The sequence below is a fragment of the Marmota monax genome, unplaced genomic scaffold (genome assembly GCF_021218885.2).
Source record: "Marmota monax isolate L192 unplaced genomic scaffold, Marmota_monax_Labrador192_F-V1.1 WCK01_AAM20220418_F8-fsc00115, whole genome shotgun sequence".
NCBI classification, from domain to species: Eukaryota; Metazoa; Chordata; class Mammalia; order Rodentia; family Sciuridae; genus Marmota; species Marmota monax.
This window is the reverse complement of record NW_026694419.1, coordinates 1019059-1091147: the sequence shown is the minus strand read 5'-3', so window position 1 is coordinate 1091147 and position 72089 is coordinate 1019059. Positions and strand designations below refer to the sequence as shown.

General features: G+C 35.1%; 1 pseudogene; it reads right to left on the bottom strand.

Moving 5' to 3' along the window:
* Positions 1-21309: 21309 nt before the first annotated feature.
* LOC124109580 (casein kinase I-like) lies at positions 21310-65215 on the bottom strand (annotated as a pseudogene).
* Between the last annotated feature and the right edge of the window lie 6874 nt (positions 65216-72089).

The window sequence follows — 72089 nt, the reverse complement described above, 5'->3', positions numbered from 1 at the left end:
AGACTGATTTGCAAAGAGCACTTAAAAAACTGCCTGAGTTCACTATTATATGCTTAAGTAGTAACAGAGTTGAATATATTCTAATTTGTTCAAGTATAACAGGAGAGTGTACAAATCATGAGTGTGGATTTTAATAACTTTTCCCAAATTTAACTGAAACATAACTGCTACCCAAATGAAGATACAGAATTTTCCAAAAAGGTATAAGTCCCTGAGGGCACATGCTACATAAGTGCTGCTCCGGCACTCAGTTATGCCTCCAGCCCTCTAATTTTATTCTAGTTTTAAATATTTTGTTTTAGTTGTAGTTGGACACAATACCTTTATTTTATTTTTATGTGGTGCTGAGGATTGAACCCAGTGCCTGGCACATGTAGGCGAGCGGTCTATCACTGAGCCATAAACCCAACCCCTAATTTTATTTTTAGTTAAGCTTTTGTATATGATAAAGCTGGCATTTCTACAGCCTATTCACTGAATTTTTGTGAACAATGGGTTATATATTTGAAAAATTAAATTACAATCCAAATGCTCATTGTACTGCTTGCAAAATTGTAGTCTGATTAATATGCAGAAATATATAAGCCAATGCAAAGTTAAAATTTCTAAGTGGCTCTTTCTCTAATATTGGATTGGACAAGCCTCTTCAAAGGAAAACACCAAAGATAGATATCTAGGCAAATATTGGTAGAAATAATTATAAAATCTAAAATATCTTTATGCCTAAAAAACCCTTAGCAATGTTAAAAAAACAAATGCCAAATTTAAAAACCTATTTTTATTTTTTAATATTTAACAAAATACTCCAACACTGTCCTGATTCTCATTCTATAAAAATACGTACTTTGCATCTCCATTTCTGGATCTTCTAAATTTTAAAATTTTATTAGTCATTCTTTGCAATTCAGTTTTATTCACTTCCAAATCCAATATATTAAATTATATATATATATATATATATATATATATATATATATATATATATGTATATGTATACATATATGTAAGTAAATTATTATTGTATGATCCAGCCACTTCATATGTAGATTTTTATTCTCCAGTAATAAAACATGTTCTTGTATAAACTTGCACAGGAATATTCATTGCAGCTTTATTCGTAATAGTTAAAAATGAAACACAATCCAAATGCTATCAAAACGTGAATGATAACTTGTGGTAACAATGGAATACTTCTTAGCAATAAAAATTTGATACATGGTACAAATTATATATATCTTAAAGTATGTGTGCTGAGCTAAAGAAGATAGACAAAAAAGTAAACATAAAAGTGACTCACAGAAAATTCTGAAAATGCAAACTAGACAAGTGTGGAGGATCTGGAGCTAGTGATTAGCAAAGGGCATTAGGAAATTGTGGATGAGGTGGCAGTTCATTATCTTGACTGGGATCATTGGTTCAAAGCTGTATCCATATACCCATTCATTGAATTGTATAACTTAAATATAGGCAGCATAGTTTATGTCCATTAGATATCAATTTAAAAATCACAAGTATTTGTAAATGACAAATGAATATACAATAAACATATGTATATTCATGGAAACATAATAAAATCTGTAGAAAATGAAATTCTGAAACACCACATAACCATATGCATGATTATTGCAAATCTCAAAAATAAATTAAGAAGTATAAGTTACTGATAATGTTCTGTTCCTTATATAAGTAATGTGCTAACACATATTAATTTTATTTTTACTAACAATTGTACACTACATAATTTTTTCACATATCAAATATTTTTATTCAAATGAGAATAAAGAAGAATAAAATATAGAACTAAAATCAGTAATACAGTATTGGTTGTAATAATTATCATTTAACAATGGGTTGCTCTTAGACTTTAGTGGAGTAACATGTACTTCAAGGTATTCATGATGATGGTGATAAGGATGTAACATGCAGAAAAAAATTCCTGAGGGCATCTATCATTTGGAAATCATATTCCAACATATACTTTTGCCAATTTACTTGTTAATCTTTATTAAGATATTCAGACCTTTAATATATGACGTTGTAAATTTTATGTTATTTTTCTTTAGTCATTGAATTTGTTTACAGACAAATCTATAACCCATAACTCATGCATTTTTTATTCTAATTACTCATCATTTTATCTCACTGAAACATTTTGAATATGAGATATAGTAAAGACATAATAGGAATCAATCAATAAGAATCAACTCTTACATATTGCCATACTAGAATGTTTTGAACAACCAACAATAAAAAATTTAAAAAAAAAAGAATCAACTCTTAATAGCCTTTTCAAGACTTAATAGTGCAAAACAGTGATTAAATCTGTTCCTATTAATTAATTAATTTAATTTTTTTTGTTCCTATTAATTTAAAAATGCTATCATGATGGCAGGTATTTTCTTTACGTTTTATGTAAGTAGAATTATTCTGCTAAATTCTTTAAATTTAACTTCAATGTTAGGTATTTCAATAAAGAACATTATTTGTATGGTACATAGCAAGACAGAAACATCTGGTGTTTATGCATTTTCTGCTAAATCACAGATGACTAATTATTTTCCATGTGTCAGGAAAAAAAATTGATTAATCACCCATTCTTGTTTAGCCTAATGTTCTGGAGCTAAGGTCTGTTTCTTAAAGTCTTCAGCCATCTTTGGACATTTTGTGGCCAGTCTTAACTCTAGATGTATTTATTTCCATTTTTTCCCCAAAATTTTCAAATATTCTTGAGCAGTTTTGCATGTAAACACATTTTAAAAATACAATTTTCAAGCAATAAAAAACACAAGAATTTTCATGTGCATGAACATAGATTAATTTGATGATATTTGCTATCTTTACCTTGCGAAGACCCCCACTGCTGAAAATATCTGCTGACTTATTTATGGGTTTACATATATTTCAGTAAGCTTTTACAATTTTGTTGTGTAGTGTTTAAATACTTCTAATTTTTTTTACATGATAATTTATATAATTTCTGTTGAATTGTATCTTATGATATACAAACTGGTTATGGGTTATTGTTCATTGATTATTCCATAACCTGTAAGTGGGAATCATAATGAATGATTTTGGGGTGAGAAAAAGACAAGAGTTTGCAATTTAAATACAGAAACAAATTTGCACTAAAGTTCTAAATGGAACTAGCTTCAAATCTATGTCACTGCCACTCTGCTTTATTGTGTTTTCCAAGTTATTCAGAAGCAGCAGTTTCCCTAATGGCCACTTTGTGTTTGTTTGTTTGCCTTCCCCATTCAGAATCACACTGCATTTTGCACTGAAATGACACTGTTATTGTGGCTCTGTTTTTTTTTTTTTATCTGTTTTACAAAATTCATGTTCAGCAAGCAAAGAAAGGCAAGTGATGTAAAAAAACAATGGGCAAAGACTTTCTTTGCTAGGAGTAGAATCAGATTATGGCATATGTGTTAACAAAGGCATTTTCTTTACTGTCAAAGCAGACAGTTTTCATAATCCCTCCTCTTTGCATGATTTTTATCATGTTATGCTTCTACTGACTTTTATGTGTTACATGTTTTAACTTTTCAAAATGGAAATAATTATTATGGTTATCTTTCTTGTCTTATAAGTAATCAGACCACAAGAAGTCACAGAGATCTTATGGAGGAGATGCACAGAATATGGACTCTGCATTGAGTACATGAGATATAGGAAAGACATAATGGGAATCAATCAATAAGAATTGATTGATCAGTAATAGGAATCAATCAATAAGAATTGGGTGGGGTTCAGGGTGGCCTTCCTTAGGAAAATTATATAGGTGCATATATGTGTGGTTAGCAGAGATTATGCCACAGATACTTTTCCCTGTACAATTATTCTTTCTTTCAGTGTAGAGAATCCACGCTTTTTTTTCCTTAGTATTTTTATTGTTGCATTATCATTATACATGCTAGTGGGATTCATTGTTACCTATTCATACATGCTGTTATGGTCTTTATATGAGCTGTCCCCAGAAGCTCATGTGGGAAACAATGCAAGAAGGTTCAGAGGTGAAAATGAGTGGGCTACTATGAGAGCCTTAAACTGATTAGTGAATTAGTTTCCTGATAGGGATTAACTGAGTGGTAACTGATGGCAGGTGAGATATGGCTGGAGGAGGTGAGCCATTGAGGGCATGTTTTAGGGATATATTTTTGTGTCTGGAGAGTGGAATGTGCCTCCCTTCCTCGTTGTCTCTGTCTCTCTCTCTTTCTCTCTGCTTCCTGATATGATGTCTTGAGCTGCTTCCCTCCACCCTACTCCTCCACCTTGATGGATGTTCTACCTCAGATCAAGCCCTGAGGAATGGAGCCAGCCTAGTATGAACTGAGACCTCTGAGACCATGAGCCCCCAAATAAACTTTTCTTCCTTTAATTGTTCTTGTCAGTTTGTTTGATCACAGGAATGAAAAAGCTAAGACGCATGCACATACTATGACACTATAATTTCACCAGTTTTGTTCCCAGGAGTCCCCCTTTCTCTCTCCTTTCTCTACTTATCTCCCTTCTATTTCCATCAGATTTCCTCCTACACACACACACTTTTTTTCCCCTTTCTATCTTCTCTCTCTAGCTTCCACATATGAGAAAAAAAAATGACCTTGACTTTCTGAGTTTGCCTTATTTTACTTAATATTCTGGAGTTCCATCCATTTTCTTTACTTAATAGTAATTTTATAAAATATGTTTTAAAAATTCTTTACATGTCAGTAGGGTGTAATCTGAAATATTATACAAACATAGAATAACTTGTTCCTATTAGGATTCCATTATTGTGGTTGTACATGATGTAGAGTTAAATGGGTAGTGTATTTATATTTGAGGATAAGAAAGATATGACTGATTTATTCTACTGTCTTTCCTATTCCCATTCCCCCTCCCTTCTCTTCATTCCCCTTTGTCTCATCTAATGAACTCTAATCTAATGGATGCTATATGTGGATATAGCATCCACATATCAGAAAGCTAACATTCGGCCTTTGGTTTTAGGGACTGACTTACTTCACTTAGCATAATATTCTCCAGTTCCATCCATTTATTGGCAAAAAAAAAAAAAAACATGATTTCATTCCTCTTTTTGGCTGAGTAATATTCCATTGTGTATATATACCACATTTTCTTTATCCAATCATCTAGCTTGGTTCCATAGCTTGACTATTGTGAATTGAACTGCTATAAATATTCAAGTGGCTGTGTCATTGTAGAATGCTGATTTTAAGTCTTTTGGGTTTAAACTGACGAGTGGGATAACAGAGTCAAATGGTGGTTCCTTTCCATTTTCCTGCAAATTAGAATCTACTGCGACTGGCACAGCATTAATAAAGGATCTCAAGTAGAGGCAATGGGAGATGCAGAAAAACACAGAGACAAAGAAAACACATAGACAAATTTAAACAAAGCTGGGGCCAGGTGGGACACTACACTGTGATGAAGGAACAGTGACCCAGAAGTAACTCTGCAAGTTTATTATATAGGGTCTCATAATTAGGAAGTTAAACTTTAGGGGCGTTGTAAATTGCTCAAGGCTTGTCAGTTACCAAGAGGCTTCTTTGTGCACTACAAGTTATAGAGCTAGAAATATTTTTGCAGCTATTCTATTACAGTGCTAGGAACATCCTACTATCATCCTGCTGCACCCAGGAAGCCCATTGCACTGGAACTTCTGATAACTGTTTCCAGCAGAACCCAGTGTCAAGGCTGTTGACATTCATCAAGGAATGTTTCCCAGGGTTGGCTCTTGCCCTCACCACACTATCACCCTAGGAGTTTATCTGCTCTTCTCAAGAATCCAGCTGTGTGTAGTGCCGCACACCTATAGGCCCAGAAGCTCAGGAGGCTGAGACAGGAGGATCCTGCACTCAAAGCCAGCCTCATCAGTGGTGAGGAGCTTAGCAACTACTCAGTGAGATCCTGTCTCTAAATAAAGTACAAATTAGGACTGGGGATGTGGCTCAGTGGTTGAGTGCCCCTGAGTACCAAAAAGAAAAAAAAATAGAATCCATATGTTTTAACTTAGCACTTCTCTCAGGAAAAGGCTGCTGTCTTAAAAATCTTGCTTGAAGCTGGGTAATATTGCATTATGACCAAATTCTGGATGCTGACACATGAGCTTGGATTAGGCCTATAGGAATTGTGTCCATTCCTTCCACTCATTACCTTTCCATTAGATTAAATACGCAAGTGATATTATAAGCCATCACATATCTTAAACCATAATATACAGAAGTAAAACCTTGAGTAAAATATATAAAGAGATTGGTTTCTCAATACCACATGGCTGCCATTGTAAGCATTGGCAGCAACCCAGGTTGTTACTTCAGAGGGGAAGAGTTTGTCCATCTTAAAGCAGCTACATTTTTATTCTAATCAATTTATTTGTATTCATTTAACTTATCATTAAACATTTAAACTAACTCTATTAATATATCATGAAGTTACAATCAAATAAAATTACTTAAGTCATGAAATCAAAAGAATTAAGGCAGGTTTTTGGTTTGTTTGCTTAACTCTGATACATATTCAATTATATTGCTCTGCTGAATATACTGCTAGTAATATTACCACATAATTAATTCATAGTAGTTAGGGAGATCAAATATTTTATGGTATTAATATGTAAGTTATTTTACAATGAAAATAATTTTAATTTTCCCCTTTAAAGTTTCATTTTTATGTATTTTATGCTGTCCAAAGAAAATGAGTATTATCTCATAAATTATTGACATGTTAAAAATAACGTAATAGTTTTTTGCATTTTTCAGCCCATTCCAAAACTTAGGGGCTAACAGTTTATTAAGTAGCAAGGTATCAGGCAAGCAGGGGGAAAACATGTCTATAGGGTGAGCAGGAAAGAAAAATAACAAAGGTTGAAAGGAGCACGTTACTGACTTGGTCACAGGTTCAGAGCAAGCTCATTGCTGCTTGGTCTGTCATGTCCATCAGCAAGAACACAGATGCTGCAGGCCAAGGTGAGAGTCCCATAGTGCTGTCCCATAGTGTGTATGAGCAACTTGAGAGACCTGATTAGCAACTAAGATATTTAAGATGATTTACCCTTTAGGATGAAGCTGACAACAAAACACTTTGTAGCTTTGCCCCAGGCAAGGTCTTGAGACTTGCCAAAAAAAGGATTTAGTGCCAGGCAACCCTTCTGTAAGTCCACAGTAACATTAAACACTAGGGATCTGAAGAAGCAAAGCATAAGACTGAAAAATGGTGTGGAGACTAGTTTATAATACCCGGACATTAAAAAAAAAACAAATATATCACATGGAAAACAAATACTAGAAGCTTCTCTTTAAATACTTTAGCATCTTTTAAGTAATTGTGGTCTAGTTTTAAGGTTAAAGGTGTTTTTAAGATTAAGCATCTGGACAGGATATGCAGCCACTAGGGAAGTCTGACATTTTCAGGAGTCAAATGAGTCACAGTCTGAGAAGCCCTGAGCATCCTGGGAAGCCTCCTGGCTGCATGCGGAGCATCCAAGACACTGGTAATGCTTATGAAAGATATAAATATTCAACATCCAGTAAGGTTCAGAGTAAACCTGACTAGAGGCCATCTTAATGGATTGAATATATTCACTTACCTGATCTGTGTTTCACTGTAGGTTCATAATCCCTGGAACCTCTTTTAACTCAACTATAGGGAGCTAACTTACTATATTCTAAGCCATTTAATTCTGCAATATTTCATGAAATACCTGTAAATAATAGAGAACTTTACAGCTATAGTTTTCGATGAATTATATGGATATTTGACTTTTTCAATAAAAGGAACCTGTTATTTTACTAAAAGAAAATCATCCATAGAAATAATTACATTAAATTAACTCAATCATTTCCACATATTAAATAATATTGTTATGGTTTGGATGTGAGGTTTCCCTCAAAAGCTCACCTAAGACAATGCAAGAAGGTTTGGAGAAGAAATGATTGAGTTATGAGAGCCTTAGCCCAATAATGAATTAATCATCTGATGGGATTAATTGAGTGGTAACTGAAGGCAGGTAGGGTGTGGCAGGGGGGTGGGAGTAACTAGGGGCGAGACTGTGGGATATATATTTGTATCTGGTGAGTGGAGTCTCTCTCTGCTTCTTGAACATTATGTGAGCCGCTTCCCTCTGGCCCACTCTTCCACCATAATGTTCTGCCTCACCTATAGCCCTGAGGAATGGAGCCGGACTTTTGTGGACTAAGACCTCTGAAACCATGAACCCTCAAATAAACATTTCCTCCTTTACAATTATTCTGGTTGGATCTTTTAGTCACGGGATCAAAAAGCTGACTAAAACAAATATTGAGTCCAAAACTTGATATTCAAGAAAGACCCAGTTTTTTGTAATTGTTTGGTTATTTCAAAGTACAATATTTTATGAAAATTTAAAGAAACTTTTAAAAAAAGGAAAATATCCCAGAGGAATGAATGTCAAAAATAATATATATTAGTGGTAAAAAAATCTAGTATCTACTTTTATATATTCGTGACTTTTGGAATACAGCACTGTGATTAAATAATATTTTATGATCTCATAAGTTTTGTCTATATTTAGGAGAAGCCTTGAACACTGGAAATTAGCTATAACTTTATTTCAGAAATGTGAGAATAAAAGATCACTATTCTAGTTCTCCTGAGATAACTGTATAACTTAGCTATATATTTGTTGAATCGCCCTGTGAATACAGAATAATAGTCTGTGATGTTTAATACTTTTGGTTAAAATCCCATTTTTATGGTTCAAGAAATGTGTGTTGACCCATGCACTCTATGTACTGATTTATCTACTTCACATCTAGTGAACCTCAAATGGTTTTAAAAGAGTTCTGAAGATGTCATTGAACATCTGAAAGTATTTTATGATACTTATATTTTTTAAAAAAGATTTCCCATTACAAAAGAGTTTAAATTGCCCAAACTATAAAAGGATTATTTTTCTAGCAAGTGAACCTGTGTTCTGTTCCATGTGCCCTTCTTGTATTCTACAGACTTTCTCAGTAATGTAGGATCAATTCTGCAGGAGCTCAGGCAATTAACTCTTTGGCTGCAGTTCACCTGCTAACTTGATATCTCATCCTAGTACATACAAGGACTTGAATTTCACCCACCCTAGATGACTCTTTGAACTCAATGCGGGGTTGTTATATGAACTAGATTTTAAGTCATTTCAAAATTGCTCAATGACACTCACAGATAGAGAAAAGCAAGAACAGTTTCCCCAGGAAGTGTGTGTTAATTACAGGTCACTTTTTAAAACCATGCTTTTTTTTATGAAAAGAAATTTGTATTGCTTAATTCAATTAGGATTTTAGGGTCTCCTAAAATATGTTATGTTTCTTATTAGGAGACCCTATTATTAATAAGCATAATGATATGCTTAAGAATTATAGACTAATTTTTCTTAAGAATGTGGAAGTAATTGTTTTACTGAGATACCTATTTTTCTTACATGATGCAAAGAGGTATGAGGGAGTTAAAATATTTATCTTCTATTTATCCAAAGAGTATACCTGATAAATTGCAAATAAATACCTCCCCCACAACCATCTCCTCAAAGCTATTCTGTTGTTTTTCTCAGAAATGGCAGGTTCCTCAGAGAGAGAAACCTACCTTCCAGTAGTGAGGACAATTTTGGGAGTTCCAGCTGCTGTTATCCTGCCACTCTGAGTTATGAAGTACAGCCATTGCTCTCATCTGTCATAGAAGAGAACAAAGGGAAGACTATGTGCTAGCTTAACACAGAGTATAATACTTGCTGTCTCTCCTTTTAATCTAGAAAATTAACTAAGTGATTGCCCTGAAAGGAATGTCTGTGTTCATATCTGAATCAGTGATTAATAAAACAAATCCAGATTTCAAATATGCAGTATTTTAGATTTTCTTGAAATTCCTTCTTTTTAGCTGGGCACAGTGGTGCATGCCTATAATCCCAGCAGTTAGGGAGGCTGAGGCAGGAGAAATGTGAGTTCAAAGACAGACTCGGCAAAAGTGAGGCACTAAGCAATTCAGTGAGACCCTGTCTCTAAATAAAATACAGACTAGGGCTGGGGATATGGCTCAGTGGTCAAGTGCTCCTGAGTTCAATTCCTAGTACCTCCCCGCTCCCAATTCCTTCATTTTAAATTTATATTAAAAACAAAGTCTTTATGATGAATATTTAAAAAGAGCTTTTGCATCATGCATGGTGGCACATGCCTATAGTCCCAGACTCTGGAAGCTAAAGCCAGAGGATTGAAAATTTGAAGCCAGCCTCAGCAACTTAACAAGACCTTGTCTCAAATTGAAAAATAAAAAGGGATGGGGACACAACTCAGTGGTAGAGTGATCTATGGGTAGCTTAGAGTACTGGACTCCTGGGTTCAATACCTAGTACCACTAAATAAATAAATGAATGAACAAATAATCAGATTCACAATATTCCTAGTAAGCATGCATTCTCTAGTGAAGACATTGATTTTTTTTTTTTTTAGAAAAAGATAGAGAATTTTTTAAAATATTTATTTATTTTTTTTAGTTTTCGGCGGACACAACATCTTTGTTTGTATGTAGTGCTGAGGATCGAACCCAGGCCGCATGCATGCCAGGCGAGTGCGCTACCACTTGAGCCACATCCCCAGCCCTGAAGACATTGATCTTGATGTCAACAATCAGTCTTGAAAGGGATACTAGATCTTCTATTAAAAAGCAGTTGCATGAAAACAAATTAACCAAATATAATTAACTTTTAATTCTGATATATATGTGTGTGTGTGTGTCTATATATACACACAATATTTAAATATACTCCTTTGATGTAGTTTAATCGGATTCAAGTACTTGTAACATTCTTCATCATCAAAAGCCAACGATATCATTTAATATATGTTCAACATGCAAATATATACTGCACAAAATTACCACAGCCTATGTAGTATAAACTCAACATCCATTTATTTGAATGAAAATGTTATGAGGTGACTTGCATTTATTAAAAAAATATCAGTTAATATCACTAAGGAAACATTTTCTAAATATTCACTTTACTTCTAGATTCTTAATTATTTTTGTAAATTTTTTAATTAATTGATTAATTTATTTTAATTAGTTATATATGACAGCAGAATGCATTTTGATTCATTATACACAAATGCAACACAACTTATCAGTTTTCTGGTTTTACACAATGTAGTTTCACACCATATGTGCAGTCATATATGTACCTAGGGTAATGATGTCCCTGTCATTCCACCATCTTTCCTGCCTTCATACCCCCTCTCTATCCCTCCCTCCCCTTTGCCCCATGAAAGTTCCATCATTTTTCATATGCCCCCCCCCGCCCCGCATTATGGATCAGAGAGAACATTCAACCTTTGGTTTTTTGGCATTAGCTTACTTAAATTAGCACGATATTCTCCAACTCCATCTATTTACCTGCAAATGCCATAATTTTATTCTCTTTTAATGTTGAATAACATTCCATTGTGTATATACCACAGTTTCTTTATCCATTCATCTACTGAAGGCATCTAGGTTGCTTCCACAGTTTAACTGTTGTAAATTGAGCTGCTCTAAACATTGGTATGGTTATGTTACTATAGAATGCTGATTTTAAGTCCTTTGAGTATAGACCAAGGTGTGGGATAGCTGGGTCAATTGGTGGTTCCATTCCAAGTTTTCTAAGGAATCTCCATACTTCTTTCCAGATTTGTTGCACCAATTTGTACCAGCAATGTATGAATGCACCTGTTTCCCCTCATCCTCTCTAACATTTATCGTTGTCTGTATTCTTTTTTTATTATTATTTCTTATATACATCACAATAGAGGAGTGCATTACATTCATAATTTTTTTTTGCATTACAATTCTTAATACACTTTTATACCACAATTTATCAAATCTCTGTTGGTATATAAGGTATGTTGACACCAAATTCACATCTTCATACATGAATTTTGTATAATGATGACCATCGCCTTTCACTATAAGGGAAACTTTTCTTAGAATCCTGTGTCTTTTGTCTAAATTCTTAGAATAATACAGCTCTTGAGTTTGGATTACCATCCATGTCATCTTACTTTAATTCCTGATCTAAGCTACTCATAGATCAATGATATTTTTAGGAAGTGACAACATTAATTGAAAGTGGAAATATTCCCCCAAATAATTGATTTGATATTTTTATTTTATGATGATTTTTATTCTTTTAGCAATATGATATTCTAATTTCACATTTACTGAATGCCTTTTCTGTGCCAACCATGTGTTAGGGTAACTGAGTTACATGTTCCTATGAGGAACATTCAACCTTAAGAAAGTTACACATGTCTTTGAATAGCTCCAGTGACAGGAATACCAGGGATTCCAAAAAGAAAATAGGATGCATTGTCAAAATGTCACGGGAAAATTTTGGTGCTATTCAACTGATGTTTATTTTCTTTTAGTAAAATTTAATCATGTGTTGCTCAGTCTAGACATCTACCATCTGTGGTATAAAATATGAACAATAACCAGGATTTGGAAAGCACAAAGAGATGTCAGGTTCCTGAACTCCACTAGACACCTATCTCAAGATTCTTTGTAGGTAATGCTTGTATATAAGCCAGAGACTCAGTAAGTATGATGCTTACAGTTTATTTTCAGACACTATTTAACCCCACATTATACTATTTTTGATACCCTCCCTCTGTCTGAAACTTCTTAAATCTCAGCTAACTTTTCCTAAATTCTTTTGAAGTAAAGGAGTATTAGTTATGCAATTGTTAATAGCTTAATCTTGAATCTTACTTTTAAAAGTTTTAAGAAGACTATCTCAAGAGATTTCTAAAATATTCATTTCATCATTTCTTTAAATATCATTTTAAACCTGTCAAATTTACGATGAAATCCCATGTCATATTCTAATTAAACTGAGAATAACTTATGTGATCTTAACAACTCCAATACAAGGGGTATGTATATTTCCTTTTATTTAAATTCATAATCAATCTTTAACACTATTTGCCTAATATATTAAATTCATTCTTTTTCAAAGTATAACACTTAGTAACAGAAAGTACATTTTAGAGACTTTTTTATGCAATTCAATTGGAACAACAGGATTATTATTATTTAATTTATTGTTTTTTTTTTCCAGTTGTACCTGACAGCAGAATCCACTTAAAATAATTATACAAGCATGGAATATATCTTATTCTAGTTAGAGTTCCAATCTTGTGAATACATATAATGATGAGATTCACTGTGTTGTTTTTATATATGTACATGAGAAAATTATATCAGACTCATTCCACTGCTTTTCCTTTAATTATCTCCCCTCCCTTCTCTCCTTCCCCATTGTCTAATTTACAGCACTTCTCTTCTTCCACTCACCCCAACCCCTATTGTGGGTTAGCTTCCACATACCAGAGAAAACATACAAACTTTGTTTTTTGGGGGACTGGCTTACTTCACTTATCTGTGCATTTGATGGTAACAATCATTTTATGAAGATGTTGGTATGTTATAGTATATCTTTTTAACTCAGAAAATACAGTTATGGATAATATAAAGACACTTTAGCTACAAATATAAATTTTAATCTGGTATATTTCATTTAAAGAGATAGAGAATATATAATCATGGTGAGGTTTGGAATACCTTTTATTATTTTATTACTACATAACTATACACTATATGGGATTCTCGTAAAGAAAGAATGGGTATTTATCTTTTCGGTTTATTTATTTATAGAGCTATTTTTATGGATAATTAAAATACTAAGATTCAGATGCTTGTATTTACTATATTTATTAATCAGGATCCCAACTGGAAATAAACAGCAGTTAAAATCAGAGTAATTGTTGCAAAGCTTAATAAAGAGATTAAATGTAAAATAAGCAAGAAATTTTAAAAAATACTTCATGAGATGTCCCTTGACTCCAAATCTAATGATCTAGGTCTTTATCAGACTTAGATCCTCTGTAAAGAGCCTGGGAAGGAAGAGTTTTTGGAACCTGGAAAGGAAATTTCCTGTTGTGAAGGCTGCCTTGAAATAGCAGCTTCATTTGGTTGAGGGACCTAGGCAAACCCAAAATATAGTAGTAAGTGGTGAAGGTCTTAATTTCCTTTTCCTCTGATCCTGTAAAGCATATGCTATTTACTAAGTTCAACCAAGAGTGTGAGTACGTGGGTGTCCTTTGATGTAGTTTATATGGTTAGTCTTTAGAGACACCAGTGCAGGATGGATCTTGAAAGGCAAACAAAATATCAGACACAGTAGTTAAGAAACAGTCAAACTGCTAGGCTAAGTAAATAGTGCACAGATCATTTTTAGCCCATCATTATAAGGCAAATAAACTAAAAGTTTTATCACTAGGGCCTAATTGATGTCAGACTAATTTATTCAGAGTTGTGGGCAAACAAGATGGAAGTAGCATTGATTATCCTTCTCTGAAATTCATAAGTCGAATACCAAAGTATAATATCATTTGGTTATTTTAAGACTGTATACAATTGGATTTGTTGTTCATTTCTTTGTAGTAAAATTTGGTTGCTACCTGATCAGGAATGTATAGAGGTACAACTAGGTGTTGAAGATACATTCAAAGAAGTCACCCATTCCCATTTATTACCAAGCCATATGGTTGGACTTGTCTTCCCACGCTGTTCTCTCCCTTGTCTCTTGCTCAGATTTTTATAAACTAAGAACAAAAAGGCGGAACAGGTAGTTCAAAGCTTTAGTTTCTCTTAGAATTAAATAAAAAAACAAGCAAAAATGTTTAGAAACAATTTTGTCAGAACTTCTGAAAAAATGGTCAAAGGATTAGAGGGACCAAGAAATGATGAATCAAGACAACGTAACTAAGGGTAAAGATTTGCTCCTAAGATGTAGCCTCTCTATTCACCTCACAGATTGTTTCTTTTGCTGAGAAGAAACTTTTTAGTTTGAGCCCATCCCATTTATTGATTCTTGATTTTAATTCTTGCTCCATAGGAGTCTTATTAAGGAAATTGGGGCCTAATCCCACAAGATGGAGATTAGGGCCTACTTTTTCTTATTAGACACAGGGTCTCTGGTTGTTTTTCTAAGTCCTTGATCCATTTTGAGTTGAGTTTTGTGCATGGTGAGAGATAGGGGTTTAATTTCATTTTGTTGCATATGGATTTCCAGATTATAGCTCAGTGGTAGAGTGCTTACCTCACATGTGTGAAGCAGTGGGTTCGGTCCTCAGTACTACGTAAAAGTAAATGGACAAATAAAACAAAGGTATTTAAAAAAAGAAAAAGAAAGGTGACTAAGGGATTAGGGTTGTGGTTCAGTGGTGAAGTACTTGCCTGGCATGTGTGAGGCACTGGGTTTGATCATCAGTACCACAATAAATAAATAAATAAATAAATAAATAAATAAAAGAATTGTGGCTGTCTACAACTAAAAAATAAATAAATGAATGAATAAACAAAGACAACAGAAAGACAATAGAGAGTCTCTGGGATGATTTTGCTTTCCCACCTTTCTCTGACACAGTCTGGAAAGAAAAAGCCTACATTCCTGTGAGACCTGGCTCCTATTTCTAGAAGTAACAGCACATATCCTATTTACAGATTATTGCATATATTTTCTCTAACCTATCTGGGAAATCTGTAAGAAACTGACGTAAATATCTTGTTTTCATTTCACCTAATTCAGAACTCAGGCCAGAATAATGGTAAGGAATACAATTGTCATGAAAATTAATTTTGGAAGGTCCCAAGATAAATGGATTTCTACAGGTTTCCACAAAATAAATCAAGCAATAAAAAAATTTCTTTAGACTATAAAAACCTGGGTAAGTGAAGGAACTTGATTTCTAGAGTTAGGACATTAACATCTTACTCAGAATTCAATTAAAAGTTATATGTGACACAAGGGAAAAATAATATATGGCTCTTTCAAGGTAAATAATATATAGGAACTATCTCTCAAGAAATTCAGATGTGGGACTTGCTCAACAAAATTTTAAAACCCTTGTCTTAAATATGTTCAAAGAACTAAAATATGGACAAGGAACAAAAGACGTCAGAAAAAAAGGATAAATTAAAAAATGAGAATATCAAAGAGATTGATTAGGAAACGAAATGAAGCAGAAATACTGGCACTGAAAAGTAAATCTGAAATAAAAACTGTACTGGTTTGTGTGGTAGATTTGAGCAAGCCAAAAAAAGAATCAGCAAACTTAAAGAGAGGAGAATTTAAATTATTAAGTCTGAGGAATAGAAATTTTAAAACAATGAAGAAAAGTGAGCAGAGCTTAAGGTACCAGAGAAACATAGTTAAAAAAATTATATATATATATATATATATATATATATATATATATATATATATATATATATAAAATAGTACCCTGAAAGGAGAAAAGATAAATGAGTTGAAAATATATTTAAAAATAATATTCAGAAACTGCTTAAAGTTGTTGAAATACATTAATATATAAGTACAAAAACCTTTACAAACTCTAAGTAGGATAAGCTCAAGGAGACCCACACCAAGACACAAGAAAATCAAACTATTGCAAACCAAAGATAAAGAGCTAATCATGAAGACTAGAGAGAAGCAACTTATGCAGTATAAAGAATCCAAAATCACATTAACAGCCATTTCTTAGAAGACTATGGAAATCAGAAGATTTGACATATTTATAGTATTAGAAAAACTAAGTCTGCTGGTGAAACTATACTTCAAGTATGAGCGAGAATTATGACTTTTCCAGATAAATAAAAAGTAAGTTCATTAGCCCTATAGTTGTCCTCTCTTATCCACAATTTCACTTTGTATTGTTTCAGTTACTATAGTTAATTAGAGTCTGAAAATATTAAATGGAAAATTCAAGAAATAAACAATCTTCTAATTTTACATTATTCTGAATAGCATGATAAAATATTCTGCCTTCCCACTTTGAGCTATTCTGTATTTTTGTTTAGTGTATCCACACTGTATAATCTACCAGCGCAATATTCACTTAATAGCTGTCCCAATTATCAGGTCTATGCATATATCTGGTAAAGGTAAATACTTAGGCAAAGACAAATACCAGTATTATGTATTTTTGGTTTGTAACTCTCTATTTTATTTTCTATGGGATTTAAAAGCCAATGTATAAAAGTAATTTTAATCTCTATTGTTGGCCACAAAATGTATAAATATGTATTTGTAACAACAGAAATATAAAAAAGAGGGATGGAACTGTAGGAAACAGTTTTGAAATAGTGAAGTTAATTTGGTATTAATTTGGACTAGACTTTTATACATTTAGGAAGTGAAATAGCATGGTAAACACAAAAGTAAGAAATGAATTAAAATGATTTATTACAAAAATCAAACTAATTAAAGAAAGCAGTAAAAGAAAGGATGAGGAACAAAAAAGTATAAAACATACAGAATTTTAATAATAAATGGTAGAATAAAAATCTTCTTTACCAGTAATTAAGTGTAAATGAATTAAACTCTTCAAACAGAAGGCAAACATCTGCCAAACAGAAAATTTAAAAAAAAAGAAAAGAAAAGAAGAAAAGGAAAATAAGATTCAACACTATATCATTTTCATGACACTTACTTTATAGAACAAAAACACATAGATAGATGGCCCTCAGTATCAGAGGTTTTGTAGCCCCAGTCCAACCAGTTGCATATTCAAAATATTTGAAAAAAATTAATCTGTGCTGAATATGTACAGATTTTTTTCTTGTCACCATTCCCTAAACAATACAGTTTAAAAACTATTTACTATTTACTTAGCATTACATTGTATTAGGTATAAGTAATTTAATGATGATTTAACATGCTTGGGAAGATGGGTATGGATTATATGCAAATGTTATATCATTTTATCTAAAAAACTTGAGCATTCACAGACTTTGATATCTGTGGAGGGGTTCCTGGAACAAATTCCCTCAGATACCAAGGAAAACTATAGATTGGAACTGAAAATATGGAAAAAAAATATTCCATGCAAATAATAATAAAAGAGAGCTGTATATCTGTATTAATATCAGACAAAATAAACTTTAAATCAAAAACCTTTATAAAAGATCAAAAGAATATTTTATATTAGGTTAATCAATCAAACAATATAATAATTATAAGCATGCCAATACAAAAAATAAAATGTGAAAATATATGAAGCAAACATTGATAGAATTAAAGGCAGCTATGGATAGCTCTACAACAAGCGTTTGAGATTTAATGCTTCACTTTCAATAACAAACAGAAGTTCTAGACCAAGGGTTAATAGGAGATAGAGAATGGAATGGCACCATCAACAACTAAACCTAAGACACATATGCAGAACACACCACCTAAAATAGCTGAGCACATATTCTTCTTAAATGCTTCAGAATAGACTATATTTTACTCCACAAAAATGCAGGTATCATTAAAATGTCTTCTCTAACTAGATAATTCAGAAAATAAACAAAAGGAAAACTAAAATATTCTCAAACATGCGGAACTTAAACATCTACTGGATCAGAGGTTTTGTAGCCTCAGTCCAACCAGTTGCATATTTAAAATATTTGAAAAAAATTAATCTGTGCTGAATATGTACAGATTTTTTTCTTGTCACTATTCCCTAAACAATACAGTTTAATAACTATTTTACTATTTACAAAGCATTACAATAGATATTAAAAATAATTGAGAAATGAAAGCAAATAAAAACATAATATGCCAAAAACTTATGGTATGCAAAAATATAGCATTCAGAGAGATTTATATCTATATGTCCCTACATTAAAGGAAGGGATCTCAAATCAATAACCAAACTTTACTCTTTAAGCAACTAGAAACAAAAAAGCAAACTAAATTTAAATCTAGATGAAGAAAATAAAGTATATAGAACAAACTGAGATAAATAAAAGAGATATAGAATAATAGAGATGCAATGAAACCAAAATTGTCATTTTGACCTCTTTCATATTTATTTAATATGTTCTAGTCATTTTTAGTAACTGAATCTCAAGAGTGCATGCTTCTTATTTTTCAAAGGAGAACCAAAAACTAGAACACAAGAAAATGTAGAATAATGAATTCTTAACACAAAATTTGGCACCAGATTGCTCTTTGGATAATCGCAAATGAAATGTATTAATTCATAGAAAACAGGAGGCATCATCACCCCTCCCCCATGCTGAGTTCCAAACTGCACATTCAATGGCTGTTCAAATATTTCATATTTTGAGTAAAAGCATTTTTATTAAACTATTGTCTAAATGTAAAACACCATCCACTGCCCAATTAAAAAGATAGCACATGTCAAACCCTAGAATTCAACTCTCCATTTTTTATAATTTTATGAAAAATTAAATAACAGTGCTCTGATGGATAAAATATATCACTTGTATCACTCTTGAGTAGAGGCTTGCTTGGACAGAATTTTATATTCAACCTTAGACTTGAATGTTTACTGTGCACCACTCATTAATTTATTCATTCAAGAGCTGAGTAACAATGGTATTTTAAAATGGACATAGCTCCTATTCTCTGATATAAAAAAGACTACATTTAATTACAAATTGGAAGTCCTGTTCAAAGGTGGCTTCAAAAAAAAACTATAATCAAGTACTATTGAGACAAGGGGAAAGATATAATGCCTATGTTATTTATTCTTTATAAAAATTAGTCAGAAATACACTTGTTATTATCCTTAGTACAATAAGATCATGGTCATGGTATGTTTTGTTTTCTGTCAGGTATTCTCAAATCCTAGAGCAATACCTAGTACCTAATAACTAGGAAAGAATTTTGCTAGGATGCATGTAAGCATAAGAAACTTTTGATAAATTGTTTTTTTTTTCAGAAAAAAAATATACTTTTAATTTATCCTGACATTCTATGAATGAATAAATTACACTAAAGAATTATCATTGGTAAGGTTTCCTTTCTTGAGCCAGAGAAAAAAAGAACACATAAATAAGATTGAGAGAAGGTACATGCACACTGGTAACTTACAGAAGCAGATTGGGGCTAAAGGGTTAATAAGCACTTGAAACTTCACAAGGTTTAGAGTCAACTGCTTATAGCCATTTCAAAAATATTTTAAATGAAAACATTTTGTAATTAAACTCTTCAATGCTTTCATTCTTACTCAAAATCAGTCTACCTGTTAGTCTGTGGAAGCAAGCATGCCAAGCTCTGGCAGCTGCAGTACTAGGTATTGTGCTGCAGTACTAGGTATTGTGCTGCAGTACCTGGTATTGTGCTGCAGTACTAGGTATGTACTCTGGCTAAAATTTCTAGATCTGGGAAGAAACAAATGCTGCTCCAATCATCGGCTCTGCTTCTTCTGTTCTTCAATTGATTCTTAGAAACTTTTCATATTACTCTTGTTTTTTTTTTTTTTTCAGAATGCCCTTTCCCTTCAGACCAAATGGAAAAAAAATATATTAAAAAATTGAGAATTTATAACTAAATCTTAATAGACTTGCAAATGAATATCTTGTAACACGTGGCTTGAAGTACTCTAACCAAATATTGGGGATATATTTATTTTATAGCAAGGCATTTTGTTACTTAGAAAAACTTTATTTTCTTACAGAAACAGTTTTTACTTTTTATAAACTTAAAAAAGTTCCCATCTCAAAATAAAAACAAATTACCAGATCACACAGACGTTTACAGTGATTTCATTTATCTAGGCAACATACATAAATTTTCAGTTGCAAGATGTTAACTAAATTTCTGTGACAAATATAATTTTTAAAAATACCAAGAACAGTATAGAATTAATACAGAGTCCTAAGGATAATCTAGTAGTCACTGTTATTTCTTAAGTGTTCACTTTAGATGCTATTATTTCTAGCACAGTAAGCAGGCAGTGTCCTTTATATGCTCAAATACTGGACTCTGATTGCTACCACATCAGCTGTCTCGCAAACAAGAAGCCAACCAATTAAAGAATGTTTCAATTGAACATCTTGCACACCCTAAGATTGCACAATTGTGAGTATTCAATACCATCACAACTCTGTCTGAAGATTGTTATCTTGTTCTTCTGAAACAAGATCTCAAAGCTGCAGAGTTCAAAATAAAATGTTTTCTCAAAAAAAAAATGGCATATGCATAATTTCCCCACCAATGTAGTTAAATTTTCCACTTGAAAAAAATGTGGTCAAAACCTGACAACAGATTTCACTACTTCAGTTAATATTCAAAATTACAGCAGCTATAACTGGTAATATAGCATCAACAATGCTACCAGAGCCTGTAGATACTGAAATTAAGTTCTTTACATCAAGTAAATGGTAGTCCAAAACCACTGGCTAGAGTACATATGAACTAAAACTTCTAGATTTGGGGAGAAACAAATGCTGCTCCAATCATCTGCTCTGCTTCTTTTGTTCTTCAAGGGATGCTGAGAAACCTTTCACGTTACTGCTCCTTTTGCCAGTTTGCTTGCCTATGGGGGTTTCGGTCTGCTGGATAGGCTTCCTGCCATGCATCTCTTTGCTTTAACACTGTCCAGTCAAACTTGTACTCATATTGGTGGTTCAGGGTACTGAAAAGGATGTGGAATAGCTGCCTGAGATACATGTAATCAGGGGCTTCCTCAAAGAACAGCCCACTACAATAGTTTAAGTACATAGCAAATTCTGTAGGAAACCCTTTACCTAAGACTTCATTAGGAGTGAACATCATCTTTTCACTAATCTTTTCATATATTTGTTTCTTTATTGTAGTCTTTAGTCCTTGCCATGGCAGCTGATTCTATTAAAATACATCAAAACATATAATGATTCCATGTCATCTCAGTGACTGCGCAATACCAAGATGTACATTCCTGCTAGCATAGTGGACAGTGCCAGTGAGGATTTAATCTTGTGTGGTATGTGTTGCCTTGTCTTGTTGTCTATATGATTTTTTTGCCAAACCCAAATCAGTATGGAATAACTTCTTACAGTGCCACCCAATACCCACTGGCTTAATGCCTCCATGTATAAAATTTTTCGAATGCACATATTCACTTCTACTGATCATCTGTCCAGCTAACACAGGTACAGTTTTCATTGTGAATCTTCTTGAACAGAAGTTGAAGAGATATTCAAGGCTGGGTCCCAGAAGATCTATGACTCGCACATGACTAGCCTATGACTAGCATGACTAGCACTTTTCCAGGGCAGTACCACTTGAAGAATCTTTACAGAGTCTGCTGTCATACAACTGGGGATGCCTAATCTTTTGAGACTCTAGCTTCACTGCCACTTTCTCACAGTTGGTGATGATCATTACCAGATAAATGTCCCCAAAGGAGCCTTCCCTGATCTTCCAGAACAGTTTATATATCTCTCCGACAATGACCAGAAAGCAGTTTCTGCGTAGTTTTCCCAGTGACTTAGGCTATGCCTCATGTTTCTGGACGGCAGCCTGCAAGAAGAGCGGCCTGCTGAGTTGGGGCCAGGCCTGTCACTCTGTCGCCAATGCCATCTTGCTACTGCAGCTTCAGCGGGATGGGTTTATCTTGAACTGCAACCCAATAGTGTGTTTCTCATGATGTTCAAATTGCTTTTACATCATATGTTTCATTTAATTTAACTTCATTTAATTTAACTGAATATATTTCAACATAGCATAACATACGACTTACATGATGACAACTGTATCATTGTTAGGACCTTAGTACATTAAATGTAAGATAGATAAGTATTTAGTATTTTTATTTTTTTATTAGATTAAGTAGATGATTTTCACATGTCTTTTCTCTTGTTGGGTACATGATGTTAGTGCAAATTGAATGATCCTAGATAGAAGAATTTAAGTACAATAAATATTTTAATTATTGTATCCATATGTGATTTCTGTCACACAGAATAACTTAAAGATAATCCTTGAATAGTGGTCTTTATTAAGAGTTGTAAATATATTTTATAGGAATATGCACTTAGAATCAGAGTAAATACTTGGCATAACTAAATCTCTATGAACAAACTAAATTTGAATTTATACTGTTTAATAGTATTGCTTTAATTAATAGGCATACATACTTAATTTATATGCCTTAAGAGACAAACCAAATTCACCAAAATAATACAGATAACATCTTTGGGTGTTAATCATATTTTAAAAACTTCTTTGTTCTATGTCATTGAATATAAAATCAACCCTGTGATTTGGAGATATCACTACCATAGATAAGGAAACAGAAAGGCTGCTTGCCCTAGTATGAAGGTGGTAAGTAGCAGATGCAGTATTCAAACCCACCTGTTATGACTTTATAGTTCATTTCTATTGCAAGACCCACATGGGCATTTCCTTTTACATTACTATATCTCCCATTACAGAATACAATTCACCCATGTTGAAAGTCTGATTTTGTTTACCTCTGGAATTCAAGAGTGACAATCCATGACTGAAATCTGACCGAATTCTCTGGATTGTTGCTTTTGAATTCCAGAGGTAAACAGAATCAGACTTTTCAACGTGGATGAATTGTATTCTGTCTTAGTGCTTTGATTGATGGAGATTCTTTAAAAAAAATTCTTTGTGATCATGGCAACTTGTTCAACAATAACATTATTTTCTTGCCCTATACTACATTTCCCTTATTTGAAATATTTTTATAAGTATATTAATGAAGCAAATGTGGAATTTGAATTTAATAGCTTTTTATTAAAGAATCCGTTTAATATAACAATCTGATTTTCTGAAATGGCCTAAGCTTTTGGCAGTCATCACTTATTTCAATACAATACAAATAACATAATAGAGATACCTTATTGATAAGACGGACTTCTTTTTATAACTGTCTTCTTTTTTTTTTTAAATGGTAGCAGTTTTATTCATGTTAAATGACTAAGCAATACATGAGTACTACAATAAATATGAAACTTTATCTCGAAAAGGACATGATATTTCCTTGTGGAAATGGCATTGGCAGGATTACAACTTCTGAGGTATTGATAAGTGGAAGAGGACCATTATCTGGAGTCAGATTGGAAAATTTTCGCACCACATATGGATGAATGTGGCTGCTTATATTAGACTCACACATCAGTCATGTGATTCAGATTCTAAAATCCTAGAGCATGTTTTTCTTCTTTGGGATATAGGTGCTTCGAGGCATAGAATTATAGTAGATACCAGTTTCTTTAAAATACAGAATTTGATCTAAATCATGGCCCTTTCCCCCAGTTCACTTCTATATTGCAATTGGGAATTTTTTTTTTGTAGTTGTTATATTTTCATTTGTGGCTTCATCCAACAGCTGAAGCCTTTGGGTATTTTTCTCCATGTTTCAAGCCACCAATCATGCCCCTGCTAATGCTAAGATGAAGCACTTCTATAGGTCTTATTGATTTCTATTTTAAGCCTTTGTATATACAGAGCACCTTTTTTTTTTGTGAGAAAGGTGGTTTCTGATTTTCTCACCATTGGTTCTTCAATTCACAGGCTTGCCCATCTATGTCTTCTTTTGTAGGCCTTGTTCTTATTGATATAACTGTCTTCTTAATGACAAAATTTTTGAGAAATGTTTATACATCCTATATTTTCTTAATTTCTTTGTGCAAAAAATGAAGTCAGTTATATTTGTTTATAGATAAGAAAGATTGAGTTTTCTAAGTTGCATAGACATGAACTTTAATTGTGACAGAGAATATTCTAACTTCAAAATCTGTCATACCTAAAGAACAGTGATCCTCCCAATGTTGATAAATAAAAAGAAAAAAACAGCACTTGCAATATAAGAAACTACAACTAAGTCCAGTTTGAAAATGTATTAACCATAAATGGAAACATTTACCTACATCAAATAGTTTAATAAAGAAAATATTTCTTCCAGAGATGGCAGTACATGACCCATTATCAAAATCCTTGGTGGTTTAAGAGCTGGGTGAAAAGTTAACTCGTACTCTCTACCAGTCTTTTTGTTTTGTTTTGTTTTGTTTTTTGTTTTAATTAGTTACACATGACAGTACAATGACCTTGACATATCATCCACTAGTCTCTCCACCAGTCTTTTCACTTTCCACAAAAAATTATTTTCTGGAACACTTCTTGGAGTTATTTTAAGATATATTAAGATGGATAGTAGAAAACAAATGTCATGATGTACATAAAGTTGCACAATTCTATCTTGTGGCCTGGAATACCTTACTGTAAATCTTGGGAATCTGATGAATTAGTTGGAATTGTTTACCTCTGATTTTGAAAAAGGAAATCAGTTGATAAACAATATATGAATCAATTCTCTGCACACTATGTATGAATATTCACACTAAATATGAAACAAATAAAGGCCATGGGTTATCTCATATCAGTTTAGTGAAAGTCCTATTAGCAAATCAATTAAGCTAAAATAATTTGATTTGAAGGCTTTTGAAATTATAACCAAGGGAATGTGAGTTTGAACTGTATCACTTGCTTTGAAAGCTAGAATGCAAGCTTGTATGTAAGTCTCTAAACATTCCTGCATCATAGAGAACTATTTGATTTGATATTGTCCTTTGTTCCATAATATTGAGTATCCTTTTATTTATTTCACTAAATATTGACTGGGTATCAGACTTCCTGCCAATAAGAATGATTCTAGGGTAAGCAAAACAGATGATGCTTTTTGCCCTCTTACTACTGAAAAACTAGAAAAAACAACATTCACTAAGATAAAATTCCATGAATAATTAGAGAATTACAAGTGGGGCAAGAGATGCAAAGTCTATGGAGCTGTGAGAATGTTGCTGGGGGACATTTCCAAGTGTGTGAGAGAAGGGAAGTCTTTCTCAAAAAGGTGCTAAATTGGAGGCTGGAAGGGGTTGGAAGAAGAGAATCTCTGAGCAGAGGAAAGCAGATAGCAGCCAAGAGAAGCAGGGAAAGCCTGTGGAAGAAGGGGGGACATGAGCTCTGATCAGGTTTCAGGCTTTATGAATGACATCGCGGACTCAGGCCTTTATCCCAACCACTGAGAAACATCACTGATGGATTCTAAAACAGATCATCATGCTCAGACTTGCACTGAAATATTACTGTGTTTTTTGCAAGAGAAATATATCAGAGTGTGGGAGACAAGTTAATGGGCTATTTTGAGAGATACTTCCTTTTTACAGCTCTTGGACAGTTGATTCTGGCATTATAATTCACAGGAAGAAAGCACATCTAGTGGTCCTTAACACTGGGCATTAAAATTGGAAATGGATAAATGTTAGGTCTGGCCAAAGTCATCACAAACACAGAAATGCATGAGAGATGGATAAGGGCATAGTCATAAGACAAAGGGCAAAGGACTGACTTACAAGGAACTTTAAATGCTGACGAGACAAACTATTAAGTAAATAGGCAGTGTTAAATACAGTATTGCCAACAAAATATATTTTATGGTGCTCATATTCAATAGTAACCAAGAAAATGCAAATGCTTAATCTCAATTAGGTGCTACAATGCTATGCTATCTTTTAAATAAGACATCGATGGTAAATTTTCACTACAAAATGGAAATTAACTTCGTGAGAATATATATGATCATGATTGCTGATGCTTTAGATTTGTGTTACAAAAATATTTCAGACCTGAAGTGTGAAAGAAAATGTCAGACATCATTAACCTTATTCTCTAGGATAAATCCAAAGGAGGGAGACAAACAGTAATAGATATTAGGGAAATAAGATATAAGCTTTCTGAAGTAAAAGTCCAGAAAAATGCAGAATATGTAATATTGTTGGTGTACTATGAGACATATACTCTTTCCAGAAACTAGGAAGTTAAACTATTACTGTATAATTTTGACCATCAAACTAATCAAACTGGGAATTGCTAATGACATAAAAGTAACACTAAAACTTAAGCCAATGGAGATGTCTGTTGTCCTCTGCATTAATGAAATCCAGAAGGCAGATAGGCAGGGCCACAGAAATAATTTCAATTAAATAAATTTCAAATGTTCTGAATTTCCTTTAAAGATTAATATCAATATTTTAATTAAATATTTAAAAAGAAAGATAAGAGAGTTTTGTTTTGTACTGCATCTTAAAAATTCATTGATTTAGGAAACATCAATGAACTATTTGTGTGTGTGTGTGTATGTATGTGTGTGTGTGTATATCTATATATGTATATATAAAATGCATTTTGTTTACCTGTCACATGATTACATCTATCTAAGAAGTTCCTTGGTAGTATTACATGTCAAGAGCTTTCTAATGTTGTGTAGCCTTGGACTGATAAGTGACTCAAAAAAATGTACTTATACTACATTTGGCATTATTTCAATCTAAAAAATGTAGGACAGGATGCTTTGTATGTATACACTTCACATAAAAAAATGGAAGCATTATTTTCACTTTTGTTCAAACTCTTTCTTTAGTCATGAAATGTTGCATAACTGATTTCTGAGAAATCCTGAAATCTTTTCATGTAGTACACAAATTAAAAATCTTCCTTCTTATTCATAGGAATAGTTTCCTTGACCAATACTACTAATTCCAATATTACTTCATCATAATGTTAAAAATGGTAACAGCCATGTTTTCTGAAATTAAATTAAACTCAAATCAATTGTGACCCAAGTTTTGTTTTATGTATAATCCATTCTTTAAATATATGCAGGGGACTAAGTGTGTAGCTCAGTGGTAAAGACTGCCTAGCATGTGCAAAGTCCTGGGTTTGATCCCCAATGCTGATGAAAACAAAAGCAAAAAAAAAAAATTATTATCTAAAATAAAAATTTAACCCATAATACATGAAATTGGATTTTATTATTTTGTTTTATTTTGTTTTTAATAATAATTTCTGGACATATAAAATCATTTAAAATAATTATAATCAGAAATTATATCAGAAAATTATGACTCAATAATCCAAACTACATATTGGCTGCAAAGTGTCAAGAGAAGTGAATGCAAACACTGTAAGTAAATGTGATTGATCTTAATGGGACCCTAATTTGCATACTGGAGATGGGCATATACTTTGAAGTCTTCTCTGTTTGACTTTTCACCTGGAAGTAAATGTCATTATCACATTGTCATGTACCACACAAGGATAATACAGGCTTTAGAACAGAATTTGTAAAGGATTTTCAATGTCGTGGGGAAGATGTTTCATTACATGACAATTTTCCTTGAGGCTTGAATACACATGTAACAATGTGAAAATAATTTTATTTTCAGATTTACTGAATCTATTTTAAGTACTGTTATTATTAAAATACATGAACAAAAAGCATCTGTTTTTAAGAAGTGTGACTATTAACATTTTTTATCATGTATTAGGATAGAAATTACTTTAGTATAATACTTATGACTAATAAAAATCAGGACTTACTAAAGTAAACAAATAAGATTATAATAAATGTGGATATTACATTATCTACTAATTAGGAATAGTTGATGCCATAAATCAGTGGCTTTGGTTTAATTTTAGTAAATTCATAGAAGATAAAGTTTCTTTTAAACTTGAAGAATCAGAGCAAGGTAGTGATTAGTGAGTGATTAGCCAAGTTCTTCTTTTTTTAATATTTACTTTTTAGTTGTAGTTGGACACAGTATCTTTATTTTATTTATTTTTATGTGGTGCTTAGGATAGAACCCAGGGCCCTGCATGTGCTAGGCCAGTGCTCTACCTCTGAGCCACAACCCCAGCCCTGATTAGCTGAGTTCTATTACAGAACTAAGAAAAAAGAATACAAACTGTACCTGACCATGTGTCTTCCTTTTATTTTTCAGTTTTTCAACTTGTTTGGTTTATACAAAACTTCCAAAAAATTTTGGAACTCTGCAATATACACTCTATGTGTGATGTTGCTAACTGACACTGTTCATCTTCTCTTTTACTTGGTAAAGAAGAATTAATACTGCACCTATATTTGAAATTGTTATATGAACACATCTCAAATACAGTAAGAAATTTATTCTAAAAATGGAGCTATTTTAGTGATTTGCTAGTGAAAGCCAAATCATTAGATTTGTAAATATTAATTTTAATATTTAAAAACAACATGGTTCTGGATACCCTGTACCTCCCAGCTCTCTCATCACCTGCTCCTGTACAGGAAGAAGGATTTGGAGAAGGATAGTTCAACTTAGGTAAATTGAACAAGTACACAAAATAAGAGCTCTGATCTTCTGACACATGTGGTTCTGGGCTTAGAAAATTCAGTTTAATACAAGTAATAAGGCAAAGGTTATAATAATTTTAACATAAAAAACACTATGAGCATGCATGAGGCCCTGGTTCAGATAATTCAATATCCTCATTTATTATAATCTTGTCTACTTACTTTAGAATGCTATTATTATTAGTCATAAGTATTAAACTAAATAATGCTATCAGAAACCAATAATAAACAATAAACAGGTTGTGATAAGCCATACACAACTAGAAGCTCTGCTGTTCACATGGCCTTAAAAATCATCAGCCTTTTTTTTTCTGGGTTTTAAAGAAAGATTGTTTTTATAGATTTAAGTTATTTATATTCCATCTGTTTCAAATGTCAACTTTGGCCATTTCATCAGCAACACCCCACATTTTTTTTCCCTGAATAGCAACAACTTAACTAGAAAGGAATAGATTAAAATCTCAAAAATCTGACTTGTGTGATGTTTTTGAGAAATTTAATATATGTTCAAAGCCCTTATTTCTGGAAGTTACTATAGTTCATCCATAAAGGACAAAGACTAAGAACACAAACTTCACAGTGAGCCATTGCCAGGAGAGAAATCCTGCTGTTTAAAGAGCAAGCACCTTTCTTTGCTTTTCTCCAGAGCTCCTGCCAATCAATGCCAGTGTGGTTCAGCCTTGAAATCAAGACACAGGAGGATCAAATGCCTTAATGCCAATAATTGAGACATTTTTGTAGACCTACTATGTTGATTGCCAGAGATGAACTCTTCCTAATAGCATTCAAGCATTTTTAACTCCCGTGATACCACTATAAATGCGTTTATCTGTAACCATAAGTTTAAGATTGCTCTTTTCCTGAGACAGATCTCAAGTAAAATTTGGTAACTGATTTGTCGAACAGTTTGAACTCAGTAGGACATAAACATGAAAATCAATTAGCATATTCTAAGTGACTATTATGTGCCAAGCTTTATGGGAGGCACCCCGAGTTATATGAAAATTAATTAAACCTGACCGCAGCCTCAAAGAATTGAGCTTAGTAGAGGAAATAAAGCATGAGTACAACAACTGTAATATAAAATAGGCTGTGACATACCACAGGACTATTAGGATTTTACATTTAGGCTACTGTATAACTTTAAAGACCATCAGCTTTTTTCTGAGTTCTGTTAGAAAGTCAATTGGTACAAACTCAAATGTTGATTAGTGAGTATTTTCATTAAATTTAAAATGAAACATACTATTAAAAGTAGTCTGCTTCTGAGAAAGAGCATTAAAAGTGGAATCTTAAAGGAGGTGCCTGTGTGGACAAATAAATATTAGTTTGTTAACCAAGTATATTTAGCAATTCATTTATTGATAGTATCTTTTGACCAAATAGGTTAAATAGACTTAATTATTTTGATCATTAAATAAAGTTTAAAAAAGTTTAACTAATAATAGAACAAAAATTGTTATCTCTATCTAGAATTCATCTATTCCTCCCATGCTCTCCCTCTCAATTCCCACTATGAGTCAACCTCCTTATATCAGAGAAAATACTTGGTATTTGTTTTTTTAGGAATTGGCTGACTTCACTTAGCATTATCTTCTCCAATGAGGGGTGGGAGGGAAGGGAAGGGGGTAGGGGGTTAGCAAGGATGGTGGAATGTGATGAACATCATTATACAAAATACATGTATGAAAACTTGAATTGGGTGTTGACATACTTTATATACAAACAGAGATACAAAAATTGTGGTATGTATGTGTATTAAGAATTGTAATGCAAAAAAAAAAAAGAAAGAAAGAATAGCATTACCTTAGATTAGGTAGAGAGAAGTGAAAGAAGGGGAAGGCAGGGGATGTGGGGATAAGAAAGATAGTAAAATGAAACAGACATTATTACTTTATGTATGTATGTGACTGTATGACCAATGTGATTCTACAATACGTATACTCAGAAAAATGAGAAATTATATCCCATCTATGTATTATACATCAAAGTATAGAGGTGGATTCTATTGTCATGTATAACTAATTAAAACAGATTAAAACCTTAAAAAATTGCTATCTCTAATATGTTTCAGGTTATTGAAAGCATAATACAGATCTTTGTGTTAATAAAAATTAATTTATTCAGACTATTTACAAGGAAGGTTATTTATGGGTAATTTATATATGTCATATGTTACACGCCATTGAATTATTTAATATTTTACCCCAAAGTTGTATCTTTTAAAGCAACTATTTATTTTCAATTATTCATTTTAGTTTGTGACTACCTATGTGCTTTAAGGGACATATGCAGATGAACCTCTTATCTTTAGAGAATCCTCTAAAGCAATTACTCTTTGGCAATTAAATTATGTAAATCTGTGGTCAAATTATAGCTTTCATCATCCTTTTCATTTTGTATTCTGCTTCAATTTATCCATCAGAAAAAATGAATTGCATATTATTATTTTGATTAGATAAACAATAATTTTGCAAGCTGTTATGAAGAATGTAGTGGTATATTTTTGAAGCAGAAGTACATCTCCGGAAGTACATCTCTGGAAGATTAAATTGTTAAAAGCATTAACAACTAGTCAAAACAGCAATCTGAATCACAGTTTGGAAACCCAACTTTTCTGTATTTCCTGCTTATCTTAAGATTTTTAATTAGTCTCCTTAAATATCAAATAAAAAGTCAAATATTAAATAAAATAAGACATTTGCAAGTCCTTTGGGTAAACTAGTGATAGATTCTGGAGTTTGAAAAACTGGTAATATTTCATTTCCTTGAAATCAAATGATATCGAAAATAAGCTACTGTAAATTTAGATAAAAAATAACACCAACATTGGTGTCAAAAAGCAAAGGGAAGAACTTGTAGTTTAATGGTGCAGTTAATGTAGCACATTTGCTTTTAGAAAAAAGCATTTGCAGAAAAATAGAAGAGAAACAAAATATATTAGAAGATCCCTGTGATGCTGTCTTAGTTTGTGAAGTTACAATGTAGTATCATAGACTGCGTGGCTTATAAACAACAGATATTAATTTCTAATAATTCTGGAGTTTGGAAGTTCCTGTTCAGTGTGCCATCATGGTCAACTTCTAGTGAGGGCCTTCTTCCAGGTTACACTCTGCTGACTCCTTGCTCTTTTCTCACATCGTAGAGAGAGGGCCTCTTCTTATAAGGACACTTATCCCATGCATGAGAACATCACACTTATAGGTTATATACTTCTCAAGGGACACACACCCAAATACAATCATGCTGGGGATTATATGTCTACCAAAGTAGATGATAAGCCATAAATTCGGAAAATGTGGCAAAAAAAATTCACCTGGAGATTCCTCCAGAAAGAAATCAAAATAATTTCCTAAAGCTTTTCTTATAGAAAAGCATTTAATGATGGACACTTCTCAAAAGTGAGATGCCTTGAGAAAGTGTAGGGGACTTAAGATAAGGAATCAAATGAATATGCTCCTGTGATACTAGGGAGAAGAGAAACAGCATGGTGAACCATGATAATTATGCCTATCTCCATTCTTCAGGGAGACTAAAAATTAAAAAAAAAACACAGAGAAAAAATGCTTAGATCATAGGAGAATCCTTATTAGCTTGGAATATTCTGTTCGCATGAACTTGTAATTCATCCATCCTTCATCTCTGAGCAATTATAAATCAATGCAGCATGGTTTTAATGTTACAAAAAAAAAGAGAAGGAAAGTGAAGGATAAATGGGTGGTAGATGAAAAATGTCAAATAGAATAAATACACATTTTTAAGGACAAGATAAATATTTTGTCCAATTATCTTTGGAACTTAAAAAGAAACATTTAAAGGGGTGATTGAAGTGAAATCAAAAGCAGAGATTGAAAAAAATTCAGAGGAAAATCAAATTCCATGAATGTATTAATTTTAACTCAACTACTATGATAACTATAAAATTAATTTACAAAGTAAAAGAAAAATCTCAGAAGACAGGGAGAAAGTATATAGTAAGGAGAAAAAAGGCAAGCTGAAAATGTTTAAGTAATATGTGTCAAAACCCACACGTTGTTACTCCATCTCTTAGCTAGTCTTAAGAAGGAGCATTTCTCTAAACAATTTGGGGTGGTGATATTTTAGCCCCTTCAGTTGCTTCATCTTTATTATAGATATATATCAAGGGCAAAGGTAATAACATGAACAAATGATCTAGTAGAGAGGATTACAAATATATCATTAACACCTATAAAATTATAGAGGCATTATAGACAGAAAAGTTTGATTTGTTTCCTACCTTTGAAAAAGTTTGCCTAATATGTCTGTTTTTTAGAAGTAATTATGTTGGCACAAAATACTAAGAATGAGGTTTTAAGATTTTTCAACCTTCCTGTAAGAGATGTGTTTGAGGTCTGGGTAATATTTTCTGTACTGGTGATTTGGAAAATGGATGCTTATTGTGTTTTCCACTTATTCAAATTTTTGTAGCCAAGATATACTCATAAATGCTTTGACTATAAGACATTCTGTGAGAATTCCAGGCACATGAAGTGCATTCTTGGAAAACTCAATCACTTTCATAAATTGATGCTATTGTAAAGAGCTAGTGTATCCAAGGATAAAATGCATAGGTTAATATTCTCTGTCTCAACGTATTTTAATATTTATGAAGAATAAGAAAAAAATCTTCACCACTTACTCCATTAAAGAAGAGAAAGATAAAGAAATAAAACCTCATCAAACAAATGCTTTGAAACAGACAGTAACTAAGAATATAATGGTATCAATTAACAGATAAAAAAGCATCAGAACTATGTTATTGTTCTCCATTATATTAGAAAAGTAAAAGAGTTAAAGAGTCATGTAGGCTATTAAAGTTTAATTACTCTCTCTCTTTTCTCTTCCTCTCACATTTGCTATTTTTCCCTGTGGAAAGACTGAAAAATAAAGCAAAAGACCAATTTGCTAGGTTGGAAGAATTAAATTGATAGGCTCTGAGAACTTAAGAGACAAATCAATGCAGAGCATCATTTAAAATCCTTTGACTAATTTGTTTTGAACTCAGCTCTTCTTTGTTCCTTGGCACAATTTTCTCAGCATTTTCCACTGGGAGAATGCTGTTTTATTAATAACATTTAAATTGCACATAAACATAGAGAATAAACATGCCTCTAATGGTAGTCCTGTATAAAGCAGTAGTTGAAATAGTTTTGGAATAGCAGTAGCCTACACTCTAATAACATTAACAGTTTTCTTTTTAGCTCTGGTGTTATCCACTGGCATGGGTTTTTCAGTTTATTCCAATATGAATGTATTTTTTTTTTTAATCACAAATGCACTTTCTTTATTTCTTTCAATAGTTAATGAGAAAAATATCAATAAAGAGTAAAACTCCTTTTCTCTAAGAGTTTATAAATGAGTTAACAAGTGGTTCATTAAATCAGTGATAAGATTTTAACAAGAGCGAGGGTCACCAAACAATTTGATTTACGAAGCAAATTGATCAGGTAATTATCACAGACTTAGAATGAATTTTATACTTTAAAATAGTAAAATACGAACAGAAAATAAAAAAATGGATTTGATGACACATAAAAAGATGTGCCATCACATAAAAAGATGTCCAAAAATAAGTTTTTATTATTGGACACAGCTGCACTTATTTGTTACTGTATTGTCTCATAGTTTTAATGCTATTGCAACCAGGTTGAATTGTTGGGAATTAAGTGGTAGTGATAGAAGTCATTGACTATCAAATTTAAAATATTTACTATCTGGACCTTTACAGAAAAACACTGGTTTGACCTCTGGGCTGGTGCAACTTAAAAGAGCACAAAGTTAATTTACAGAGAGTTTTTAGAAGTTTTCAGAAGAGTAGAAAGAAATGGTGATGTCAACAAAATGGAAAAATAGGAAGCCTTCTTCCTCCAAAGACACTGACTCAACAAAAATTCACAAACAATACATAATCCATTTTCCTTTGTGAGAAATCCAGACAACAGTTAAAAGGCTTCTATAGCCTATGTGACTATGAAACCAGCCACAGGGAAGCTGATAGGAAAATCCATGGCATCTGCTTGCCTTCATCTGTCCCCTCATAATAGCAAGACAAAATCATAAGGAAACTCCTAGCTTCCAACTCCCATGTGGGGAAAGAAAGAGAAGATTGTTCCATATTGACATTCACTGTTTTTTAGTTGAACTCTGCCTGAAACACGGACTTCTCTCTTTCCTGAAACTAAGTTCTTGAATAAAAGGGATCCACATTAGAGTTTGAAATACTAAGGTGCAATAAACATTGGTGTGGCTGCCTCACTGTAGTATGCTGATTTTAAGTCCTTTGGGAGTAGGAAAACTGGGTCAGATGATGGTTTCATTCTAATTTTTTTGAGGAAACTCAATACTGCTTTTCATAGTGGTTGCACCAATTTGCAGTCTCACCAGCAATGTTATGAGTGTACTTTTCCCCCCACATCCTCATCAACATTTTTTGTTACTTGTATTCTTGATAATTGCCATTCTGACTAGAGTGAGATGAAATCTCAGTGAGGTTTTAATTTGCATTTCTCTAATTTCTACAGATGTTGAAATCTTTTTCATATATTTGTTCACTGATCATATTTCATCAATGTTTGTTTATAGCAGCTCAATTCACAATATCTAAACTATGGTATCAACATAAGTGCCCTTCAACAAATGAACAGATAAAGAAAATGTGGTATATGTGATATTTATACACAATGGAATATTACTCATGAAGAAGAATGAAATTATGGCATTTGTTAGTAAATGATTAAACTGGAGAATATTACCTAAGTGAAATTATTAGCCAATCCCCCCAAAACAAAGGCCAAATGTTTTCTGATATACAGATGTTAATTCATAGTAAGGGGACAGGGAGAATAGAAGTGCTTTGGATTAGACAAAGGGGAATGAAGAGAAGGGAAGGGGAATGGGAATAGAAAAAATAGTAGAGTGAATTGAACATTACTATCCTATGTGCATATATGATTATATGAATGTAATTCTATATCATGTACAACCAGAAGAATGAGAAGTTATAACTCCATAGATGTATAATATGTCCAAATACGTTCTACTATCATGTATAACTAATAAGAACAAATAAAAATATATTAAAAATGAAAGAAATACTAAGGTGTTGTAAAAAATCAAGCATATGCTTGAAAGTATGTTGGCAAGACATTTACTCCTGTTGGGAATGTGTGGCACTGGAACCTGGCTAGAAAGCATGCCTTGGAAGACAGTCCAGGCTGCTTTTATCCCTAATTCAGAGCTGTCCCTTCCCTTGACTGGAGGAACTCTGTGGCACCATCTATTTAAATAGCTAATTTTAAACTTGGGGTGGACAAAGGGAGGTGATACACTGAAAATGGGTATAATTGGATCCAATTAAGACTAAATACTATTATCTGAAAATTGACCACCAGAATTTCTATTTCTCATAAATGTTTTCTTTTTCTTTTTAAACCTTTTGGTTTCATTTTCATTGTACCATTTGTTATTGTCATCCATCCTAAGTATTTGAGGTGGAAATCTCCCATGGTAATGAGTTCTCTTCCTTTTAGCAGTTTGGATAGCCATCTCGATGATTAGGAACACTTGGTTAGGTCCTTCTCAGCCCAGCTGAAACTTGACTTCTTTCCAGGTCTATATTAAAATCAAGTTACCAGGCTGGAAGTGATGAATTGTGAACTCCAGAAGGGGAGTCTGAGTCACTGTTCATAATCATCGTCCCAAAACAAGAAAAAAACACAGGTCTCAAATGGACTCAGAAAAAAAACTTGTCATTCTGATAGAGCTTTTTCTGATATTTATCAGGCATCCTATATACAACCCCTTCCTTTATTACCTCCTAGTTTTATTTACTTTTTGAAGAAATGACAAATATACATCTCAAGTACAATAACCATTGTCTTGTCTTTTAAATATCCAAGTATGAAAGTGTTTTGATTATATTCTCCTGCCAGGTGTTTAAGACCAAGTTGGTCAAAATTAACCCCTTTCTTCTCTATCATTACAGTCAGCTGAGAATTGTCATGGGTCACTCTTGGGATGTTGTGAGAAGCCTCTTGGCTTCTTTAGCTTTTCCTCTACCAGTTGTGCCATTTCCCAGGATAAGTCAGGATTTGGTGATCAGTTGTGGCTTCCCTTAGAAGCATCAGGGACATTTTCCTCTTCAATGACTCTCTTCTTTACAGAATGTGCACTGCTTGGTTTCCTGTTCTTTAGAATCTTTTTGATCCCCCTGATCAGGAGGTCAAGTAGCTTATGTTCCCTGGGTCTTAGCTGACCTTGGAGATCAAGGGCCAAAACTTTGGCTACATTATTCTAGGACCTTTTACTTCCTTGCCTTGGGTTTTCAAGTTTTGGTTTAAAACATCTAGTAGGTGAGTTTCATCAGTAACATTAATGTCTACAATTTCATAGTATCATTTTCATTTAGGTGATGGCTTATTATATCAAATTAGCTCAGGTTGTCCTGTTAGAAGGAGTACTTCTTCAAAAAGTAACAAGCAAAGTTTTATAAGAAAAATCAAAAATAAATTAACAAGACCAAAAACATATTTAGTTTGTATAATAGCTTCAAAGTATTTCTATAATAACATTAATATATCTTTGGTATCTATTTTCCTCCACAAAGACAAATAAATTTATTAACTTAATCAGATATAAGATCCTTTACAAATTTTACTTTCTTTTAAAACTCTTATAATTTTATATATCTTTTATACTTTACCCAAACCTTTACTTACTTTTGTATTATACCTGTTGGTTATTTTTAAATTCCAGTAATATTTGCAACAAAAAATCTATCCTTTCAATACAACTTTAAATAAACTGAAGTCTAGCCTACTTTGGAGCCAACCTAGCCTGGAGTAAGGTGAGACACAGAGACTTATCTCAGGTGTGTGTGGGGGGGGGGCTCTTGGCAAATAACCAAATACTACATTATATCTGAAATATGAAATAAAAAACTTTGTTTTTTCTATATAAAACTGAAGGAGACTATTGCTACAAGACAATTTTAGTTTGGAGAACATCAACTTGATAAAGGGTTCTCCTAAACTTTACTTTTTAAAAGGCTTATATACTTGAAGAACATGAATGCATTAATATACAAAGAAACCAGTAATGGCAAGTGACAAATTACACATATGTCTTTACATTAACTAAGTTTAAATTTTGAAGAAAAATATAGAATTTATAGTGTATGGTAACAATAATCACAGATCTGTATGGGTTAGAAGTACTAGCAAAATTCAAAGAATATTCTTAAATCTCTTATACATTTAGGAAGCAGTGTAAATGATGAGAAATAGACTTAGTCAAAGCATACAAATGTAAGTCAACTCTTCAAATGACAATGTGGCCCTTTTATATCATATGTAGTATATAAAAAGAAAATGTATTAATTATCTTGCAAGTAAACCTACATAAACTTTCATTTTACAAACATTTAACATAACATTCGGATAAGGCTATGAACATGGTTCTCAGATGAATACATATCTCTGGTCACATATATTTATGGTGTCAAGTATAGTATAATCACCTAAAATAACATTGTTTATTTAACTAGGTATTAAATAATTATTTAAAAGACTTTAAAACAGATACAAACACTAATTCCTTTAAGACCTAGCTTCCTAAAGTAATAAAACCTAACACATACAAGAAAATCATTTTGAAGATAAGAGCAGATCAGTGCTCAGATTTTGCTTCCTATCAGTACACTAAAATTCCAATAACCTTAACTGATAGTGTTAATTATAGACAATTTAATCACATCCATAAACTTTTTTGGGATTTACCTCCACAAACCTTCTGAAAATTAGACATTTTACAACTTGTTTTCATCCTTAGTTTTGTATTCTCTTTGATCTCAGATTTTAGCACAAGAATATTACTTTACCATACCAAATATTTCTCATCCTTATACCCTCCAGTTTTTACCCTTTTCCTTTACCTTCTAATTTTTCATATTGAATATATATTCATAACTATAGCTTTCTTTTCTTTTATCTTTTCTAGACTCAGACCCTTTCTTAAATTTATATATTGAAACAATCCTAATGAATCTTACCTCTGCATTTAATTTACACAACAAAGTTCATCCCAGGAGAGGGATCAGACATATACAAAAACTGTGACTTAATCTTTTTTCTTCCAGGTGGCATTCAAGAGGTTGGAGCACAGGATATTTTTGAGCCTGACCTGTATACCTTACTCTTATTACAATGCCATCGACATTGAGTTGCCCATTGTCAATTTTAACCAGAGAGTCTGTTTGGTTAGATTAGATTATATAGATTCCAACATTCTTAGCCCCAACATTTTTCTTAATATCTTTCTTGCATGTATTCTGATCAAAATGCCTTTTACTAGAAGCCATAAAACCATTGTTAGTTTCCCCTTTGCATTACAGGAGTTCTATCTTCTCTCAATTGAACAAACCTTACTTCTTTATTAATAACATAAAATACTCTTTAAAGCACTTTAATCAAAATACAACTGAACCTTTTATATTCATATAGAATTACATCTGTTAGAACTTTAATTCTTAGTACCATTGCTTTTACATTACGACCCCACAATAAGCCATCTTAAACTCCCTTCAAAAAAATTTACCAACTTATAAAAACACATTTAATACACTCAACTATATGTTATCTTATGGAATTCAAGAAGCCAAAGACTACTTTAACTTATACTTAGTTGATGTTTTAGTATTTAAACTTTGTAAACTAATCAGATGTCTTATGAAGATTAATCCTATTTATGTCAAGACTAATTTACCCATTTTTTACTTAGATTACCCAGGAATGCCAAGTTATCAAACAAGTCTAGTTAACACTTTAAGTTAGTTACTTCTGCCAAAGAAACATACTTAGAAGCAATGGACATTGTGCTTTAAACATTTTAGAGAAACCAAATGCCATGTAATGAGGGCACAAGCAAGCACCTCAGTGACCACAGAAGTCTAAACATGGACCAAGGCATGATAATATATTCTTGAACTTGACAGAAAAATACTTATTTGGTGGTTGTGAAACACCAGAGGTTATGTGAGTGTGACTGAAAGAAACTGTATTCAGAAAGAGACCACATCTAGGAGAACAAAACTCTGATTAGCTAGCCACCTAGAAAAACATGTGGGTTAGTAATTTCGAAGGCATTTTTATCCTTACAGTTTAAATTGGTCCTTTATGTTAAAGCTTTAAGTCTTGTGAGCTGAAAAGGGATTTAGATCCATTAATTAAATTGATGAGTACTTATTTATACATAGGACAATTGATATTTTGTTCATAATCTATGGACAAAAACATGTATGCAGACACAACATACAACACACAGGTGTGCACATATACACAAAACAGACAGGAAACAAAGATCTTGTGGCTTTCTAGCATGTAATAGATCTCTACTATAGAAGGCAACAACTACAGATGTTTACTATTAGATTTAACCCTTTAGAGATTAAAATAGAGCCTATCACAGATTTTTACGTTATGACTTAAAGAAGGCAGGACTGTAAAGCTGGAAATGTTAGGTGTGGAGTCTAGAAGCCACGGTGGATACTGAAATCAAAGGTTTAGGAGGCCACTTGTCCTCCATGGGGGTTAGAGTCACTCCCGTATCACCACTGTTTATATCCCTGCTTAGGACTCTTCAAAGAAAAAGAATATTTGTATATGGGATCTTTCCATTGTTCTTCTCTGTCACTGGGCCTAGAATTTTTATTCCTCATTTTTTTCTTCGGGATTCCTGTAATTAAATGGTTCCCTTTGCTACTCAATCTCCCTTTGTTGGAGGTTTCTTGTATACTTCAGGGCCCCTGTGTGCTCTTACATTTTGTTCTCCTAGGTGTGGTCTCTTTCTGAATAGAGTCTCAGTAACACTCACACAACCTCTGGTGTTTCCCACCCACCAAGAAAGTACTTTTCTGTCAAGTTCAAGAATATATTATCTTGCCTTGGTCCATGTTTAGACTTCTATGGTCACTGAGGTGCTTGCTTGTGCCCTCATCACATGGCATCAACCCACTTTTAATTTTGGGGTCCATTGCCAGCCCCAAGTATTGTAGTTTTCTCCCCTCCTCCAAGCCCACCTCAGCAAGGCAGAGGTACATGTCTCCTCTAAGAAGGGAGGCCCACATGACACTTAGGTGATGTAAGGAGTCCCACAATGGGTACCAAAATTTTTAGAAATATCGAGGTGCCACAAAAAGTTAAACTCTCTTAAAAATGTGTGATCAAGGCAGTTACTCCTTGTTACTGGAACATGGTTAGGGAGTCCTCCTGTTTTTATCCCTAATGAAGTGTTGCTCTTTGACATGAATGAAGGAGCTCTGGGGTACAATCTGCATGATTAGCTAATTTTACAATTGGAGTGGACAAAGGGAGAGGTTATTAATTTTTTAAAATAACTATAACTGGACCCAATTAAGGCTAACTACAATATTCTAAAAAATGGACTACTGGACTTTCTGTTTCTCACATAATGGACCATGGAAGACAAAGATGATTACTTGGAATTGTGCAAAGTGACTTGTGCTAGTCTCTCTGTCTGAGTGAGCTTGACATGACTGATACTGACTTCCCCCTGGAGGGGAAGTCTGAAACATAGGTTCAATGTTTAGATATTTAGGGTACTGTCTGGGGACAGGTTTCTTTTTTGCCTGAGTCTGAATGTTGACAGGAAAGAGCAGTAGGTTGCAAACCACTGAGATCTAAGATGATAGTTTGGACTAGCACACACTCACTCTCTGTAATCATATCCCTCAGCTCCATTGGAGTACTTGAAATAAAAAAGTCCAACTATCAGTTTTTCCCTAGAGAGAAAATTACTTGGAACATATGTCCAAATTTCTGGCTTTTCAAAGTGATCCCCCAAATTGATTTCTATTTCACCTGTCTCAAAATTCTGCAAGATAATACAATATACACATCAGTGCTCTTCTGAGAACAAAAGAGATCTGTGTGTATTTCTTTTGTACCAGAGGACCAAAGATAGAGACCAATACAGTTTGGCAGATTCTTTCATAGAGTGGGGAAAGAGACTAATAGAATATGTGCCTAAAATTCCCCTTTTCAGGAACTGCTTTGAGGAACGTGTTTCTGTCTTTCCAAAGAAAAGTGCTGATGTTACCTGGTATACTCTAGGAACATGAGGATTCCTAACAAGGAAAGAGAGATGGGCAGCAACTCCAGACAATCTGTAATACTTCAGACTGACAAGTTGTTTTAGTCAGCACTCTACTCTCACTGCTGAGACTAGCAGACTGACAACAACAATTAGAGGAGGATTTCTTTATTTGAGGGCTCATGCTTTCAAAGGTCTCAGTCCATAGACAGTCAGCTCCATTCCTTGGGACTCTCGGTGAGGCAAAACATCATGGTGGAAGAGTGTGGTGGAGGGAAGTGTTTCAATACATCACACCAGGAAGCAGAGAGAGACTCAACTCTCACCAGATATAAAATATAAATCTGAAAGGCACACTTACAATGCCTACCTCCTCCAGCCACATGCTACCTGCCTTTAGTTACCACTCAGTTAATCCCCACCAGGGGATTAATTCACTCATTGAGTTAATGCTCTCATAAAAACTCAGTTATTTTACCTCTAAGCCTTCTTGCATTGTCTCACATTTGAGCTTTGGGGAATACCTGACATCCAAACCATAACAGAAGTGAATGGAAAAGAAATTACAATCTCCTAAAAATAAGAAACTACAAATCCTTTTAATTGAGAATGTATACAAATAAGGCCAAAGAAGATGCATACACAAATGTAGTTTGAAAGTCACCAAGAATCTTTGGCTGGGTTGACTGGTAAGGAAATTTTCCTGTACAAAGCTGGTTTGTAAATCTATAAGAGGTGAATGTGTTTAATGCCTGGATTCCAAACAATACAAAATTTAGGGACATGTGAAGAAACAGGGAAATATAACCCAATGAAAGGGTCAGAATCTCTTGGTAGCAAAAACATTTATGATTAATCCCATTTATGCTAAATCTAATTTACTTATTTTTAAATGTGAAAACCAAGGTATTAGATGAGCATAGTTAAAAGTATTAGCCATTTATTTTCTTGTTGAAGAAGAAACCTAGAAGTATTGGATGTTACATTATATATATTTTATAAAAATTAACTCTCTATTAATTGTCTGATCACCTAGAAAAACTTGTGTTAGGAATTTTAAAGACATGTTATTTTTATGTTTACCCAATTTAAACAAAACTTGCTTTTAAATCACGTAAATTTAAAAAAATGGATCTGTTTTATTTTAATTTTAATTTAGAAGCAAATCTAGAATACTGTTCACTTATGAGTGAACTTTACACTTTCCTATGTTTTTGTGTTGCTGATACCCTTTCCTTTCAACTTGAAGAACTCCCCTTAATTTTGTTTTTTAATAACAGGATGAATACAGGGACACTTAACCCACTGAGCCACATCCCAAGCTCTTATTTGATTTTTTATTTTGAGACAGAGCCTCACAGAGTTGCTTGGGGCCTCAATAAGTTGCTGAGGCGGGCTTCGAACTTGAGATACTCCTCCATCGGACTTGTCCTTTAGCATTTCTTATCAAGAAGTTTGACAAGTTTCTTCCTTTTTTCCTTCATTATGTGATTTTACAGGTTTAGTTAATGATACCTACAACTGCTTCTGCTTGCCTTTTTTGATTGCTGTGTGTTGCAAGGAGGAGACAGTATCTCGAGGGATGACACTGAATCCTTAGGGAACCCATGATAGAACTACTGCATTATATGAAAACAATTGATCATTAAATCTTAAGTTTCATCACTACCTAAAGTCTAACTTGCAAAGGAGTTGAGCAAGTAATAGATATGCGTTATGATTTTGATATGAGGTGTCCCCTCAAAGCTCCTATGTTAATGCAGAAAACTCAAAAATGGCTAGATTATAAGAGCTGTATAACCTAATCAGTTAAATCTAGTTTCAATAGACTGACTAGGTGAAAACTGTAGGCAGTTGGGGTATAGCTGGAGGAGGTGGTCAGGGGCAGTGCCCTGGAAAGGTGCATCTTCCCTGGCCTCTTCCTCTCTGTCTTTGTCTCTCTCTCTTTGCTTCCTGACCCAGCAATGAGCTCAACACTTTTCCTCCTTTGGACCCTTCCCTCAGGATGTGCTACCTTAGCTTGGGCCTACAGCAATGTCATCAGTTATCCATGGACTGAGATCTCTGAAACAGTGAGCTGCAATTAAACTTTTTTTCCTCTAAGTTGTTCTTGTCATTTGTTTTGGTCACAGTAATGGAAAAGCTAAGTAAAATAGCATAATAATGAATATGCCAGTTAACTTTTTGAATTATTTTCAAACTAATTTTTAAAAATACTCTCAAATGACAAAAAACTAATAATTTTTAAAATTACATGTAGGGTTCACTAACTTTAACAAATGAATTGCTTGAGTGCAGGATGCTGCTAGTTGAGGAAATAGAGACTTTGCTTGATGGCAGTGGGCACCGTGAGGACTCTTCATACACTCTCCTTAATTTTACTATGAATTTAAAATTTCTCTAAAAGATAAAGTAGATTAAACAAAAAAAGCAAAACAAAAGCTCCAAATATACATAGAGAGGTGATTTTCTACTGTATGTGCACCAAAATTACCTGGAGTGCTGATTAAGATATAGATAATTGGACCATCTTAGTCTCTCGAATTTGATTTGAATAATGCTCAATAAATTGTATTTCTAGAATTTTCTCAAATATTGCTTCTGGTCCTTGGACCATAATGAAAATATTTCTTCTCCAACACAGAAAAATTAATGTGCTCAAAAGGCATTTCTGTGTTAGCTAGTCTTGAAAAACTGGTTAGTTGTGCTTGAGAGATTATGGTTTATAATCAGAATAAGATATATTCTGTGCTTGTATAATGTTATCAAAATGGATTCTACTATCATGTATAACTAAGAAGAACCAATAGAAAACAAAACAAAAGATCCTCCATGACTTTCTGAACGATTGGTCTTATTCTTTTAACTGTATTGACTGGAACTTTTTCAAGATTTTTATGAATATTTTCAGAAATATAATTTAATTTTTAGAAAAAGAAAGTTAACGTGGTTTTTATTAGAAACATTTAATACTAACCAATTAGAATAGTTAACATAATTGGCATTTTGGTAGATTTTCTGAATGATGATTTACTATCCTGGCTAAAAGCTATATATAATTACCATTTTAGTAAAATAATAAAAAATTCAGTATTTTTATAATTAATAACTTGAGGTTGAGGCTACATATACTCCATGTTTTGGGATAATAAAATATTTTTACGTATTCTATCAGAATCATTAAATTAAAAGAAAAAAAATCCTTGTATTGACATTTGAGAAGGTTAGAAGTGGCAATTACCCAGATATATTGTGTTACTACAACTACTGGATTATTAAACAATTTTATCATGTTAATGACAATTACACTTGCCTTCTAAGTTAAGAAAACATAATGAGAATTTGGCCTGACACAGTTATTCATTGCTGGCATTATTATTATTGCTAACATCATTTGGCTTAATGCATTCATCATATCTCTAGATTAAGCTTGAACCCAAGGCACTGTACAACTCACTAGGAACATCACTTTGCAACAATGTAGATTTTCAGTCTTAGTTGTTCATTCAAATTCATACAATTATGAAAATACATCAGGATAAGTTTTTAGAGTGGTTAGGAACCTTAAAGCAATTAGGAATCATCTAACAGAGGCCAGGAGAGGTTCTGTGGCTTTTCCATTGTAGTCTAGTTGGTGCAGCACCAAGGCGAGACCTGAACAGGGCTCAGCACAGCACTCTGGCCTCAATAACTCTTTGCTTCTCTGCTTTGCAACCTGATGAAACAAACGAAAAGGACAGCTGCATGTATCACAGCAGATACTGTGAAACCAACTAATGAGAAGCAGCTTGTGACTGCTGCTCTACCTGAAATTCCCCTCAGGCAGCTGAGGTGAACAAAATAGTTTCTGCTGAGTATCAGAGATGAAGAATAGGCCAAGGGCAAAGTGTTTCAGGGGAAGGCCATGGATCTGGAATTTCCCACTCATTTAAGAGCTGATGGAGCACAACTCCATCAGTTTTCCAAATTCTACAGAATTTAAGTTAAGGCTTCCTGCCTGTTCAGTTTTTCAAAATCATATATTCATTCTCAAATATTGTCTATATACTATACATAATAATGCTTTTTATTTTAAAAGATGAAATTTCAAATAGAACATGGAAAATTGAAAAAAATACTTGTCAAATATTTCAAAGTGGCATTAAAGATTGAGGAAATCATATTTTAAGATGTAAGTGATATCTTACAAGAAGTGGTTTCTGTTGTGCTCAGTGTGGAAGTTAGACACATTTAGGCAAGCAACACTTGTTTAATCAGAAGTTTTATTTTCATAACCAGTAAAACAATCTGCTGAACTTCATGGAAATGAAGAATCTTAACACCAGAAAATAGAGAAAGCAGAAATGTAGAATCAAAAAGAACATGACAAATTCTAGACATTTCTCTTATGAAAATGGGCAGTAGAATGCAGCAAGAGAAGGTGTTTTGAGCATCATATCTCATTCAGATGCTGAACTCTTCTGGATCAGTCATAACCATAATATGTTGCCACCCTGACGCACTATGAATATGAATCATGAATAAGAATACCTGGCTTTGCAAGTTATTGAAAATATTCAGCAGGATAATATTTGGGAGAATAACTGGTGTGGTTAGTGACACATAGTATTATAATATTCATGAAAATATTTATTACTTGTTTAATTTTTTCTTTACCTTTATTTCCTTTTTTTAAGTTGTTCAAATCCAATTGTCTTTGAGTTTGTTTTAAATGAGATTAGAATAAGTTGTGGATTAAAGGAGAATTTAAAAAAGAACAAGTAAAAGTTGTTAGAATTTACAGTCTTCTCATTCTTAATTTAATGTAGTTAAAATGATCAGCTTTAAGATGGACATGTTTATTTATGTTTAATATCTGGAAAGAGAGGTTAGTGAAATGAAATATTTAATTATGCAACAATATGCCAAGGGCTGTCTAAAGGGAGACTTGAACTGTTGGAAGAAGTTGTATTGCTTTTAGAAAACTGCTGTATTTTAATCATGAACTGAAGAAACCTCAGGGGGAAAATGCATTTGTTAATTTTTAAAGGTACCATTTGAGAAAATGTGTCATTTGTATAGAGTCTTATCTAACATTAAAATGACAGAGCAAGAAACCTAAAGGGAAAAGAATGGAACGAGTTAGCATAAATCTGTAGACAACCTGAGATATGGTTGTCCTAAGGAGTATTTTTCAAAATAAAAATTATAAAAGCCTATTGAAAGCACATAAAAGACCAAATAATATTTTATAAAGCTATATAAATATGCAAATACTATAATTTTAACAATTAAACTTAAATAACCTCATAAAAATATAAAATATTTGAAGTACTTTAGTAATTTTTATTGCTTCATGGATCAATGAACACAGAATATTAAATAATTTTTATGAACAAATGGCTCCAAATGAACTCTTTAATAAAAAAAGTGAGGGAGATTTGTTTTAAAATCCAGTCTGTATTATTATATGTAGATAGTTTATTTTTCTAAAATAACTTAAATATTCACAAAGATAATGAGCAATTGATAAAGCACAGTAAAGCAAATATTCTTATTTTCTAATCTAAATGCAACTTTGGAGAATATTGAGGTAGCTCAGAAACAATGCTAAGTATACTAAGCCCTCAAACTTCAAGTCTAAATTTTAATTCTGATTTGTCACTCTCTCATTTTGTGAGCCTAAAAAAGAATAATACCATTTTTCTGGTGCATAGTTTCGTCCTTATATTACATCAGGAGACTAGATAATATAATTTGCTCAGAGGAGTTTATCAGTCTTCTACAGTCAGAAATCTATATGACTGACACTTGCATTATTTGGGATTCTAATCATAAGTAGATTTCTCATCATGTATTACTGTTTCATAAATATTCTAGCTGCAAAAATGGGAAAGTATGGGAGTAAAATGGAATTAGAGAATTATGAAATCACATCTCTTGTTGAGATAATATGGAACTCAGAGGTAAAATTATAGATATATCACATGTAGCTCAATACCATGACAGTTCCTTTGAAAATGAGCGTCCCCTATCCTTAGATAATATAAACCCCACTTCCTCCGGGATTCCCTAACACTTAGTCTTACTGTATTATGCTCTACTCAGTCACATGCATGGACGTCTCCTACATTAGACTAGACCTCTAAATAAGGAATCATTAGTCTTCATTTTCTCAGCTTCTAGCAAATTGCCTGACACACTGTAAACTAGCAGAGAGTTTTATCAACTCCATTGAAAGCTTGAATTTAAATGAACCTAATATGCCGTGGATAATTTTTTAAAGAAAAAACCCTTCGCGACAACCACCAAAAATCATGCACACCACAAACAAAACCAAAATAAACTAGGAAAAGTGTAACACTCAAAGATTTAGACATATCTTTTGAAATTTAATAAAGCAGACATTTTATAAAATTATTATCGCTATGATTATACGAATTTTATATATATAGCCACCTGTATTGTATTATATAGCTCACTTTGGTTACATTTAAAATTTTCTGAAATCCATTTCATTCTAGACAAACTGGCAGTCTTTTTTATTTATTGGTTCTTTTTAGTTATACATAACAGCAGTATATATTTTCATATAATTATACAAGAATTATATGAAATTATACAAGAATTATACAAGATATATGAGAATATATCTTATTCTAATAGAATCCCCATTCTTATGGATGTACATGGGGGTGGGATTCACTGTGTTGTTTTCATATATGTACATGGCAAAACGATGTCAGGTTTATTCCACTGTCTTTCCTTTGCTTATCTCCTTCCCTTCCCATTGTCTAATTTATGCCCTTCTCTTCTTCCCCTTCCTACCCTCCCCCACCCCTTATTGTGGATTACCATCCACATATCAGAGAACACATTCTATCTTTGTTTTTTTGAGATTGGCTTATTCACTTAGCATTACAGTCTCCAGTTCCATCCATTTATGGCCAAGTCATCAAGTCATTCTTTATGGTTAATACTCCGTTGTGTATATTTACCACGTTTTCTTTATCCAGTCATCTGTTGAAGAGTACCTAGGTTGATTCCATAGTTTAGGTATTGTGAATTGAGCTACTATAAACATTATGTGGTTGTGTCACTATAGTATGCTGATTTTAACTCCTTTGGGTATATACCAAGGAGTGGGATAACTGAGTCAAATAGTGATTCCATTCCAAGTTTTATTTTTTTACGTTTTTGGTATTGGGGATTGAACTCAGGGGCACTCAACCACCGAACACATCCCCAGCCCTATTTGTATTTTATTTAGAGACAGGGTCTCACTGAATTGCTTAGGGCCACAGCTTCTCAAGTCACTGGGATTACAGGCATCTGCCACCTGGCCCGGACATTCTAAGTTTTCTGAGGAATTTCCATACCAAGCAAATTGCCTGACACACTGTAAACTAGCAGAGAGTTTTAGTGGTTGCACCAATTTGCGGTTACACCAGCAATGTATGAGTGTACCTTTTCCTCAACAACCTTGCTAACATTCATTGTTACTTGTATTCTTGATAATTGCCATTCTGACTAAAGTGAGATGGAATATTGGTGTAGTTTTCATTTACATTTCTTTATTTTTATTATTTTTTAACTACACAACAGCAGCAGAAAGCATTACAATTCTTATCACACATATAGGGCATAATTTTTCATATCTCTGTATATAAAGTATGTTCACACCAATTTATGCCTTTATACATGTACTTTGGGGTTTTTTTTTGCATTACAATTCTTAATACACATATATACCACAATTTTTGTATCTCTGTATGTATATAAAGTATGTTGACACCTAATTCAAGTCTTCATATATGTACTTTGTATAATAATGTCCATCACATTCCACCATCCTTGTAATCCCCTACCCACTCTCTTTCCCTCCTACCCCTCTTCCCTATCTAGAATTCACCTATTCCTCCCATGCTCTCCCTCCCTACCCTACTATGAGTCAACCTCTTTATATCAGAGAAAACATTCGGCATTTGTTTTTTGGGGATTGGCTGACTTCACTTAGCATTATCTTCTTCAACGCCATCCATTTACTGCAAATGCCATGATTTTGTTCTTTTTTATTGCTGAGTAAAATTCCACTGTGTATATATGCCACATTTTTATTATCTGTTCATCCACTGAAGGACATCTAGGTTAGCTCCACAATTTACCTATTGTGAATTGTGCTGCTATAAACATTGATGTGGCTGTGTCCCTGTAGTATGCTGTTTTTAAGTCCTTTGGGTATAGTCCAAGGAGAGGAATAGCTGGGTCAAATGGTGGTTGCATTCCCAGTTTTCCAAGGAATCTCCATACTGCTTTCCAAATTGGCTTCACCAATTTGCAGTCCCACCAGCAATATATGAGTGTACCCTTTTCCCCACATCCTCACCAACATTTATTGCTGCTTGTATTCATAATAGCTGCCATTCTGACTGGAGTGAGATGATATCTTAGCATAGTTTTGATTTGCATTTCTCTGATTGCTAGAGATGATGAGCATTTTTTCATATATTTGTTGATTGATTGTATATCCTCTTCTGAGAAGTGTCTGTTCAGGTCCTTAGCCCATTTGTTGATTGGGTTATTTGTTTTTTCAGTGCTTAGCTTTTGAGTTCTTTATATTCCCTAGAGATTAGTGCTTTATCTGATGTATGAGGGGTAAAGATTTGTTCCCAGGATGTAGGCTCTCTGTTCACCTCACAGATTGTTTCTTTTGCTGAGAAGAAACTTTTTAGTTTGATTCCATCCCAATTATTGATTCTTGGTTTTAATTCTTGCACTATAGGAATCTCATTAAGGAAGTTGGGGCCTAATTCCACGTGATGAAGATTAAGGCCTACATTTTCTTCTATTAGACGCAGAGTCTCTGGTTTAATTCCTAGGTCCTTGATTCATTTTGAGTTAAGTTTTGAGCATGGTGAGAGATAGAGGTTTAATTTCATTTTGATGCATATGGATTTCCAGTTTTCCCAGCACCATTTGTTGAAGATGCTATCTTTTCTCCAGTGCATGTTAATATATGACAATTGTAATTTTGTGGGTTAGTCTCTGTGTCTTCTATTCTGCATCATTGGTCTACTGGCCTGTTTTGGTGCCAGTACCATGCTGTTTTTGTTACTATTGCTCTGTAGTATAGTTTAAAGTCTGGTAGAGCGATACCACCTGCTTCACTCTTCCTGCTTAGGATTGCTTTAGCTATTCTGGGTCTCTTATTTTTCCAGATGAATTTCATGATTGCTTTTTCTATTTCTATGAGGAATGACATTGGTAGCTTGATCAGAATTGAATTAAATTTGTATAGTGCTTTTGGTAGTATGGTCATTTTGATAATATTAATTCTGCCTATCCAAGAGCAAGGTAGATCCTTCCATCTTCTAACATCTTCTTGGATTTCTTTCTTTAGGGTTCTGTAGTTTTCATTGTATAGATCTTTCATCTGTTTTGTTAAGTTGATTCCCAAGTATCTTATTTTTTTTTTTGAGGATATTGTGAATAGGGTAGTTTTCCTCATTTCCTTCTCAGAGGATTTGTCACTGATATATAGAAATGCCTTTGATTTATGGGTGTTGATTTTTGTATCCTGCTACTTTGCTGAATTCATTTACTAGTTCTAGAAGTTTTCTGATGGAGTTTTTTGGGGTAGTCTAGGTAGAGGAATAATATTGTCAGCAAATAGAGCTAATTTTTAAGTTCTTCTTTTCCTATACATATATCTTTAATTTCTTTTGTCTGTTTAATTGCTCTGGCTACTCTTTCATGAGCTATGTTGAATAGAAGTGGTGAAAGAGGGCATCCCTGTCTTGTTCCAGATTTTAGAGGGAATGCCATCAGTTTTTCTCCATTTAGAATGAGGTTGGCCTGAGGCTTACCATAGATAGCCTTTACAATGTTGAGATATGTTCCTGTTATCCCTAGTTTTTCTAGTGTTTGAATATAAAGGGGTGCTGTATTTTGTCAAATGCTTTTTCTGTGTCTATCAAGATGATCATATGGTTCTTATTTTAAGTCTATTGATATGATGAATTACATTTATTGATTTCCATATGTTGAACCAACCTTGCATTTCTGGGAGGAATCCCACTTGATCATGGTGCACAATCTTTTTGAAATGTCTTTATATTTAATTTGCCAGAATTTTATTGAGAATTTTTACATCTATGTTCATTAGAGATATTGGTCTGAAGTTTTCTTTCTTTGAAGTGTCTTTGTGTGGTTTTGGAATCAGGGTGATATTGGCCTCATAGAATGAGTTTGGAAGTGCTCCCTCTTTTTCTATTTCCTAAAATAAATTGAAGAGTATTGGTATTAGTTCTTCTTTAAACGTCTTGTAGAACACGGCTGTGTATCCATCTGGTCCTGGCCTTTTCTTCATTGGTAATCTTTTGATGGCTTCTTCTATTTCCTCATTTGATATTGGTCTGTTTACGCTGTGTATATCTTCCTGACTCCATCTAAGCAGATCATATGACTTATGGAATTTATTGATGCCCTCAATGTCTTATTTTATTGATGCCTTCAATGTCTTATTTTATTGGAGTATAAGGCTTCAGAATAATTTCTAATTATCTTCTGTATTTCTGTAGTATCTGTTGTGATATTGCCTTTTTCATCCCATATGCTGGTAATTTGAGTTCTCTCTCTCCTTCTCTTTGTTAACATGGCTAAGGGTCTGTCAATTTTATTTATTTTTTCAAAGAACTAACTTTTAGTTTTGTCAAATTTTCAATTGTTTTTTTTTGGTTTTGTTTTGTTTTGATTTCATTGACTTCAGCTCTAATTATTTCTTGACCTCTGCTTTTGCTGCTGATTTGTTCATCTTTTTTCTAGGGCTTTGAGATGTAGTATGAGGTCATTTATTTATTGATTTTTTTCTTCTTTTAAGGAATGAACTCCATGCAATGAATTTTTCTCTTAGTACTGCTTCTATAGTGTCCCAGAGATTTCAATATGTTGTGTCTATGTTCTCATTTACTTCTAAAATTTTTTTCATCTCCTCCTTGATATCTTCTGTGACCCATTGTTCATTCAGTAGAATATTGTTCAGTCTCCATTTGATGCAGAATTTTTTATTCTTTATTTTATTGTTAATTTCCAATTTAATTCCATTATGATCTGATAAAATGCAAGCTAGTATCTCTACTTTCTTATATTTGCTAAGAGTTGCTTTGTGGCATAGTATATCATCTATTTTAGAGAAGGACCCATATGCTGCTGAGAAGAAAGTATTTCTGCTTGATGCTGGTTGAAATATTCTGTATATGTCCATTAAGTCTAAGTTATTAATTGTGTTATTGAGCTCTATAGTTTCTTTATTCAAATTTTGTTTGGAAGACCTATCTAGTGGTGAGAGAGGTATGTTAAAGTCCCCAAAGATTATTGTGTTGTGGTCAATTTGACTCTTGAACTTGAGAAGAGTTTGTTTGATGAACACAGCTGCACCACTGTTTGGAGCATATATATTTATGATTGTTATGCCCTGTTAGAGTATGCTTCTCTTGAGCAGTATGTAATGTCCATCTTTATCCCTTTTGATTAAATTTGGCTTGACGTCTGGTTTATTTGATATAAGTATAGAAACCCCTGCTTGCTTCCACAGTCCATATGAGTGGTATAATTTTTCCCAGCCTTTAACCTTCAGTCTGTGTATGTCTTTTCCTATCAAATGAGTCTCCTGTAGGCAGAATATTGTTGGATCTTTTTTAAATCCAATATGCTAGCCTATGTCTTTTAATGGGTGACTATTGAGACATGATTTGTGTTTCCAGCCATATTTGTTTATTTTTGTTATTTAATTTGACTTGGTTTTCCTTTTTGATTAGTTTTTCCTTTATTGTACTACCTCCCTCTGCTGATTTACATTGTTGTTTTTCATTTCCTCTTCATGAAATATTTTGCCAAGGATGTTTTTTTGCACAGGTTTTCTAGCTATAAATTCTTTTAACTTTTGTTTATTGTGGGAGATTTTTATTTCACCTTCAAATCTGAAGCTTAATTTTGCTGGATATAAGATTCTTGGTTGGTACCCATTATCTTTCAGGGCTTGAAATATGTTGTTCTAGGATCTTCTAGCTTTCAGGGTCTGTGTTGAAAAATCTGCCATTATCCTAATTAGTTTATCCCTGTATGTAATCTGTTTCCTTTCTCTTGTGGCTTTTAAAATTCTCTCCTTATTCTATATGTTGGGCATTTTCATTATAATAGGTCTAGGTGTGGATCTGTTGTGATTTTTCACATTTGTCATCCTGTAGGCTTCTTAGATTTGGATTTCCATTTCATTCTTCATTTCTGGAAAGTTTTCTGATATTATTTCATTGAACAAATTGCTCATTCCTCTGATTTGGAACTCTATGCCTTTCTCTATCTCACTAACTCTTAAATTTGGTCTTTTTATGCTATCCCATATTTCTTGGATGTTCTGTTTGTACCATTTTTGCTGTGCTGTTTTGTTCTTTTCAAGATGATATACTTTCTCTTCGTTGTCTGATGTCCAATCTTCTAAATGGTCTACTCTGTTGGTGATGCTCTCCTTTGAGTTTTTAATTTTGTCTATTATTTCTTTCATTTCAAGGATTTCTGTTTGGTTGTTTTGTATTACCTCTATCTCCCTGTTGGGGTGATCTTTTGCTTCTTGGATTTGTTTATGTAGCTCATTGTCAAAGTGATCTTTCACTGCATGTATTTGTTTTCTAAAGTCTTCTTTGAGAGCCCAAAAAATTTTATTCATGTATATCCTGAAATCTTTATCTGACTTTTTTTCTGCTATAACTGTCAATTCTTCTACTGATGTGTTGTCTTGAATTGTTTGTGGTACTTTCTTCCCTTGTCTTTTCATGTTGCTCATGTTTCTTTCTTTCTAGCTCTATGGGACTGATGTATTATTGTTTTTACCCTACAGATTTGTAGTGCTCTTGTATGGTTCCAAGATCCCTCCTTTGTTGGAAAGGACAATGTTAACAGATCCCAATATCAACAGTTCATCATCTATGAACAAATTATTGTTATTAAGACATTTATAGTTAGTCTCAATGTCCAGAAATGTTGGATTCAATTATTATTTAAAATATAATCAGTAATTTCATAAAAGGTGCACATTTTCTGATGGTGGAAAGTGAACTGGGTTTCAGGCGTAGGAGCATATACTAAGGGGAAAAGATGTGAGGGTATGGGTTTAATATAACTTAGGGCTGCGACCCACCGGCAGAAGAGGAGCCCTGCACCGGCAAGGTAGAGGAAACTGTGACCACGCACAGAGCAGGCCCAGCGGCCTGCTGAGGGGCAGAGCCGCCCCCCACCCCCCGTGCCTGCCAAGTAGGTGGAACTGTGACCACCGACAGAAAAGGCCCAGTGGCCCGCAGCGGGACAGAGCTTCCAATCACTCCTGCAAGGTAGGCGGGCCTGCGACCCACCGGCAGAAGAGGAGCAGCGGCCTGCTGAGAGGCAGAGCCGCCCCCTCCCCCTGCGCCGGCGGCAAGGTAGAGGGAACTGTGACCACGCACAGAGCAGGCCCAGCGGCCTGCTGAGGGGCAGAGCCGCCCCCCACCCCCCGCGCCTGCCAGGTAGGTGGAACTGTGAACACCGAAAGAAAAGGCCCAGTGGCCCGCGGCGGGACAGAGCTTCCAATCACTCCTGCAAGGTAGGCGGGCCTGCGACCCACTGGCAGAAGAGAAGCAGCGGCCTGCTGAGAGGCAGAGCCGCCCCCTCCCCCTGCACCGGCAAGGTAGAGGGAACTGTGACCACGCACAGAGCAGGCCCAGTGGCCTGCTGAGGGGCAGAGCCGCCCCCCACCCCCCGCGCCTGCCAGGTAGGTGGAACTGTGAACACCGACAGAAAAGGCCCAGTGGCCCGCGGCGGGACAGAGCTTCCAATCACTCCTGCAAGGTAGGCGGGCCTGCGACCCACCGGCAGAAGAGGAGCAGCGGCCTGCTGAGAGGCAGAGCCGCCCCCTCCCCCTGCACTGGCAAGGTAGAGGGAACTGTGACCACGCACAGAGCAGGCCCAGCGGCCTGCTGGGGGGCAGAGCCATCCCACACCCCCCGCGCCTGCCAGGTAGGTGGAACTGTGAACACCGACAGAAAAGGCCCAGTGGCCCGCGGCGGGACAGAGCTTCCAATCACTCCTGCAAGGTAGGCGGGCCTGCGACCCACCGGCAGAAGAGGAGCAGCGGCCTGCTGAGAGGCTGAGCCGCCCCCTCCCCCTGCGACGGCAAAGTAGAGGGAACTGTGACCACGCACAGAGCAGGCCCAGCGGCCTGCTGAGGGGCAGAGCCGCCCCCCACCCCCCGCGCCTGCCAGGTAGGTGGAACTGTGAACACCGAAAGAAAAGGCCCAGTGGCCCGCGGCGGGACAGAGCTTCCAATCACTCCTGCAAGGTAGGCGGGCCTGCGACCCACTGGCAGAAGAGAAGCAGCGGCCTGCTGAGAGGCAGAGCCGCCCCCTCCCCCTGCACCGGCAAGGTAGAGGGAACTGTGACCACGCACAGAGCAGGCCCAGTGGCCTGCTGAGGGGCAGAGCCGCCCCCCACCCCCCGCGCCTGCCAGGTAGGTGGAACTGTGAACACCGAAAGAAAAGGCCCAGTGGCCCGCGGCGGGACAGAGCTTCCAATCACTCCTGCAAGGTAGGCGGGCCTGCGACCCACCGGCAGAAGAGGAGCAGCGGCCTGCTGAGAGGCAGAGCCGCCCCCTCCCCCTGCACTGGCAAGGTAGAGGGAACTGTGACCACGCACAGAGCAGGCCCAGCGGCCTGCTGGGGGGCAGAGCCATCCCACACCCCCCGCGCCTGCCAGGTAGGTGGAACTGTGAACACCGACAGAAAAGGCCCAGTGGCCCGCGGCGGGACAGAGCTTCCAATCACTCCTGCAAGGTAGGCGGGCCTGCGACCCACCGGCAGAAGAGGAGCAGCGGCCTGCTGAGAGGCTGAGCCGCCCCCTCCCCCTGCGACGGCAAAGTAGAGGGAACTGTGACCACGCACAGAGCAGGCCCAGCGGCCTGCTGAGGGGCAGAGCCGCCCCCCACCCCCCGCGCCTGCCAGGTAGGTGGAACTGTGAACACCGAAAGAAAAGGCCCAGTGGCCCGCGGCGGGACAGAGCTTCCAATCACTCCTGCAAGGTAGGCGGGCCTGCGACCCACTGGCAGAAGAGAAGCAGCGGCCTGCTGAGAGGCAGAGCCGCCCCCTCCCCCTGCACCGGCAAGGTAGAGGGAACTGTGACCACGCACAGAGCAGGCCCAGTGGCCTGCTGAGGGGCAGAGCCGCCCCCCACCCCCCGCGCCTGCCAGGTAGGTGGAACTGTGAACACCGACAGAAAAGGCCCAGTGGCCCGCGGCGGGACAGAGCTTCCAATCACTCCTGCAAGGTAGGCGGGCCTGCGACCCACCGGCAGAAGAGGAGCAGCGGCCTGCTGAGAGGCAGAGCCGCCCCCTCCCCCTGCACTGGCAAGGTAGAGGGAACTGTGACCACGCACAGAGCAGGCCCAGCGGCCTGCTGGGGGGCAGAGCCATCCCACACCCCCCGCGCCTGCCAGGTAGGTGGAACTGTGAACACCGACAGAAAAGGCCCAGTGGCCCGCGGCGGGACAGAGCTTCCAATCACTCCTGCAAGGTAGGCGGGCCTGCGACCCACCGGCAGAAGAGGAGCAGCGGCCTGCTGAGAGGCTGAGCCGCCCCCTCCCCCTGCGACGGCAAAGTAGAGGGAACTGTGACCACGCACAGAGTAGGCCCAGCGGCCTGCTGAGGGGCAGAGCCGCCCCCCACCCCCCGCGCCTGCCAGGTAGGTGGAACTGTGACCACCGACAGAAAAGGCCCAGTGGCCTGGGGCGGGACAGAGCTTCCAATCACTCCTGCAAGGTAGGCGGGCCTGCGACCCACCGGCAGAAGAGGAGCAGCGGCCTGCTGAGAGGCAGAGCCGCCCCCTCCCCCTGCACTGGCAAGGTAGAGGAAACTGTGACCATGCACAGAGCAGGCCCAGCGGCCTGCTGAGGGGCAGAGCCGCCCCCCACCCCCCGCGCCTGCCAGGTAGGCGGAACTGTGACCACTGACAGAAAAGGCCCAGTGGCCCGCGGAGGGGCAGAGCTTCCAATCACTCCTGCAAGGTAGGCGGGCCTGCGACCCACCGGCAGAAGAGGAGCAGCGGCCTGCTGAGAGGCAGAGCCGCCCCCTCCCCCCCGCGCCTGCAAGGTAGACGGAACTGTGACGACCATCAGAGCAGGCCAGACCTGCAACCGAGAGACAGAACAGGCCCAGTGGCCTGAGGAAGGGTAGAGCCGCCCTCTCCCCCGCGCCTGCAAGGTAGGCGGACCTGCGACCCACTGGCAGTACAGCCCCAGAGGCCTGCAGAGGGGCAGTGCCGCTGCCTGCGCCTGCAAAGTAGACAGAACTGTGACCACCGACAGAACAAGCCTAGCGGCCCGCAGAGGTACAGAGCTGCCACCCGCGCCTGCAAGGTCGGCAGACCTGCTACCGACCGGCAGAGCAGGCCCAGCGGCCTGCCGGCGTGGTAGGCACATTGCCCCAATTGGAGGAGGGGCAGAGCCGCCGCCCGCGCCTGCGAGGGAGACTTTGCAACTATACAAGACCAATATAAATATATAGGGGGAAAATTCAATAGCACAACAGTTTCACCAAGTAGAAAGGAACGCGAACAGTATGAAGAGACAAGGAAAGAAAGGACCACAAGCATTGCAGGTCAACTCAACGTTAAAAGAGGTAATAGCTGCAGCAGATGGAATGTCAGATAAAGAATTCAGGATATACATGCTTCAGATGATCTGGAGTCTCAAGGAAGACATCAGACAGCAAAATCAGACAATGAAAGATCACTTCAACAATGAATTACATAAACAAATCCAAGAAGCAAAAGATCAACTATACAGGGAAATAGAGGTTATAAAAAACAAACAAACAGAAATCCTAGAAATGCAGGAAGCAATAAGCCAACTTAAAAACTCAATTGAGAATACTACCAGCAGAGTAGAACACTTAGAAGACAGAACATCAGATAATGAAGATAAAGTATTTCAACTTGAAAAGAACATAGACAGCTCAGAAAGACTGTTAAGAAACCATGAGCAGAACATCCAAGAAATATGGGATAACATTAAGAGACCAAATTTAAAAGTCATTGGGATACAGGAAGGGACAGAGTTTCAAACCAAAGGAATGAGCAATCTATTCAATGAAATAATACGAGAAAACTTCCCAGACTTGAAGAATGAGACAGAACCCCAAATCCTAGAAGCCTACAGGATGCCGAATGTGCAAAATCATAAGAGACCCACACCTAGACACATTATAATGAAGATGCCCAACATACAGAATAAGGAGAGAATTTTAAAAGCTACAAGAGAAAGGAAGCAGATCACATTTAGGGGTAAGCCAATCAGGATAACAGCTGATCTTTCAACACAGACTCTGAAAGCTAGAAGATCCTGGAATAACATATTTCAAACACTGAAAGAAAATGGGTTCCAACCAAGAATTGTGTTTCCAGCAAAATTAAGCTTCAGGATGGAAGATGAAATTAAAACCTTCCACGATAAACAAAAGTTAAAAGAATTTGCAGCTAGAAAACCATCTCTTCAAAACATCCTTGGCAAAACATTACAGGAAGAGGAAATGGAAAATAACAATGAAAACCAACAGTGGGAGGTAGGACACTAAAGGGGGAAAATAATCAAAGAGGAAAACAAACCATGTTTAGTAACATGAATAAACAAATATGGCTGGAAGAACAACCCATATCTCAATAATAACCCTAAATGTTAATGGCTTAAACTCACCAATCAAGAGACACAGGCTAGTAGAATGGATCACAAAACAAGACCCAACAATATGCTGCCTACAGGAGATGCATTTGATAGGAAAAGACATACATAGGCTGAAGGTGAAAGGTTGGGAAAAATCATATCACTCATATGGACTTCGGAAACAAGCAGGAGTATCCATACTCATATCAAATAAAATAGATTTCAAGCCAAAGTTAATCAAAAGGGATAAAGAGGGACACTACATACTGCTTAAGGGAACCATACACCAACAAGTCATAACAATCATAAATATATATGCCCCAAACAATGGTGCAGCTATGTTCATCAAACAAACTCTTCTCAATTTCAAGAGTCTAATAGACCACCATAAAATAATCATGGGAGACTTCAACACACCTCTATCACCACTGGACAGATCTTCCAAACAAAAGTTGAATAAGGAAACTATAGAACTCAATAACACAATTAGTAACCTAGACTTAATTGACATATATAGAATATACCACCCAACATCAAGCAGTTACACTTTTTTCTCAGCAGCACATGGATCCTTCTCAAAAATAGATCATATATTATGTCACAGGGCAACTCTTAGACAATATAAAGGAGTAGAGATAATACCATGCATCCTATCTGATCATAATGGAATGGAACTGAAAATCAACAATAAAAGAAGGAAGGAAAAAGAATACATCACTTGGAGAATGAACAATAGGTTACTGAATGATCAATGGGTTATAGAGGACATCAAGGAAGAAATTAAAAAATTCTTAGAGATTAATGAAAACACAGACACAACATATCGGAATCTATGGGACACATTGAAAGCAGTTCTAAGAGGAAAATTCATTGCTTGGAGTTCATTCCTTAAAAAAAGAAAAAACCAACAAATAAATGATCTCATACTTCATCTCAAAATCCTAGAAAAAGAAGAGCAAAACAACAGCAAAAGAAGTAGAAGGCAAGAAATAATTAAAATCAGAGCTGAAATTAATGAAATCGAAACAAAAGAAACAATTGAAAAAATTGACAAAACTAAAAGTTGGTTCTTTGAAAAAATAAACAAAATCGACAGACCCTTAGCCATGCTAGCGAAGAGAAGAAGAGAGAGAACTCAAATTACTAACATACGGGATGAAAGAGGCAATATCACAACAGACACTTCAGAAATACAGAAGATAATCAAAAATTATTTTGAATCCTTATACTCCAATAAATTAGAAGATAGTGAAGGCATAGATAAATTTCTTAAGTCATATGATCTGCCCAGATTGAGTCAGGAGGATATAGACAACCTAAACAGACCAATATCAATTGAGGAAATAGAAGAAACCATCAAAAGACTACCAACTAAGAAAAGCCCAGGACCGGATGGGTATACAGCAGAGTTTTACAAAACCTTTAAAGAGGAACTAATACCAATACTTTTCAAGCTACTTCGGGAAATAGAAAAAGAGGGAGAACTTCCAAATTCATTCTACGAGGCCAACATCTCCCTGATACCTAAACCAGAAAAAGACACTTCAAAGAAAGAAAACTACAGACCAATATCTCTAATGAACCTAGATGCAAAAATCCTCAATAAAATTCTGGCCACTCGGATACAAAAACATATCAAAAAAATTGTGCACCATGATCAAGTAGGATTCATCCCTGGGATGCAAGACTGGTTCAATATACGGAAATCAATAAATGTTATTCACCACATCAATAGACTTAAAAATAAGAACCATATGATCATCTCGATAGATGCGGAAAAAGCATTCGACAAAGTACAGCATCCCTTTATGTTCAAAACTCTAGAAAAACTAGGGATAACAGGAACATACCTCAATATTGTAAAAGAAATCTGTGCTAAGCCTCAGGCTAGCATCATTCTGAATGGAGAAAAATTGAAGGCATTCCCTCTAAAATCTGGAACAAGACAGGGATGCCCTCTCTCACCACTTCTGTTCAACATAGTTCTCGAAACACTGGCCAGAGCAATTAGACAGATGAAAGAAATTAAAGGCATCAAAACAGGAAAAGAAGAACTTAAATTATCACTATTTGCAGTTGACATGATTCTATACCTAGCAGACCCAAAAGGCTCTGCAAAGAAACTATTAGAGCTAATAAATGAATTCAGCAAAGTGGCAGGATATAAAATCAACACACATAAATCAAAGGCATTCCTGTATATCAGCGACAAATCCTCTGAAATGGAAATGAGGACAACCACTCCATTCACAATATCTTCAAAAAAAATAAAATACTTGGGAATCAACCTAACAAAAGAGGTGAAAGACTTATACAATGAAAACTACAGAACCCTAAAGAGAGAAATAGAAGAAGATCTTAGAAGATGGAAAAATATACCCTGTTCATGGATAGGCAGAACTAACATCATCAAAATGGCGATATTACCAAAAGTTCTCTATAGGTTTAATGCAATGCCAATCAAAATCCCAACAGCATTTCTTGTAGAAATAGAGAAAGCAATCATGAAATTCATATGGAAAAATAAAAGACCCAGAATAGCAAAAACAATGCTAAGCAGGAAGTGTGAATCAGGCGGTATAGCGATACCAGACTTCAAACTATACTACAGAGCAATAGTAACAAAAACAGCATGGTACTGGTACCAAAACAGGCGGGTGGACCAATGGTACACAATAGAGGACACAGAAACCAATCCACAAAACTACAACTACCTTATATTTGATAAAGGGCTAAAAGCATGCAATGGAGGAAGGATAGCATCTTCAACAAATGGTGCTGGGAAAACTGGAAATCCATATGCAACAAAATGAAACTGAATCCCTTTCTCTCGCCATGCACAAAAGTGAATTCAAAATGGATCAAGGAGCTTGATATCAAATCAGAGACACGCCGTCTGATAGAAGAAAAAGTTGGCTACGATCTATATACTGTGGGTTCGGGCTCCAAATTCCTCAATAGGACACCCATAGCACAAAAGTTAATAACTAGAATCAACAAATGGGACTTACTCAAACTAAAAAGTTTTTTCTCAGCAAAAGATACAATAAGAGAGGTAAATAGAGAGCCTACATCCTGGGAACAAATCTTTACTCCTCACACTTCAGATAGAGCCCTAATATCCAGAGTATACAAAGAACTCAAAAAATTAGACAATAAGAGAACAAACAACCCAATCAACAAATGGGCCAAGGACCTGAACAGACACTTCTCAGAGGAGGACATACAATCAATCAACAAGTACATGAAAAAATGCTCACCATCTCTAGCAGTCAGAGAAATGCAAATCAAAACCACCCTAAGATACCATCTCACTCTAGTTAGATTGGCAGCCATTATGAAGTCAAACAACAACAAGTGCTGGCGAGGATGTGGGGAAAAGGGTACACTTGTACATTGCTGGTGGGACTGCAAATTGGTGCAGCCAATTTGGAAAGCAGTATGGAGATTTCTTGGAAAGCTGGGAATGGAGCCTCCATTTGACCCAGCTATTCCCCTTCTCGGTCTATTCCCTTAAGACCTAAAAAGAGCATGCTACAGGGACACTGCTACATCGATGTTCATAGCAGCACAATTCACAATAGCAAGACTGTGGAACCAACCTAGATGCCCTTCAATGGATGAATGGATAAAAAAAAAATGTGGCATTTATACACAATGGAGTATTACTCTGCATTAAAAAATGACAAAATCATAGAATTTACAGGGAAATGGATGGCATTAGAGCAGATTATGCTAAGTGAAGCTAGCCAATCCCTAAAAAACAAATGCCAAATGTCTTCTTTGATATAAGGAGAGTAACTAAGAACAGAGTAGGGTCGAAGAGCATGAGAAGAAGATTAACATTAAACAGGGATGAGAGGTGGGAGGGAAAGGGAGAGAGAAGGGAAAGTGCATGGAAATGGAAGGAGACCCTCAGGGTTATACAAAAGTACATACAAGAGGAAGTGAGGGGAAGGGGAAAAATAATATAAGGGGGACAAACGAATGTCAGTAGAGGGGGCAGAGAGAGAAGAGGGGAGGGGAGGGCAGGGGAGGGGAGGGGAGGGGGGATAGTAGAGGATAGGAAAGGCAGCAGAATACAACAGACACTAGTATGGCAATATGTAAATCAATGGATGTGTAACTGATGTGATTCTGCAATCTGTATATGGGGTAAAAATGGGAGCTCATAACCCACTTGAATCAAATTGTGAAATATGATATATCAAGAACTATGTAATGTTTTGAACAGCCAACCATAAAAAATTAAAAAAATATATATAACTTAGGAAATTTGGAGAACTCTAATGAAGAGGGTTAGTAGCAGGGGAATAGACAGAAGGTAATTTAGGGTAGACAAGTACGTGGGAGGACAGTAGATTACATAAAACCAAACACACATATGTATTTAGAAAATTAGAGGATGTTAAAACAGTAAAATTTGGAGGGTGAAAGAAGAAGAAAGAGAAGAAGAAAATAAAGGAAAAGAAAGAAAGAAAAAAAAAAGAAGAAAAAAGGGAAAAGGGGAGGGCCTTATGCAATTTCTCTATATTATATTGTTTAGGTGACTCAGTTCTCAAAGTTCTATTTCATGTACAGTTCTTGGTTTTACATATGTTGGGGTTGTGAGGGCCAAAGGTAGAGGAGAAATAAAGAAGGGAAAAAAAAGTACTCTTAGAATTCCGTTTCTTTTCTGCTTCTCTTCCAGTAGGTGGAGTTGTCTATTTTAAGCATGGAGTCTCTGTCCTCAGGGTGGTGTAGGTAACCAGGGTGAGAAAACTTGAGCCCCCTCTCCTGCCTGGAGCTTCCCCGATGGATCCTAGTCTTTCTGTTTTGTTCCCCCTCTCTTGCTTATCAGATCCCAACTATGGGACCTTGCCCTCAGGTTCGAACCAGATGGACAGTGCCCTGGTCGCACTGCACTCCACTTCAGCTGAGAGTGGTTTTTGTGCTGGGTAGTCAGTGAGCTGAGTAATCACAGCTAGGGAGGGGGGAAGGAGAAGAAGTTGGAAACCAGGTACCTGTTCAAACGGAGATCCACACTGATAGCCACCCCCACCAAAAATGGCAAGAAAGGTTTTCCAAGATGGAGTCATTCTGCTTCCAGCGCCAGGGTGTCTGGCGAGGTGGCGGGAGCTGGGATGGCTTTGTGCTGTGGCTAGATTGCAGTCGTGTGGCCTGCAGAGCAGAGCTGAACGTTGCTTGAGAGCTGTGTGCGCTAGAACTGCAGGCTTTGGGTTTGGAGTCTTACTGGAACACAGAGGCTCTGATTTCTGTGCAAGTAATCGCAGCTCTGGTGTTTTCTGTGAAAATCTGCTGTCTAGGGGTCCTGTCGCAGGTTCTGAGATGTTGCATTCCATCTAGGTGAGACCTTGTGGAGATGCTGCCTAACTGCTTCCTTGATTTCATTCCACACAGCAGCCAGAAACAGTACCTCCTCTAGGCTGCCATCTTGGATTCTCCTGCATTTCTTTAATTGCTAGAGATGTTGAACGTTTTTTCTTATATTTGTTCACCATTCATATTTCTTCCATAGTGAAGTGTCTGTTCAGTTCCTTTGCCCCTTTATTGATAGGGTTATTTGGTTTTCTTTGGGTGTTAAGTTTTTTGAGTTCTTTATATGTCCTGGAAATTAATACTTTATCTAAGGTTCAGTTAGCAAAGATTTTCTGTCATTCTGAAGGCTCTCTTCACACTCTTGTTTCCTTTGCTATAGAGAAGTTTTTAGTTTGATATAACCCCATTTATTGATTATTGAGCTTACTTTTTACTGTTTAGGAGTCTTGTCACAGAAATCGCTTCTTGTGTTGACATGCCAGAGTGTTGGGCCTACATTTTCTTCTAGTATGTGTAAGGTTTCTGGTCTAATACCCAGATCTTTGATCCCCTTTGAACTGAGTTTTGTGCAGGTTGAGAGAGAGGGGGTTAAATTTCATTCTACTACGTATGAAATGAAAAAATGGCAGTCTTTTAAAAATATCATTGAGCTAAATTATGTTTTATACAATAAATTTTTAATTCCTTAAAATTTAGCCCCTCTAATTCCTCCAATAATTTTCACATTTCATTATCTTTAGATTTTTTGAATTTAATATGTTTTGTATAACAAACAAGGATCATTTTCTAAGAATATAATTGCTTTTTATTTTAGGTAAAGTTTGTGATAGATCAAAGTGAAATGTTTAATTAAGGCTTTTTTAGTACAAATACAAAGCTCTTGAAAAATGACTTTATAATTTAAATTTAACACTATATAACAGATTTTATTTGGTAAATGTAAAATGAATATATTTTACTGGCAAGGTACTATAGTCTTTGATTTTAATATTTCCCACTGTATAAATATAGGTGATTAAGCACAGACATTCCTTTATATTAAATGATAATTCATCCACAATTTTCAGTGGGATTACAACAGTTCAATTGTCAAATTTAGTTGTACATATATTGTATGCATGTGCTCACACACACAAACATAACATAAATATTGAACAGAAAGAACGCATCACAGAGAGGATTTTTTTTGTTGTTTGTCTTCTTTATTTTTATTCTTGTAGATCAATAAGCTTTCTCATTTTGTTGGTCTAAGGTATTTCTGATATATAATGATATATAATTGTCTTTAAAAAAATCATCTTCAACATTTCATGGTTTGTATTTGCATTAGGTCATTTTTTTCTATTTATCATAGATATGTAAAAGAACCAATAAATATAATGTTCAGTAGGCTTTTTCTAAGAACCACTTTGTTTAATTAGTTTGGATAAAAAGGATTTTGAAATTATTTTTGAAAACATGTTGCTCTATGGGACACAATATCATAAAATATCTACATGGTATTACCTGAGAAATAAGAAAGTCTACATTTTTGAAGGATTTTTAAAACATAATTAGACCATGGATGTATTATTTCTAATTTCCTAAAGGAACAAGCTCAGAAGCCTTGATCCAAAACAGACAAGGCCTTGCTATCAAGACATCTTTCTTTGAAGTGAGTCACCGTGAAGCCAGACTCAGTGATCTCAGAAGATGAGAGAGAATGGCAAAACCAAGAAGGAAGACAGATATGTGAGCCAAGACTGGAAAGTCATTTAAAGGTCAAAATAAAAGGATATATTCGGTAACATTATTTGAAAAGTAGCTTCTGCTCATGCATAAATGCCAACATTTGAAAGTCATTATCAGGAATATCAAAGGGGAAAAGTCTCTTGTTTGGTTCTTTCAAGATATTGCACAAGAAGTTCTTTGGCATAGAATGAATTAGAATGTTAAAAGGAGAGAGCCTACAACCTGGGAATTTTAATGTTCCTACATTGTTCCTGGGTAATGCTTCATAAATTATCATATTTGTAACAAATACCTTCATTCATTATTGAGGGTTACAGATATGTTTGCTTTGCCTTTGAATGGAAATAATACTGTTAACAACTCTCAGCATCTATGTGCCATTCGGCCACATTGGGCAAATTTAGTGTCCACTAAGTGCTACTTCTTCCTTTCTCTCTGGCCTGCTAGACTATAGTTGGAATGGTGGCTGGCACAGGGACGTGAAAGTGCATTTTTCATGGGCCTGCATGATAGACTCTAGCTCAAAAGTAATCAGTGGTAATCTAAAATCATGAACCCAGACTGTGTCTAACATGACCAAGACTGTTCTTAGGTTGTCAGCACCATTCTTATGTCCCAACCCTGTAAGTTCATGAGGAAAATAATGCTAACTGGTACTGCTGGTGGTAAGGGCAGGTTGAGGTTGGAACAGGTGGGGGGATGACGAATACATCGAAGAAGCAGGGACCAGCGGCATGCAGTTCCCTATCCAGATTTGGAGAACCTACCTTAGATGTCACTGCTGGGTCTAGTTTTTAAAAGGTAACTAATAAATATGGATTCATTGGTGATTAGTATAAATAGGATTTTTGGTGATGTCCCTAATCACAAACTTGACTAGGCCATACATTTGAATTTACTTGATGGTCTAACTATTAGAAAAGTGTCTTGTTCACTTTGGTTAAAATTAGTAACGGAATCTATTGTTTGAAGTTTCCCCTTTGATAGAGGAATGTGACCTCGTTCAGATCACTCATTTTTCTTCCTCATGCTTTTTTCTCTGCGACTTAAAAAATTAACTTTAGGCTTACAAAAATGTTGTGCTTCCCTAATTGTTCCCCAAGGTTAATGTTGTACAAAGACAATGATATTCAAATCAGAATAGTAACATTAATGAAATCCTACTTGTTGAACCATAGACTTACTCAAATTTTACCAGTTTCTCCACAATGTCCTTTCACTCTTCAAGCATCCAATCAGCGATTCCACATTGCATTTTGTCTTCATGTCCCCTTTGTATCCTTGAATACATAACTGTTCTTTGGTCTTTCTTTCTTTCTCTTGATAATGACAGTTCTGACACTGGAAAATTCTATCTAGCTATAAAGCCCTTTCCTGATGCTCCCTTGCAATTGTAATTAATTTTCACATTTTCCTCCACGATAGTACAGAACTAATGTTATGTTCTTAGGGTATCATATGAAGAACTTTATAATAATAGTCTTTTAGTTGTGGGCATTTATCACGATCACTTGATTAAAGTGATATTTGCCAGGTTTCTCCAATGTAAGGCTGCTACGCTTCCCTTTGTAGTCAATGAATATATTGAAAAAGACTCTTGGAAGAAGTGTAAGCCTGGTTCACATCACACTTGTATCAATTTTAGAATCCATTGTCTTCAAATAGGTAAGTATACTTCAATCTCTCTTTTAAGTCATTTTTTTTTCTTATTTTTAGGAAGGGATGTGTTTTCTTTCTAGTGGCTACCTTAGGATTTGTACCTTTATTAATGTACTTAGTGCCATGTTTTCTTATCTGATCATTTCATATCATTTACTCAACTATTGCCTTTATCCCAATAACTTTTTTCTATTTTGTTTTCCTTTTCTTTCATTATTTTAGCTTCATTATTATCTACTCTGTCGGAATATATAACATTAGTTATCCATCTTTATTTTCATCTTTTTTTCAATTATATATGTGATATATACATGTATATGTATATATGTACATATATATGTTTCATTTTTCTTTTCCTTCTCTTTCACTGTTTTAGCTTTATTATTTTCTACTCTGTTAGAATATATAACATTAGTTATCTACCATTATTCTCATCTTTCTTTCAATTATACATAAAATTAGAGTGCTCATTATCAGTCCAGGCAACAGTTGTCTTAGTCTTCATTTGGACATCTTTCAGCAAATTCTGAGTTATCAAGATGAAGAGGTAGAGAATATTTTTAGTTTTTGTATGTTAAAATTATTTTTCTAATAGACTTGATGTTTGAAGAATATATTAAATAAGGTACAGATTCTTGCATTCAAAGTGTCTTTTATGGAATTTTTATTGTTATATCTGTATTTAAAATGTATAACCTGATGTTTTGAGATACATGTAAACAGTAAAAAGCTTTCTATAGTGAAGTAAACTAGCATATCCATCATCTCACATAGTTACTCAATTTTTTTGTTTGTTATTGTTACAGGGGCAGTTACACGTTAGTCATTTTTATGAATTCTACATATAGTACAATTTTATTACCTGTTGCTCTTAATTTTATGTTAAATATTTATACTTATTCACTTTACATATCTGCTGGTTTGTATCATCTGATTTCTTTCTCTTGATTACTTCCCTACATCCCATCCCCTGACCTGGTAACCACTATTTGTTTCTACCTTTGAGCATTTAATTTTTTGTGAGGGAGGGTACTAAAGATTGAATGAACTCTGGGGTGTTTTACCACTGAGCTACATCCCCAGCCTTTTTTCATTTTCTTTCTTTCTTTTTTGCATTTTTAATTTTGAGATTTTTGTGGCAAGGTATCCTTAAGTTTCTGAAGGTCTCACTAAGTTGCCCATTTGCAATCATTCTGCCTCAGCATCCCAAATTGCTGGGATTACAGGCAAGAACCAACATGCCTATCTGTATATTTGAAGGTTTTTCTTAGATTCCACATATAAATTCCACATGAGACCACACAATGGTTTTTCTGTCAGTATTGGTCTTATTTCATTTAGTATCATGTCCACTGATTTCATTTTTGTTGTGGCAAATGACAAGATCTCATTCTTTTTTAAGGCTGAATAATATTCCATTGTATATGTGTACCATCCTTTCTTTATTCATTCATTTGTTGATAGACACTTAGGTTGTTTTCCCTACAATGAACCTGGCAGTGCAGATATCTTTCCAAGGGGATGATTTCATTTACTTTGGGCATATGCCCTGAGAAAGACTGTAGGGTCATATGGTAGTTTTCATTTCTAATATCTTTAGAAATTTCCATACTATTTTCTTTAATGGTTGTAATAACATATAGTCCCACCAATGATATACAAGAGTTTCCTTTTCTCCACAGTCTTGCTAACATTTGTTATTATTTGACTTTTTGAAAATAGTTACCCTAACAGATTAGAAACAGTATCTCAGTGGTTTTGCTTTGTATTTCCATGAGGATTAATGATATTGTGCTCCTTCTCATATACATTTCAACATTTTTATATATTCTTTGGAGAAATATCTATTTATGTTTTTGTTCATTTTAAAATCAGGTTTTTTCTTTTCCCAATCTTCAGTTATAAGATTTATTTTTAAATTGTGGATGTTAACCCCTTATCAGCTGAAAGTTTGCATAGTTTGCAGATATGTGCCCCCCCACCCCCGTTCTTCAGGCTACAGTAGTAGATTTTGATGGTTATTTCCTTTTCTTGCAGAAGAAGTTTTTAATTTTTTTTAGTTTGATGTAGTACCATTTATTTATTTTTTGCTTTCATGCCTAAGCTTTTTGTTTAATAGTAAAAACAAAAACAAACAAGCAAAATAAACATTGCCACCAATATTCAGAAGGTTTTCCCCTATGTTCTATTCAAAGAAATTTTAAATTTTGGATCCTTTAGGCCTTTTATTCATTTGGAGTTGGTTTTTATATATGATGTGAAGGTTTCATTTTGCATGTGGAAATTCAGTTTTCCCAGCCCCCTTCATTGAATATTCCATTCTTTACCCATTGTGTTTTGTTGGTACACTTGTCAAAATGTATTTGACTAGGTGCATTCAGATTTATTACTGGGCTCCCTCTATTATGTTCCACTGGTTTATAGATTTGTTTTTATGCTAGTAGCATAATGTTTGGATTGCTATAGTTTTATAAGATCATTGTAAATCAGAGTAAGTATGATTCTTTCAACTTTATTTTCCTTTTCACTGGATAATATTGGTTCTACAGGGTCTTTTATACTCTTATATCAGCTTTAGGGTTTTTTTTTTTTTCTATTTATGTGAAAAATGCCATTGGGATTTTGGTAGGATAGCACTGAATGTACTGATTTTAATAGTATGGATTTTAACAATTTTAATTATTTGCATCCATGAGCAAGAGTTAATTTTTAATTTTTTTCTTTGATTTCTTTCATCAGTGCTGTATAGTTTGAGTTTCTCATCTTTTCCTTTCTTGATTAAGTTTATTCACAGGGAATTTTTATGCTATCATAAATGGGATTGAATTATAGATTGCTTTTTTCAGTTAGGTCATTATTTTTGTATAAAATGGTACTGATTTCTGTAAATTTATTTTGAATCCTGTAATTTGACCAAATTTATCAGTTTTAAGAGTTGTTTTATGAAATCTGGTTTTTTTTTGGTTTATTTCTTCTTTTTAATTTAGGATCATGACATCTACAGATAATTGTACTTTTTTTCTGATTTGAATGTTTTTATTTATTTTTATTGTCTACATGCTTTTGCTAATATTCCATTACTATGTTGAATATAAATGGTGGGAATACTCATCTTGCCTTATACTGGGTCTTAGGATAAAAGTTTTGCTCTTATGTTTATTCTGAGTTTTTCATAAATGGTGTTTATTGTGTTGAAGGAATATACTTTAATAACTAAACTGTTGAGACATTAAAAAAATAATCATCTCAATTTATGTAGAAAAAGCATTTGACAAAGTCTAACATCTTTTCTTAACAAAAACTCTGAATCACTTTTGACTGATTTAAAAAAAATATTCGATTGACATGCCTTCCTCTGTATTCTTCTTTTTGAAAAGTCTGTTGAACATCCAATTACTTTGACTTTCTGAATTGTTAGATCTTTTTGTTCAAAGAATAAGAATTTAATCTTTATCTTTGAAATACAGTAGTTTTTACTGGGCAATATCTAGGCATTTATTTTTTTCA